Raw genomic sequence first — 72,089 nt, 5'->3', positions numbered from 1 at the left:
TCACAATATACCCTTACTCCAACAGATAAAAGACCTATTTGGAATGATTTTGTCATTTTGAAATTTTAGGATGCATCTAAGAATCCTAGTTGATTATTTTAAAAAAATGGATTATGAGTTCATCAACACCACAAAAAATTGACACTATATATTCAATCCTGAAAAATTATTATTTTTGAAACACAAAGAGTGTAATTTGAAAATCGTCTTTTAATTAGGCTATGCGATGAAAGTATTACATACCCCAAAATTTAGAGTTCTAAGAATTCTTAGGGTTCAAATCCCCTGGGATTAGGGTTCTACAATTTGGTAGGTAGCATGCACCATGGGAGCTCATGGATAGGGAGAAATCTTAGAGGGAAGGTAGCTAAAAACTATGAAAATGCAGAAAATTTCAGTAGAATATCTCCTCACTCCAATGCTGTGATTTCAGACTCCCACCACCTCAAGGCCGGGTCCATTGTGACCGCGGCTCAGAGAGCATCGTTATGAATACTTCATTCGCTCGAAATGTTGACCAGAAAGTTGCTCTAATAAGGCTCAAAGGAAGTACATTTTTCGATGGTCGGAATCCCATTTTCCGACCACCTCCCCAATTTCGAAAGTGATCATTTGCCATCCAAATCGATGGATTTTTTGCTACAAAATGATTGCAACAACTTCTCCTTTGATTCGTGATAAAGAAAATTATCGAAAATAAGAAGAAACGAACTAGATTGAAAATTCAAATTTACAAGTTAATGGTTTTGCTGGATTTTGAAAACAATGACAAAACCTCGACTGAAACTCAATATCAAAATGATCCCCTTGACACGACAAGCGTTTTTACATTTGAAAGATTGCTAGAAATGTCCAAAAGAGCCCCAAACCACAAGGAAAGCAAGATCTAGGCCATCAAGCCAAGTCAAGAACTTTAGTACTAGACCTTTGTGCTCGCAAGTAGAGGACTACAAGCGATCCATCAAACGAAAACCAATACAAAACTATTGGATGATGCTTAAATAACTGAGTAGAGGTCTTGAGATCCACTATCAGTTACATGGAAACCTGTCACATCACATGTAGGAATTCCTTGTCTATATTGTAGCAAAAAATTGTCACAATATGGTGTTGCTGTTTGGATGAAAAATTTGATTAGCAACAGCATGCATGTGTCAGCAATTTATTGCCAAATTCACTTACCAAGACAATCTTCCTGAACTTTGAATTAGTTAAATATGATATACGGTTACATGTGGTGTATAAGATAGTTGCATTTCAGATTCTTGTCTTCAGCTACTTTACTGCATTAGGCAGTTTCTTTTTATAGGTTATTTCTATCAAGAAATTCTTAAAGACTGTTTTATCTTTTCTTGGAACATTTTGGGTGTGAACGTTTGTCTTAAATCAAATAGATGGTTTGACTAGTGTTTGTAACCTTTGACTCAGACAAGTATCAACAAGACTGGGCCTAGTCTATTAGAAAATAACAGAGACGTTAGAAGCTGGTGGAATTCGGTTTGTTCCTGAGGTTTTTTAATGAGCTCATTCACCCTGTGAGGTGCAAATAGCTCAGGTGACTGGGTCTGACTTGCTGAGTTTTAAAACACTTGTTGCACCTCTCCCCAAACTGAAATTGCACCTCTCCCCAAACTGAAATCCAATCCATATATCCTAAATTTTAAACAGTTAAGCTCTACCTTGTTATAAAGGGCTTTTAATTTCCATTGACTCCGACAATTGAAGGATACATGATAGAAACATCTGAAAATTTGCAATGTTTTAAAAAACGGTCCGCCTCGTGCCTGGCTTGGCGGCCTAGACCAAAACTCCGAACACGTAGACTCAGGCGACCCCACACCGACGAATGTACCTGGGCGGGCGCCCAGGCGTGCCCAGGGTTGTAAGGCCTTTTTTTGTGTTTTTAAACTTCCCAAAAGGGAAAAATGAGTCATTTTGACCCAAGTTTATATAAAAACGTTATGGGGTTTATTTTTAACCCCCAATAAAAAAGAAAAAACCCTCAATATATAAAAACCCCCAAAGCGAAAAAACTACAGGGCGCCCGAGTTTCTGGGTGCAAGCCTAAGCGCCCGCCTTGGCTCTGGCGCCAAGCAGGCCGGCTCGAAGCCGCCTAGCTGTTTTTGAAACATTGAAAATTGGTTATCCCCGTCTACTATAAGCGACAAGGTAACATTGGAATCTTTGCATTCGCAAGTAGTGTTAGGTATCCAGTCTTATGAATAAACACTATACAACTCAATGGAAACAACAGATTTTTACTTTGGTCCATTCTTTTTTTGTCTATTATCATATTGTTCTTCTGTCTCCTATTAGCATCTCTGATTTGTTATCATGGTTGTCAGGTGTTTGTGAATGACCAATTCCTCAACTTGGACTCTGAGCATCAGATCAAAGTCAGGATTGTCTCAGCTAGAGCATACCATGCTTTATTCATGCACAACATGTATGGAGATTGACATTGAGTTTTCTTTGATCTTTTCTAGTCCTTTTCCTATCCAAAATGGTTATGATTTTATGAAAACAGGAAAGTTTACTGTGATTCAGAAGGCTATGGAAATCTGTAGTCCATGGGGGCCAACAGCATCCATTGTAGAAGTGGATGGTTATATGGAGAGAGAATGATACCTGCCTTTGTGGTCATATCCTGTTTTGATGGGTATCACTCTCTTTCCATTGCCTTCCATCATTGCATTGGAAAGCCATGACCATTTTCTACATTACACTAGATAATAGTTTTATGACATCTAGATTTGGAATTAGAGTGGGTTCAATTGTACCATCACTAATGCACAAAATTGGATCAAAAGCACTTGATGTCCTGGAGAGAAGTCTATAAGTTGACCTTTGACAGGAAAAAAGGATAGGAAATGTAGTCTAACACTATATGTGGGTCGCAGGTGCATTCGACCTAATGCTGAAGAGTTAGAGAACTTTGGGACATAAGACTTTACTATATACAATGCGGGGTAGTTCCCATGCAACCGAAACACCCATTACATGACTTCTTCAACTAGCATTGACCTCAACTTAGCAAGGAAAGAAATGGTGATCCTAGGTGCTCAATAAGTTGGCGAGACGAAGAAGGGTTTGTTCAGTGTTATGCACTACCTCATGCTTAAGAGAGGAATTCTCTCTCTTCATTCTGGCTGCAATATGGGGAAAGGAGGGGATGTTGCTCTCTTTTTTGGTTTGTCAGGTTAGTGTTTATGTTACTATTCTTGGATCAGACCTGCTATGTTTCAAAAAAATGTAGGCACTCGAATGTTTGATCTCCTTTTTTACACGATTATATTCTTTATTATGTATTGGGACTGGTAAGACCACTCTATTTACCGACCATAACAGCTTTTTGATTGGAGATGATGAACACTGTTGGAGTGACAATGGTGTCTCGAACATAGAAGGTGGTTGTTATGCGAAATGTATTGATCTTTTAAGGGAAAAGGAGCCCGATATTTGGAACGCCATCAAATTTTGAACCGGTATACTTCTCTCTACGCATCACATAGTTTCACAGATACACATGCTTGCACCATCTCTCTCTCTCTCTCTCTCTCATTCACACACACACACACATGCTTACACCCACAAATGATGGTTCGAATTTTATTCATGTTCATTCTTCTTCAGTAACGAAGTTGGCCTGTTCGAGGATAATCCTTATGTCCATTAAAAAAATTCTATTTTTTAAAAAGCTTTTTTTTTTTGAGGAAGTAAATATTTGGTTTTTTTTGCAGTGCTGGAGAACATTGTGTTCGATGAGCACACTCGAAAGGTTGATTATTCTGCCAAATCAGTTACAGGTAAATTCAAAAGCATCTTACAATTTCTAATTTTATTGATTTTTTACCAAAGGGAATCTCTAAAACTTCACCTTTGTATGACTCATTATTTTCACTTTTGAAAGAGAAAAGAGTAAGACATCTGGTTTGGTTTTCGTAGAGAATAGCCGAGCTTCTTACCCGATAGAGTACATCCCCAATGCAAAGATACCTTGTGTGGGACCCCACCCAAAGAATGTTATCCTTTTGGCTTGCGATGCCTTTGGATTTTTACCACCTGTTAGCAAACTCAGCCTTGCACAAACCATGTACCATTTCATCATTGGCTACACGGATCTGGTATAATTTGAACAATTTATTCCATCTTTATATTAGTTGGGAAATTGATACTTTTGCAGGGAAGTTGATGCTTCCACTGCATTAGTTTGTGCTATTTCTGGTTTATGATCATTATTTTCTGCCCACTCTCTTTTATTTTCCCATGAGTTGATGACCTGGTAGAATTTTCATACTAATTTGCTACTTGTCCAACTCAAATAGAAAAGAATGTTAACTGGTTTTGTATATTGGTACAATATGATCGAGCAAAATAGGTAGCTGGAATAGAGGATGGAATAAAGGAGCCAACGGCTACATTCTCTGCTTGCTTTGGGGCTGCCTTCATTATGATTCACCCCACTAAGTATGCCGCCATGCTTGCTGAGAAGATGCAGAAGCATGGAGCCACTGGCTGGCTTGTCAACACTAGCTGGTCAAGGGGAAGGTATTCATATTGGAGCAGCTTCCATTTTTGTTGAATGACTTGAGAAGTCTAATGGTTTATACTCCTTTGTAATTCTCAATATGAAGTTAACTGAGTTTCAAATTGGGATCTAAGGTCCAATTCGAATCAATGCTGATAAAGTTAAGTGTAGGGAATTAATTTTATCTTATTATGCCCTCTCAGTTATCTCTTTTTTCCGCGATAAGAGTTGCGTGCATCTCAAGGGGCATATCAAATAAGCATTTAACCCTGTTTGCCTATCTATGGAGAAAGCTTTTTTACCCTATATTTGGGTTTTAGAGTCTTAGACCTCAACATGACCCTGTCATCCAAAAATGGAACATGGAACCTCTCTGAGCAAACTGATGCAAAACATTTAGATTCAGTGTTTTTGTTCAGTATGTCAATTTTCATATAGGCTTCCAGAGCACTTCTATTTAATGGACCAAATTAGGAATTCACTTTTAGCCTGAGAATTGAGACCATGCACTCTACACTCTTCCCACTGCAATTTGGGCACTGATTATCTGACCCAAACAGCCAACTTTGTGATTATGTTTGCGATGCTTTTTTCTCAAAAGATTCCAACTTTTAAATTTTCCATATACACTAGTCTTATATAGACATTATATGCGATAACACGGTTTATATTTGGTAAGAAAGGGTCAAATTAATCCCTGGCCGTTAGATGTGAAATCCATCAGCTTCAAGTGCGTCACAAAGTTAAAAAAATTTATTTGGATTTTGGACCCTGTCAATGGCACAACCTAAGCTGTCTGATTTCATACCTAACGACTAAGGGTGATCTCGACCTCCTTGTACTAGAGGTAAATGTCTTATTGTGTGCTTTCCTTGTTATATTTAGAAGGAATGTGCCTAATAAGAGTTTCTAGAATATGAATTTTCTTCCTATTAGGCTATTTCCTCATAATTCTTGAAAGAAAATTTAGTGTCTTTGGGACATTGTAGTTATTTATATTATTGTGTTGCTTTTTTGCAGCTATGGCTCCGGAAAAAGAGTCAAGCTGAGATATACCAAGAAAATTATCGATGCCATACATTCAGGCAGTCTTCTCAATGCCAACTATATCAAAACTGATGTCTTTGGCTTTGAGATCCCCACTGAAATTGAAGGTGTTCCCTCCGAGATTCTTCAACCTATGAACACTGTAAGTACAACCCACATTTCCTTCTTCCCTTTTCAAATGTTCAACTTCTTTTGATTTCTTTCTCCCCTTTTAAAATGTTCAACTTCTTTTGATTTAATTGAATCATGGTTTCAAATTTGGGTGAATTTAGGCAGAGATTTGGTTTCAGCTCTGATTCATACTACTCTTGAGCATTGGTCTCTAAAACCCAAGTCTGTCCAACATTTATGCATATTTTTGTTTAATTTGCAGCCACATCTAGTGTGCCTCACATTCTTAACTTGGGCCCACCAATTAATGTCTTTGCAAGGCTACTATAGGAATATATCCAGTATACTTGAAACTTGGGCATTGTAATGAATATCTCTATTTCTTGTGAAATTATCACAATATTGCAAATATTTTCTCAATGTCATCTTTAGAAATTGTTGTATCTTTAAAAACAATTCCAAAAATCCCAAGTAAATATCTCCCCAACAAACTGCTTTAAATTTTTCTGTTTCATCTTCTAACTACTATCAAAATTTTCATGTGCTATTGTAGTGGTCTGACAAAAATGGTTACAATGAGACACTGTTGAAGCTGGCGGGTTTGTTCATAAAGAACTTTGAGGTCTTCACTAACTACAAGATTGGAGAGGATAACAGCCTCGCTAAGGAGATCTTGGCAGCAGGCCCCAACTTCTAAAATAATTAGGTTGAAAAAAGAAAATGAAAAAAGAGGGCAGGTGAATAAGCACAAGGAGTTGATGTGTATAATATAGAAGAACCATTTTCTATCTAATTTTTCATGTTAGTTTAGTGTAGAAATTTAGCTTGGTTCCAGTCAATGAAGGCCCCCTTCTATTCTTATCGTAATTTTATTTTTCTAAAGTTCTTATTTTTGTGTCTTGTGCGAAGAAGCGTGGCATTCTTTGCACGTGTAACTGGCAAAATGGGCCTTCTTGCAATTGTCGTAGCCTGCACTTGTATTACTACTACGCATATCATATTGTGGATGAGAGCGTTACTTATTTCTCGTGGCATCAGATAAGGCATTTGAACAATTCTTTTATACAATTGTTAGTCCAATTATATATATATATATATATATATATATATATATATATATGTGAGTCGCTGCCGTATGTCCATTCACGAATGGCTCAAATTGAATCTGGGTCATTATGTGGCCGATTTGACGCTCATGGATGCTTTATAGTGTTTGAATTTTAATTTTTTTTTGTACAAATCCAAATCACTTGAAATTTTAGGTGTGTGTCCTTCTCATTAAGGTGCAATTAATAAAAATATAATTCTTTTTGTGAAAAACAAATTGACCAAAATATTTTTCGAAACGTTTTAGGGGTATTTTGGTCAATTAATTTCTTGTAAAATTGTTTTTTGATATTTTTCGTAGATTCGTCTATTTTTGAAGAACGTACTTCTAAAGTTTCAAGAGATTTGAGTTTTTGTAGAAAAAAAATTAAAATTCAAACATTATTGAACATCGCTGATCGTCAGATTGGTCTAGTTTCAATCTGGGCTGTTGGTGTTTACTGTAGCAATACGCACGTGAGCGCACATCATCTTTTCTATATATATATATATATATATATATATATATATATATATATGGGTGTGGTTTCTACAAGGTTGCAACCATATACAAATCCAATTAAGGCGCACTTCCATATTTTATCAGTACTTTTATTGTAAAAAATTCTTAGGATTATCTTACGGTCTATTTTTACTTCTAATTAGAAACGTTTAAACTCAAAAAATGGTTAAAATTAAGTAGATTTATAAATATATGAAAATCTGGAAAATGGACGGTCTAGATAATATGTTGCAAGATGTACTATTTTTGGGACTCAAAAACTTTTTTATTTTTATTTTCCTTATTCTTACCTCTCAATGTAGACATAGAGAGTTTTTAAACATTAAAACAGCCTTTCCGATAGATTTTCGAGGTACATATGTAATGCTACATTTTAAGGTTGCAACCTTATATAAACTTTTTCCAATATATATATATATATATATGGGTATCGTTTCTATACGAATGCAACCTTAAACAATCCAATTAAGGCACACATTCAAATTTTCTCATAACATGCAATGTTGGCAAAAAAATTCCTTTTATCTTCCAAAGTTGATCTTGACGAGCACTCAAAATGAAACCGCAGTTATCCTGAAAAAATGTTTACCATAATTTGATGAGTTTGGCTAGTTAGTAAGTGATCATCATAATCCTAAAAATAATCATGATTGAAAGATATCAATATTTTCAAAAACGAGATCTATTAACATAAATGCATTAGCAGTTTCACTTTTAAAAAAAACGCATAATTAAGTATAATTCGAATAATTGAAATGCGTATAACACTTTAACAGCAATGCATAATTCAAAGGATTTCACAAAGTACCCTACTGGTATCCCAAGTAGGTTACCTATATACCCCATCAGCATCCTGATGGGTCCACTTAATCCCTATCGGCGTCCCAGATAGGTCCACTTAATTCCTGTAGGTCAACTTATACCTCACCGGCGTACCAGATGAATCCACTTAAGCCCTACCGACGTCTCAGAATTTATGAGATGTCAATTCGCAAATGACCATTTCACAGACAATGCTATAATCAAATGCAAAATATCAGTTTCCAAATAATAAGGCAGTCATTTGCACATGAAATTTACAATGTCTAAATACTCAAAAATAGTATAAAGAAATCTCACAATTTTATTAAAAGCAGAAATATCACATTTATCTTTAATAATTTTACAGCATCTAAAATTTTCTAACAATGGACAAGAAAAATAAATAAATTTATTTCTAAGAATTTACAGCATTTAAAATATTTTACAATAGATAAAATGTCACAATTTTTACAAAAAAGAATATTCTTCAAAATAATGAGGTCGCTTGCGCATAAAATTTATCTCTCCTAAAATTCATGATAATAAGCAGAAGTAATTATTTCATTTCATTTTAAAAAAAGAGTGGATTATTTTTTGAGACAATGAGGCCACTTACCTAAAATATTTGAGAGGAAGCTTCCGATAAAAATTCGGCTGGAAAGAGGAGCTCACTGCCTTTCGACTAGAGAGAGAAAGATCTCGAAAGTTTTTTTTTTTTCTAGGTTGGGCATACGCCTTAAGTAAGTTCAACACATTTATCATACTAAAGGATCTCTATAGGATCCCTAGTCAGTCGCACACACTTTAAGCACAGTTAGACAATAAAAGTTCAAATTCTATTATATGTGCCAAAATATAGTGTTACTATAACAGTGAGAGGAAACAAGGTCCAACAACATTTTAAATTTCACAATCAAAACACATTCTAGTTCTCCGAAGTTGAGGCCTTAACTCCTTCCCCGTCGAGTACAAAGGCCCAACCCTGAGTCTTGGGTTTGGGTTCTTTCTTCAATGTCGGGCAGTCTCTAACCAGGTGACCCGACTTGCCACAGTTGTAACATGCTTTTGTCTTTGGCCAGCATCCGGAAGCCACATGGCCTTGCTTCCCACAAGAGGTATAAAGCATGAGCTGGCTCTGCTTGACATCGCCTTGAGAGGTCTTTTGGGTCTTGTCATTGCTCCGACTTTCTTTTTCTCATGGACCCCCAGGGGGCAGAGGTCTTGTCCTTTACTTCTCTTTCTTCAGTCAATATTCATCACAGTCTTTTTCGACCTTCCTAGCCCAGTCCACCAATTGAGAAAAGGCCTTAAGATTGGCTAACAAAATTCTTCCGATGATAATGGGCTGCAAACCTCTCTCAAACTTGCTTGCCTTGCTCGCCTCCGTGTCGATGATATGCGGTGTGTATCAGGATAACTTAGAAAATTTGGCTACATATTGATCAACGGTTAGATTCCCTTGTTGTAACTCTATGAATTCAACCTCCTTCCTTTCATTTATTGATTCAGGAAATATTTTTCATTGAAGGTCGCTAAAAATCCTTCCCAAGTAGGTACTATCTCATCCTCTTCCCTGGCCTGTTGGACCGAACACCACCAATTTCGACATCCCCTTCTAACATGAAGGCACCTAGTCTCAACTTCTGCTCATCAGAGCACTATAGGACTCTAAAGATCTTTTCAACTTGCATTAGACATCTTTCTGCTTTCTCTACACTTTCCTGCCCTAAAAACGTTGGGGGTGCTAGTCTCTTAAACCTCTCTATCAGGTTACTATCATTATGTTCAGGGGTAGGGGTGGATGGGGCCAGCATTGACTCTTTCATCATTTTGGTCATGGCTCCCAGAGTTCTACAAAATTCGCCAAGGGCCTCGGTGTTCTCATTGCTAGAGCTTGCATGGTCGGCACGAGCCCTCGACATCTCCATCTTATCACCGGAGCACCCAGTCACTAATCTGTCCTAAAACTATTCTAAGGACACTTCTAAAACTTCCTAAGTCAATGATCCTATCCTGGCTGTGCTGATACCATAACTGTCACAACCCCGCCTCCGACCCCCATTCCGTAATTTACGGAGGATGATCGGGTGCGGTTCCGTGATCTCGATGTAGAAAACGACACTTAGGTCAGAGTGAACTCAATGCTTTAATAATGTGGTAAATGGAGCAAATGATATAAATGAACTAAAACAGTCATTCAACAGGCAGAAGAACATGGAGAATCCCATACACCAAAAATCCACCATATAAAATTTATTCCAAAATATTACACTTTAGTGGGGACTTCTGCGCCCAAAATTACACATATCCACGATGAACAAAAATTCAAGGCTAACAAGATCTAAGCACCTTCTCCAAGAATATGGCCTCATCTCCCAGCCGTAAAACACAAACTCCAGGCCCTTGAACCTGCCGCTATCAATATACAAGGAGGGAAAAAATACTGGAATGAGCTATAACGCCCAGTAAATAGATCTAGGTAGAAAGCATCATTAATAAGTCTATCACAATATAAATATCAGATAAATCAGGAATCTCATCAGTGTATCAATTACAGGCATCATTTAAGGTATCAAAATTCTCATTCGATCGATACAATAATTATCCTTCACATTCACAACGTAAACAACAGATATCATATGGAGTAACTGTCCAGAAAACCTTTCCTTAATGTACACCATCATGATATATAACAATCATGCACTTCCCATTATCATTCATTCATCTTTAACCGAACACGGTTCATATTTTACGTTCTTGTCATAACAGAGTATACTCTTTATTTATCATAGAGCACATTTTCATTTCACAGTAAACAGATGGTCAGGTCATGCAATATGCCCAAAGCGTACCCCTCACTAGCATCAATCACACAGGCAGGCCCTGCAAAACTCTCAAAGCAGGCACCCACTCACATCAATCTTGGTCATACAATACATACAAAGCATACACCTCACTTGCATTAAGCACACAGGCAGGCCCTCCTATACTCTCAAAGCAGGCACCCCTAACATCAATGTTTGGTCATGCGATATGCCCAAAGCACGCCAAAGAATACTCATAACATCATCATTTTAGTCGTACTACCAATGGGTGACCCATTACGTAGCGCTCAGTATTACAATATCATAACAGAACAATACCCACTACCAATGGGTGGCCCATGGTGTAGTGGTCATTATCATAGTATTTCAACAGAGCAGTTAAATATCAATTTTCTCTACCTTATGATAGGCAATTCCAGCCTCATTATGGAAGATTTGAGTCTTGTTCATAAACATACAATTGTCATGAAGCCCGATGACACTTAGAATGAACCATCCATCATAATAGGACTATCAAGTGGCACTTACACTATTCAATTAGCATTTATGACACTTGTCACATTAGCATTACAACATTTATCACGTAACACTTATCGTCGAGCTATCACATGGCATTTGTACTCATTGGTCATCACTTATTACATGGTCACATAATATTGTTCACATAACATCATGACCCTTAACATGTAGCATTCCTCATATGAAATTATCACATTACATTTATGATTATCACTTGTAACACTTGTCGCTCAGGTCGATCAGTGAACAATTCATTTAAAAGAGTGTACAATTTCACTACATTCACCACCAAGATATTTTCATGGCAAAAAGGCATCATTATCAAACCGTGGAGGGTTCCAGTGTGGCTTCAAAACCAATTTCGAAATAGACTTACTCATTATTCGTATAAATGTGATTTGAACACAGTTGGGTAGGGTTTTAGCATAAAACAATTTATTTATCAAGGTAGACACAAAGCTTAAAAGCTTGATTACGAGTGGCAGTGACGTACCCCTCTTCTTGGGGGCATAACTCCTAACTTAGGAAGAATTTCAAAATGATATAAACATGCAACCTAAAGTTTTAATATGAATCTTTAAAATGGTGGTGGTTTGAAGATATTTGGACAACATTTGATAGGTCAAAAGTTCGGCGCAAAGTGAGTAACAGTTGCTGGAATTTCTTGCAACTGTGAACTGTATATGCCCTAACATTTCAAGACATAACTCTCAGCTTACATGGAATTTCAAAAAGAATTTAACACATAACGTTTAGTACACACACAGATATTACAAACGACAGTAGTTTGGGAGCCTTCGGACTCCTTTTGGTCGGTCAAAACCTGTGTCAACAGAGATAATAGTTGTGAAATTCAGTGAAATCTGCTAACAGTGACATATAGACACAATTTGAAGCATAGCTCATCTTTTATGAGGAATTTGGACAAATTTGGAACATAAACATCATAGTAGATGAATGCATGAATCAAATGGCTAAGATTTGAGAGCATTCAGATGCCGTTCAATAGGTCAAAGGTTTTGTCCAAAGAGAGTGACAGTCCATACATTTTCTGCAACCTCTTAACAGTGACATACCCACACATTTTGAAGCATAATTTCTAATCCATGGGGTGTTTCAAGATGATTTAAACAGAAAAGTGGAAGTAGACAACCATACCCTTCATTCAAAACCCGTTTGGGCCCATTTGGACGCCGTTTGGCCCCTAAAATATTCGATGCAAGAGCAATCACAGTTATGGAAAATCTCATTCTCAAGCTTAACGTGCTTTAAAGAATACTTAATGTTTCACCAACTCATACAAATCTTGATACAAAGTCTTGTTCATATTAAACTAGTATTAGAAGTAATTTATTTCACAAATTCCACCACTAAATAGATCATTTACATTACTCAAACAATCATGGTATGCAGAAGTACAGATCTGGGATTTCAAGCTCATTTCACCCATTCTCACCCATATCTTTCATCCTACCATTTTTCCCACTTCCAATACATAATATTGATTCCTACAACATTTGTTGGTGCATAGATGCTAAACCTATTTACCTTATGCTCACAACATCTTAAAATCTCCCAGTCGTACGCCACTTCAAGCTCCAAGCAATGGCGTTTCAACAACAGCAGCAAGAACTCTAACCTTGGGTTCTAGAGAGAGAAAGTATGAGAGCAAAACTGACAGTGAGATGGAAGGGGAGAAGCCCTTAAGTACCCAAGGTAGGTGGGATCCACGTGGCTGGCATGCACGACACTAACAAGTGCGGCATTGACACGTACGGCTCTGACAGGCGCGGCATTGACAGTGGTTGCATCTTCCCTCTCCTCTTACGATGCTACTCAGCTCATGCACGGGGTTGCTTCTTTGCTACCTTCACAGGCAGCGATAGCCATCCACACGCGCGGCGATACTCTAAACGGGTCTACACTCGCGGCGATGCTCCAATTTTTTCTCGCGGCGTAACTCTTCCGTCTCTCTCTTTGCAGCCGGTGATGCATACCTCTATCTTCACGTGCGGCGCTGACTTTTCACGTGCGGCGTCGACCATCTCTCTCTCTCTCTCTTCTTTTTCACTTCATAGACAACTTTGGGTCTTCTTTCTCTCTCTCTCTCATTAATTCACAGACGGCGCTGGGTCATAGACGGCTTTAAGTTCTTACGTACCCACGACGATGCTCCAAACGTTGCTAGTCCTCTGATTCACCCTTCATCACCGTGCACATCTCTGGACTGGGAGAGATTGTATTTCTTACAATTATTGCAACCTTAATTCTACAAGTAAAGTTGCAACTTTAACAAACTTTCTCCTTTTAAAAATAGGGAGGAGGCACTAAGATTTTCCAAAGTTGTAAAAAAAGAAAAAGTACAAAACAAATTCAATAAAATACAAGGTAACTGCCTTTGTTAAAAAGGATTTTCTTCTATATGAAGTTTAATGTGCTTTAATAGAGTAGCATTTCACAAAAAAAAAAACTTACAAGCCACGTACCAATATCTTGAATATACTGCCTTATTTTCTATTTTTCACTTTCAATAATTCAAAAGTATAAATGAATAATAAGAGAAATTTATCAAGATATCCTAAAAGTAAAACTCTTAGCATTTTACTCTGGGTATAATTTGATATTTTCAAAACTCCCCATCCCCGCCCTATTTTTGGGGGTAATTCAGTTGAGAAGACATGCTCCTACCTGTTTTTTCAAATAGTTTAGGAGTCAGTTTTTTGAAAGTGTTAGTGGGAAGGTGTCAATGGGAATGAAAAGCAAAACGTGGTGACCAGAAAGAACGGGAACACTGGGCAGGAGGCAAAAAGGAGAGAGAGCATGGGTCCATATCTAACCATGCTTCTGCTCTCTATCTCATAATCATGTCTCTCTTTCTAGGTTGGGTAAGGAGCAACATGAATAGTGAAGTGGGGTTTCAGGGGTCTTGGGCAAGAATTTAGAAGCATAACGTGAACCTGTGCCGTAGGAGATAATGCTTGTTTTGAGAGTGGCTCTTTTGTTCATGATTGGTGTCCAAATGACGACCTTCAATGAGAAACGTTGTTTCCTGTTAGAAGTGCCTAAGCCCACGAGGAATCGCGGAGTGGTGCTGAGGATGGCAATGGCAATGGCACGCTCATGGTGGAAAATGGGAGTCGTTTTGCCTGTTTCTTTGAGAGAGATGAAAAAATGTGCACAGACTTCTGCTTCCTCTAAATCTTTTAGTTGCCAATTGGTGTGAAAAGATGTACTAGGAGCAATTGGTGTGAAGATACTCCTAGACCAAACCACGGAACTTTTAGCTGCGAATTTGTGTGAAAAGATGCATTGGACCAATTGGTGTGAAAATACTCCCAAACAAAACCACATAAAGAATTTTTTCATGTGAAAATAATTCTTAAGAAATATTTTTATGCAAACCAAACGCGCCCTGAGAGACAGCAATGAAAACGAAAGCATATTTCTAACTTTATAGCGAGGGATGTCAAAAAACAAAAAAAGGGATAGATTTCGACCCCAAACGTGCCATTCTTTTTCCTATTAATAGTACTCGGGTGACTAATGCCTTCGAAAATTTCAGGTGCCAAAGTTTACTATTTTTGTATAATTTGCTAATATTCACTTTTATAACGTAGATGTAATACCACTGCTCAATCTAATAATTTCGATAATTCTCATTTAGATCACAAGGCATATCTAACAGATTAGGAACCTTCTCCTGATCTAATGAGTCCGCAATGTCCAGACAAAGAAGCATATCGGTTTCTCATTGTCCCCAAGGTGCAAGTGCTCAATTGTGTATGAACTCAACCAAAGTGCCCAGCAAATAATCACTCAAATTCTTAATCATTTGAGCAAATAATATTCAATTGAATGATCGCGATCCGCCTTACATTTTCATTTCAGCCAAAAACTACATCTGAGTAATGCATGGTTTAACTGGTAAAGCTGATAAACTAATTGACAGTTTTCACACCCACAAAAATCAACTCCAAACCAAACTGGCTCCAAAACTGACTCACTACAACTGAATCAGCTCCAATCCTATAAAAGTCATCACAACAATTCAACTCTAGTCCCAAGAATTGGTGGATTTCTCTTTTGAAAGGCAAAAATCAGGTCACCGAAGCGTGTGAAGGATTGCAAAATAGTGAGTTCAAATTTGTGCAATGACCTCAACAACCAAGTGTATCTTTGTTTGCTAACTATCAAGTGTGACAAAATAGCTTCACTCCCCTTTGATAAGCTGCGGTTACAGAATCTAAATAGAAATACAGCCTAGCAAAATCTTCTCTAGACTGTCTTCCACAAGGTTTCCTCTTGGTTTCTAGGAAGATTTATATTTCTACATTTCGATGGATTCGAATCATTGTTCATCATCCTCTATATCGCTGGTCCTGTTTTCTTGACCAATCTCTCCTGAATTAGAGTTGACAATATGTTAACCCAAGTATCGGGCACACCAGGCAGGCACCAATGCATGCAGTCCTGGCCCCATACTGAAACTGCATCCCTTTTTCCCAGCCAGATAGCCTCTGAATTCACTTAAATGGGTCAAATCAAGCAAATGGACGCTTGAGCCAAGTAATACATGTTTAAATGATTCTTGAGTCCATCTAGAATTCCAAGTGGAGGATCTATTGGAATTCCATTTTCGTGGAAACAAGGGGCGTCTCCCTTCAAAATTTGTCAACACCCCACCCGCAATAAAAGAATGCACGAGGATAGTGGTTTATCCCTCAAATTTGACAGAATCAAATGGAAGATCATAGTAAAAGATTAACACAAGCAAAATGGACCTTCAAGAAAATGGCACAAAAGCTTGGGCATTAACACAGAAGATTCCATACTTTGTCACTAATGAGAATATTTCTGGATAAACTGAAAGACCTCCGACCAATCCTTGCATACCTTCATTCCCCTAACTTTCAATCCTTGAAATTGATGAAAGGAAAGAGGGGGGAGAGAAAATAAAACAAACTAGAAAAGCAAAAATAAGGGCTTTTTAAGAAGAAGAACATATGAGATTATTTTTGTAAGATTTTGGACCTTCTAAGTTAGGGGATTTCTCAGAGGGGCTAAGAGCCCATTCATCCTATTTTTCCTCTTTTCCCTTGCCTTCATGGCCTTAAAAGAGCTTGATCCTTTTACAAGATCCATAAATCAATTATTCTTCTTTCCCTTTTTCTTTATAATAAATCATATTTATAAACAAAAGAGAACCCTAAAACCTTAGATGTCACTGCAATTAAATAGAGAAAATGCACTTGAAATATCTATGATTCTAAATCAACTAAGTACCTCCAAAATCTCTACCAACTCTTAGCCCAACTATTTCCTAAGAAGTAAACCTCAACCATATTAAAATAAATAAATAAAGTGTATAAAAAATAATCCAAGATGCTGTTGAGTTCTCTACAAGTCACACACAAAGTATCAACCTTGAACTGTAGAAGTAAGGAGCACCTCAAAACCTACCAAAACAGATTGATCAGATACAATTAAACCATCCAATTAATCCTCCGGACTTCGAGTTGTACGAATATATATTTTAAAAAATCATTTCAAGTCTTGAAAATTGTGCATCTTATGGCACAATATTTACCCTGTCAATTTTCAAATACTTTTAAGCGTTTATAGATCTGTGCGATCTGCATCACTTTCAATGGAGTAGATTTCATGATTTGAGACAAAAACATTTTTTTGGATCATCACAACGTTCTCCGGCATAAAAAACCACATGTTTCAAATATGGCAAAAAGCTTCTATAAGGTTTCAACATTATACCGTACAAGTATAGTGCACTCCAAACTCACCGGAAAATATTGATTTTTCATTAGAAAACCCTCCAATTAATCATCTCCAATTCGATATGTATGAATGTGAAAGAAAATTTCAATTTAAAGTTTTAATAATAGTATATCTTGCAATACATTATTTAGACCGTCCATTAACAAGATATTTAAGTGTTGATAGATTTGCCAGTTCTACAATATGTTTGGCTCTTTCAATTTCATAATAAGGGTGAAAAATACATTTTAGGGCGATCATTGAAGTTTCGACACCTAAAATACATCTTATAACGAGATTTTTTAGTGCACCTTACTGTGATTGTTTAAGGTTGAACACCTTATACGAACCATGCCCTTTAGGTATAATTTACTTAACTTGGATCGTTTAAGCTTGACAACTTGTGCAAATGACACCCTAAAAAGAAATCTGTAAATTATATCAGTAAATCACATTGCGTTGGACCAGGATTCTACTGTAGTTAATTTTTGTCCCAAAGATTATCACTCATCCCGTACATGCACCTTATCCCAAAAATTTAATAATTATATTGAAAAAAAATTCTAAAACTTTAATGCTAACAATTTAGTTAATGTTTATTTTATTATAATTAAAATTTTAAGAAGGGTGTTGTTTGCATACGATTTCAACCTCAAACAATCTAATTAAGGTGCACCTCTAAATTTAATCATAAATATAATTTTGATATAACAATCCAATTAAGGTGCACCTCAAAACAATCCAATTAAGGTGCACCTCTAAATTTAATCAAGATGGATTTTTATATAAAAAAAATTATAGTTACCATAAATCCTAGTAAATAGGAAAATAAATGCCTCACCTCAAACACTCCTTCGAAAAGCATCCGGGCATTGGAAGTTTCCATGATGCTAAAAAATCAAGGGAAAATATCTCCATATCATTTATTTTTAAGTTTTATATCTCACTAGACATAAGGTTTCAAAACAAATCTTGGGTCATAGAAATTCTAAGTCTTGTATCTTCCAACCCCTAAGCTAACTTAATTCCCTTTTAACCTATTTTTTTTTCTCAAACAAATATAATAAAGACATATTCTTTCTAAACATCATTCTTTCTCTCTCTTCACGTGAATTTCTCCTAAATCTCTCTCTGCCTGACTTTTCCCAAACCCTCTCTCTCCCTATTTTCCCACTCTCTCTCTGTCTATGGTTTATTTTTCTTTATATATTTGCAAGATTTATGTGGATTTTTTCTATTGATTGCTTGGATATTATTCGCATGGATGATTAACTGTATGTAGATTGTGCCTTTTTGGAACAAAAATAAGAGAGAGGGGTTTCGAGTAACATGGGACAAAAGAGAGAGCTCGAGACCAAGAGTGAGAAATGCAAAGAGAGAAAGAGAGAAATTTTGGGAAATATCATGTAAAGAGATGAAAGATTTAGAATAAGCATCTCTTTTTAGATTTTTTAGGGCTAAAAAAATAATTAAAAGTGGGTAAAGTTAGTCAGGGAGTTAGGATATATAATTTAAATCCTTTGGTCTATTGAGATATGAAAACAAAAAATAGGATGTATGGGGATATTTCTCCTAAAATTAATGTCCAACGGCTAAAAAAAAGTGGCATATATCCGAGCATTATTTTTAGGGTGACATGGGCAGTTTGGAAAATATTTTAGAATATGTAGTATTTTTAGGGGTTGAATCTTTTTTTTTTTTTTGGGGGTTGGTTTTGGTCCGTAGCATGTGGATGCTTAAAGGTGCAAATGCGCCTTTTAATTGTTTGATTGAACCATGTTCATGTGAGAGTCAATGATGAATCTCGTTTTATATTTTTAGCTTTTTTATTTAAAAATCATATCAATCTGAAATTTTTGTTTAGGTTCACTTTCATAAGAAAAAATCATTAAAAATAATAAAAAAGAAATTGAATAAAAAGTATTCAACAAAATAAATTTAGAGATATTTTTGTCATTTTTTATTGAAATTTTGTTTAGTCACTTTTATTTAGTAATATTGATAAAAATGTAGCTACACTCCAAATGCAGATAAGTATCTGATTTCAATAAAAAAAAAAAAAAAACACAAGACTAATTTGGATATGGCCATACGAAACTAATTTTCGACCGTTGGATATGGCCATATGAGATCTCAACCAGTGGTCCGTATTTCATGGACGGGATAGCTTTCTTTTTGTTTTTAGCACCATAATGGTAAGTCAGAGATGATCGATTTGAAGGTTTTATGCTGCAAAAATTACAATTTTTTGGTGAGTTTTGACGTGAAGCTTTATTTATTTCATAGTGTTGCAGCTAGAAAAATTGTGTACGTCGTGTATTTTTTTTTTTTTGGATGAGGTTTTAATAAAAAAACAAAACAAAACCTCATTTCGAATCCTGGTTGTGCTTTTTTTTTTTTGGATGTACTTATTATTTTGATTTATTTGGATGAGGTTTCTAGAAGAAAACAAAACAATACATCACTTCAAAGCATTTTTTTAGGAATGAGGTTTCTATAAGACCTAGGGTTTATGAAAAAAAAATAAAACCTCATCTAAAATCCTTGTCCAGAAACTACTTTTGACAATGGAAATGTTCATGATGGCTCTATATTTAATTCTCAACACCAAGAATAAAATTTGAAACTAAAAAAATGGTACAAATCTTGTGGATTTGTAAACAATTATTTTAAGGGTGAAATGGATGGTCGAGATAATTTGTTACAATATAGGCTATTTTTTAGTGATTGAATCCTAATTATTTTAGATAACCATAATATTCAATGCGAGATGATCAATGCAAAGGTTTTTGTAAAGCTTGAATTGTAATTTTGGATGAGCTATGAGGTGAGGCTTTATTTACTTTAGTCATTTTTGATGAATTGTAATTGTAGTTTTTCTTTTTTTTTTCTTCTCAATCACCAATAGGCATCATCTAATTTGAGTTCCGAATGTATGGATTGAGGTGGGAAAGGATTTCCGATGATATCGGCGTGTTTTGTTTTTGGGTCTTAAATCTTGAACTATTTTAGACCTCTTAAACCTCTTGAAAATCAGGGCAGCAGCATTAAAAAAAAAAAACAACACATTTCAATAAGATTTTAAATTTATTTTAAAATTTTTAGAATAGGCCAATATTTCATGTAAGTTAACAGTTCACAAATCCACCCAAAAAAAAGAGATTACACAAAATTTGGCAACCATATTAGAAATTATTGCTTCTTCATTTTTCTCAAATAAGGCAACCTTGATATCGGAGGGTTCAAACCCAACTTCACGGCTAAAAAAAGAAAATAAATAAACAAAAAAGAAAACAAACACTCCAATAATTTGTAAGAAAAAATGACCTAAAAATATACCTAAAAAAGAAAAAAGAACAAGAAATCGTCCAAGACGAGAAGGAGAAAAAAAATAAGAAAAAACAACAACAAACTACGAGGTAGTGTCTGAGAGCTCGGACTCGGTGATGATTCCATGCAGCTAAGAAAAATATTGTTGTATGACTCGACGGAATCGACCTGCGGTGGCTCAAGTGGTCTTATTGTTGTTAGATCCATCATCTTCTGTGTGGAATGTGGTTGTTCGCTCTCGAAATGATCAGCGCCATTAACCTCGGGATGCATCTTTCTTAGATTCATCAGCTTTGACGTGGCTTCTTGCTCACCTTCCAAATGATGTTCGTTTCTTTGAACCTGCAAGACACCAAATACCGTATTAGGCGATGAAACCCAATAGTAGTCATTGCAAGAATCATGGTCAGAATCATCAACAGAAAAGTGGATGTTTTCGGAGCAGTAATCTTGGACAGATTGATCCATAGAAAAATGTGTTTGGCAAGAAAGATTGCCGGAGCAGGAATCTTGGCTTGATTCTTGAACCAGATGAGTTTGACTAGAATGATCGCTGGAGCCTAAATCTTTGGTAGATTCTTCACTGGAATAGTGGGTTTTGCCCGAATGATGGCTGGAGCGAGAATCTTGGCCAGATTCCTCAATAGAAAACGGAATTTGGCCGGAAAGATTGCTGGAGCCGGAATCTTTAGTGCAGTCCTCCACAGAAAAGTTAGTTTCGCCGGAAAGATCGTCGAGGAAGTTGTTGCCTGAACCAGAAAGGAAGCTGCGGTGGTTTTTGTTGCCTGAACCAGAAGAGAAGCAACGGTGTTTCTTGCGTGAACCAAAGGAAAGGAAGCGTGGAAGATGGAGTTTTCGGAATAGAGAGGGAAAGAAGGATTTGGATCTTCTTCCGGTGAAGGGAGAGAAAGAAGGATTCATGGGGTAGCGATGGCTGGGACACTGCTGAGCCATAGTCATGGCGCTCTCTCTCTCTAGGTCCTGAGTTTCAAGAATTTTCTCAGGCGCAGGATATGAACTTCTCTCTCTCTCTCAAGATTGTAGATTTATAATCTCTCTCCTTGAATCTCTCTCTCTCCTCTTTCTCGCTTGCAGAAGATAAACGTTACTTTATTACCTCTCCCTCTCGTTTTTCTCGCTTCCTAAATGATAAATCTCTCTCTCTCTCTCTCTCTCTCTCTCTCTCTCTCTCTCTCTCTCTCTCTCTCTCTCTCTCTCCTGTTTCTCACTGGCAAAGAGACAAATGCTACCATGTTCGAGTCAAACACATATGAGATGCTCCCACGGGATCACAATATACCCTTACTCCAACAGATAAAATATCTATTTGGAATGATTTTGTCATTTTGAAATTTTAGGATGCATCTAAGAATCCTAATTGATTATTTTAAAAAATGGATTATGAGTTCATCAACACTACAAAAAATTGACACTATATATTCAATCTTGAAAAATTATTATTTTTGAAACTCAAAGAGTGCAATTTGAAAACCGGTCTTTTAATTAGGCTATGGGATGAAAGTATTACATACCCCAAAATTTAGGGTTCTAAGAATTCTTAGGGTTCAAATCCCCTGGGATTTGGCTTCTACAATTTGGTAGGTAGCATGCACCATGGGAGTTCATGGATAGGGAGAAATCTTAGAGGGAAGGTAGCTAAAAACTATGAAAATACAGAAAATTTCAGTAGAATATCTCCTCACTCCAATGCTGTGATTTCAGACTCCCACCACCTCAAGGCCGGGTCCATTGTGACCGCGGCTCAGAGAGCATCGCTATGAATACTTCATTCGCTCAAAATGTTGACTAGAAAGTTGCTCTAATAAGGCTCAAAGGAAGTACATTTTTTGATGGTCGGAATCCCATTTTCCAACCACCTCCCCAATTTCGAAAGTGATCATTTGCCATCTAAATCGATGGATTTTTTGCTACAAAATGATTGCAACTACTTCTCCTTTGATTCGTGATAAAGAAAATTATCGAAAATAAGAAGAAACGAACTAGATTGAAAATTCAAATTTACAAGTTAATGGTTTTGCTGGATTTTGAAAACAATGACAAAACCTCGACTGAAACCCAATATCAAAACGATCCCCTTGACACGACAAGCGTTTTTACAATGATTGATCATCCGAAAGATTGCTGGCAATTGTCCAAAAGAGCCCCAAATCACGAGGAAAGCAAGATCTAGGCCATCAAGCCATGTCAAGAACTTTAGTAGCAGACCTTATTGCTCCTCTAGCGATCCATCAAATGAAAACCAATACAAAACTATAAGATGATGCTTAAATAATTGAGTAGAGGTCTTGAGATCCACTATCAGTTACATGGAAACCAGTCACATCACATGTAGGTATTCCTTGTCTATATTGTAGCAAAAAATTGTCACAATATAGTGTTGCAGTTTGGATGAAAAATTTGATTAGCAACAGCATGCATGTGTCAGCAATTTAATGCCAAATTCACTTAACAAGACAATCTTCCTGAACTTTGAAATAGTTAAATATGATATACGGTTACATGTGGTGTATAAGATAGTTGCATTTCATATTCTTGTCTTTAACTACTTTACTGCATTAGGCAGTTTCTTTTTATAGGCTATTTCTATCAAGAAAATCTTAAAGACTGTTTTATCTTTTCTTGGAACATTTTGGATGGGAACGTTTGTCTTAAATCAAATAGATGGTTTGTAGTATTTGTTACCCCTGACTTGGGCATGGAACTGGACAGGGCCTGAGCCCAAGTTAGAAGGTTTGACTCAGACAAGTATCAACAAGGCTGGGCCTAGTCTATTAGAAAATAACAGAGACGTCAGAAGCTGGTGGAATTCGGCTTGTTCCTGAGGTTTTTTAATGGGCTCATGCACCCTGTGAGGTGCAAATAGCTCAGGTGACTGGGTCTGACTTGCTGAGTTTTAAAACATTTGTTGCACCTTTCCCCAAACTAAAATCCAATCCATATATCCTAAATTTTAAACAGTTAAGCTCTACCTTGTTATAAAGGGCTCTTAGTTTCCATTGAGTCCGACAATTGAAGGATACATGATAGAAACATCTAAAAATTGACAATGTTTTAAAAAACGGTCCGCCTCGTGCCTGCCTAGGCGGCCTAGACCAAAACTCTGCACACCTAGACCCAGGCAGCCCCACACGGGCGAATGTACCTGGGCGGGCGCCCAGGCGTGCCCAGGGTTGTAAGGCCTTTTTCGTGTTTTTAAACTTCCCAAAAGGGAAGAAGGAGTCATTTTGACCCAAGTTTATATAAAAACGTTATGGGATATATTTTTTACCCCCAATAAAAAAGAAAAAACCCTCAATCTATAAAAACCCCCAAAGCGAAAAAACTACAGGGCGCCCGAGTTTCTGGGTGCCAGCCTAAGCGCCCGCCAGGCAGGCCGCCTCGGGGCCGCCTAGCTATTTTTGAAACCTTGAAAATTGGTTATTCCCGTCTACTATAAGCGACAAGGTAACATTGGAATCTTTGCATGCGCAAGTAGTGCTAGGTATCCAGTCTTATGAATAAACACTATACAACTCAATGGCAACAACAGATTTTTACTTTGGTCCATTCTTTTTTTTTCTATTATCATATTGTGCTTCTGTCTCCTATTAGCATCTATGATTTGTTATCATGGTTGTCAGGTGTTTGTGAATGACCAATTCCTCAACTGGGACCCTGAGCATCAGATCAAAGTCAGGATTGTCTCAGTTAGAGCATACCATGCTTTATTCATGCACAACATGGTTATGATTTTGTGAACACAGGAAAGTTCACTGTGATCCAGAAGGCTATGGAAATCTGTAGTCCATGGGGGCCAACAGCATCCATTGTAGAAGTGGATGGGTATATGGAGAGAGAATGATACCTGCCTTTGTGGTCATATCCTGTTCTGATGGGTATCACTCTCTTTCCATTGCCTTCCATCATTGCATTGGAAAGCCATGACCATTTTCTATATTACACTAGATAATAGTTTTATGACATCCAGATTTGGAATTATAGTGGGTTCAATTGTACCATCACTAATACACAAAATTGGATCAAAAGCACTTCATGTCTTGGAGAGAAGTCTATAAGTTGACCTTTGACTTATCATTTCAAATGTTCTAAACAGGAAAAAAGGATAGAAAATGTAGTCTAACACTATATGTGGGTGGCAGGTGCATTCGACCTAATGCTGAAGAGTTAGAAAACATTGGGACATCAGACTTTACTATATACAATGCGGGGCAGTTCCCATGCAACCGATACACCCATTACATGACTTCTTCAACTAGCATTGACCTCAACTTAGCAAGGAAAGAAATGGTGATCCTAGGTACTCAATATGCTAGCGAGATGAAGAAGGGTTTGTTCAGTGTTATGCACTACCTCATGCCTAAGAGAGGAATTCTCTCTCTTCATTCTGGCTGCAATATGGGGAGAGGAGGCGATGTTGCTCTCTTTTTTGGTTTGTCAGGTTAGTGTTTATGTTACTATTCTTGGATCCGACCTGCTATGTTCCAAAAAAATGTAGGCACTCAAAAGTTTGATCTCCTTTTTTACACGATTATATTCTTTATTATGTATCGGAACTGGTAAGACTACTCTGTCTATCGACCATAACCGCTTTTTGATTGGAGATGATGAACACTGTTGGAGTGACAATGGTGTCTCGAACATATAACGTGGTTGTTATTCGAAATTTATTGATCTTTTAAGGGAAAAGGAGCCCGATATTTGGAACGCCATCAAATTTGGAACAAGTATACCTCTCTCTACGCATCACATAGTTCACAGATACACATGCTTGCACCATCTCTCTCTCTCTCTCTCTCTCTCTCTCTCACTCACACACACACACATGCTTACACCCACAAATGATGGTTTGAATTTTATTCATGTTCATTCTTCTTCAGTAACAAAGTTGGCTTGTTCGAGGATAATCTTTATGTCCATTAAAAAAATTCTATTTTTTAAACAGTTTTTTTTTTTTGAGAAAGCAAATATCTTTGGTTTTTTTTGCAGTGCTGGAGAACATTGTATTCGATGAGCACACTCGAGAGGTTGATTATTCTGACAAATCAGTTATAGGTAAATTCAAAAGCATCTTACAATTTCTAATTTTATTGATTTTTTACCAAAGGGAATTTCTAAAACTTCACCTTTGTATGACTCATAATGTTCACTTTTGAAAGAGAAAAGAGTAAGACTTATTGTTTGGTTTTCGTAGAGAATACCCGAGCTTCTTACCCGATAGAGTACATCCCCATTGCAAAGATACCTTGTGTGGACCCCACCCAAAGAATGTTATCCTTTTGGCTTGCGATGCCTTTGGATTTTTACCACCTGTTAGCAAACTCAGCCTTGCACAAACCATGTACCATTTCATCATTGGCTACACGGCTCTGGTACAATTTGAACACTTTATTCCATTTTTATATTTGTTGGGAAATTGATACTTCTGCAGGGAAGTTGATGCTTCCACTGCATTAGTTTGTGCTATTTCTTGTTTATGATCATTATTTTCTGCCCACGCTCTTTTATTTTCCCGTGAGTTGATGACCTGGTAGAATTTTCATGCTAATTTGCTACCGGTCCAACTAAAATAGAAAAGAAAGTTAACTGGTTTTGTATATTGGTACAATATGATCGAGCAAAATAGGTAGCTGGAACAGAGGATGGAATAAAGGAGCCAATGGCTACATTCTCTGCTTGCTTTAGAGCTGTTTTCATTATGATTCACCCCACAAAGTATGCCACCATGCGTGCTGAGAAAATGCAGAAGCATGGAGCCACTGGCTGGCTTGTCAACCATGGCTGGTCAGGAGGAAGGTATTCATATTTGAGCAGCTTCTATTTTTGTTGAAATGGCTTGAGAAGTCTAATGGTTTATACTCCTTTGTAATTCACAATATGAAGTTAACTGAGTTTCAAATTGGGATCTAAGGTCCAATTAGAATCAATGCTGATAAAGTTTAGTGTAGGGAATTAATTTTATCTTATTATGCCCGCTCAGTTATCTCTTTTTTCCGCTATAAGAGTTGCGTGCATCTCAAGGGGCATATAAAATAAGCATTTAACCCTGTTTGCCTATCTATGGAGAAAGCTTTTTTACCCAATATTTGGGTTTTGGGTTTAGAGTCTTAGACCTCAACATGACCCTGTCATCCAAAAATGGAACGTGGAACCTCTCTGAGCAAACTGATGCAAAACAATTAGATTCCGTGTTTCTGTTCAGTATGTCAATTTTCATATAGGCTTCCAGAGCACTTCTATTTAATGGACCAAACTAGGAATTCACTTTTAGCCTGAGAATTGAGACCAAGCACTCTACACTCTGCCCACTGCAATTTGGGCACTGATTATCTTACCCAAACAGCCAACTTTGTGATTATGTTTGCGATGCTTTTTTCTCAAAAGATTCCAACTTTTAAATTTTCCATATACACTAGTCTTATATAGACATTATATGCGATAACACGGTTTATATTTGTTAGGAAAGGGTCAAAATAATCCCTAGCCATTAGATGTGAAATCCAACAGCTTCAAGTGCGTCACAAAGTTAAAAACATTTATTTGGATTTTGTGCCTTGCCAATGGCACAACCTAAGCTGTTTGATTTCATACCTAACAACTAAGGATGATCTCGACCTCCTTGTACTAGAGGTAAAGGTCTTATTGTGTGCTTTCCTTGTTATCTTTAGAAGGAATATGCCTAATAAGATAGAATATGAATTTTCTTCCTATTAGGCTATTTCCTCATAATTCTTGAAAGAAAATTTAGTGTCTTTGGGACATTGTAGTTATTTATATTATTGTGTTGCTTTTTTGCAGCTATGGCTCCGGAAACAGAATCAAGCTGAGCTATACACAGGAAATTATCGATGCCATACATTCAGGCAGTCTTCTCAATGCAAACTATATCAAAACTGATGTCTTTGGCCTTGAGATCCCCACTGAAGTTGAAGGGGTTCCCTCCGAGATTCTTCAACCTATGAACACTGTAAGTACAACCCACATTTCCTTCTCCCCTTTTCAAATGTTCAACTTCTTTTGATTTCCTTCTCCCCTTTTGAATCGTTCGACTTCTTTTGATTTAATTGAATCATGGTTTCAAATTTGGGTGAATTTAGGCTGATATTTGGTTTCAGCTCTGATTCATACTACTCATGAGCATTGGTCTCTATAACCCAAGTCTTTCCAACATTTATGCATATTTTTTTTTAATTTGCAGCCACATCCAGTGTGCCTCACATTCTTAACTTGGGCCCACCAATGAATGTCTTTGCAAGGTTACTATAGGAATATATCTAGTATACTTGAAACTTGGGCATTGTAATGAATATCTCTATTTCTTGTGAAATTATCAAAATATTGCCAATATTTTCTCAATGTCATCTTGAGAAATTGTTGCATCTTTAAAAACAATTCCAAAAATCCCAACTAAATAACTCCCCAACAAACTGCTTAAAATTTTTCTGTTTCATCTTCTAACTATTATCAAAATTTTCATGTGCTATTACAGTGGTCTGACAAAAATGGTTACAATGAGACACTGTTGAAGCTGGCGGGTTTGTTCAGAAAGAACTTTGAGGTCTTCACTAACTACAAGATTGGAGAGGATAACAGCCTCGCTAAGGAGATCTTGGCAGCAGGCCCCAACTTCTAAAATAATTAGGTGGAAAAAAGAAAATGAAAAAAGAGGGCAGGTGAATAAGCACAAGGAGTTGATGTGTATAATATAGAAGAACAATTTTCTATCTAATTTTTCATGTTAGTTTAGTGTAGAAATTTAGCTTGGTTCCAGTCAATGAAGGCCCCCTTCTATTCTTATCGTAATTTTATTTTTTCTAAAGTTCTTATTTTTGTGTCTTGTGCGAAGAAGCATGGCATTCTTTGCCCGTGTAACTGGCCCGCAAAATGGGCCTTCTTGCAATTGTTGTAGCCTGCACTTGTATTACAACTACGCATATCATATTGTGGAAGAGAGCGTTACTTATTTCTCGTGGCATCAGATAAGGCATTTGAACAATTCTTTTATACAATTGTTAGTCCAACTGTACATATATATATATATATATATATATATATATATATATATATATATATATATATATATATATATATATGTGTGAGTCGCTGCCGTATGTCCATTCACGAATGGCTCAGATTGAACATGGGTCATTATGTGGCCGATCTGACGCTCATGGATGCCTTATAGTCTTTGAATTTTAATTTTTTTTTTCTACAAATCCACATCACTTGAAATTTTAAGTGCTAACAATTTACTTAATGTTTATTTTATTATAATTAAAATTTTAAGAAGGGTGTGGTTTGCATACGGTTTCAACCTCAAACAATCTAATTAAGGTGCACCTCTAAATTTAATCATAAATATAATTTTGATATAACAATCCAATTTAGGTGCACCTCAAAACAATCCAATTAAGGTGCACCTCTAAATTTAATCAAGATGGATTTTTATATAAAAAAAATTATAGTTACCATAAATCCTAGTAAATAGGAAAATAAATGCCTCACCTCAAAGACTCCTTCGAAAAGCATCCGGGCATTGGAAGTTTCCATGATGCTCAAAAATCAAGGGAAAATATCTCCATATCCTTTATTTTTAAGTTTTATATCTCACTAGACATAAGGTTTCAAAACAAATCTTGGGTCATAGAACTTCTAAGTCTTGTATCTTCCAACCCCTAAGCTAACTTAATTCCCTTTTAACCTATTTTTTTTATCAAACAAATATAATAAAGACATATTCTTTCTAAACATCATCTTTCTCTCTCTTCAGGTGATTTTTTCCTAAATCTCTCTTTGCCTGACTTTTTTCAAACCCTCTCTCTCCCTATTTTCCCACTCTCTCTCTCTCTATGGTTTATTTTTCTTTATATATTTGCATGATTTATGTGGATTTTTTCTATTGATTGGTTGGATATTATTCGCATGGATGATTAACTGTATGTAGATTGTGCCTTTTTGGAACAAAATTAAGAGAGAGGGGTTTCGAGTAACTTGGGACAAAAGAGATAGCTCGAGACCAAGAGTGAGGAATGCAAAGAGAGAAAAATGGTTTGAGGAATCTCAAGGAAGAGAGAGAAAGAGGGAAATTTTGGGAAATATCATGTAAAGAGAAGAAAGATTTAGAATAAGCATCTCTTTTTAGATTTTTTAGGGCTAAAAAAATAATTAAAAGTGGGTAAAGTTAGTCAGAGAGTTAGAATTTATAATTTAAATCCTTTGGTCTATCGAGATATGAAAACAAAAAATAGGATGTATGGGGATATTTCTCCTAAAATTAATGTCCAACGGCTATAAAATTTAAAGCTAAAAAAAAGTGGCATATATCCGAGCACTTATTTTTAGGGTGACATGGGCAGTTTGGAAAATATTTTACAATATGTAGTATTTTTAGGGGTTGAAATCTTTTTTTTTTTTTGGGGGTTGGTTTTGGTCCGTAGCATGTGGATGCTTAAAGGTGCAAATGCGCCTTTTAATTGTTTGATTGAACCATGTCCATGTGAGAGTCAATGATGAATCTCGGTTTATATTTTTAGCTTTCTTATTTAAAAATGATATCAATCTGAAATTTTTGTTTAGGTTCACTTTCATAAGAAAAAATCATTAAAATTAATAAAATAGAAATTGAATAAAAAATATTCAACAAAATAAATTTAGAGATATTTTTGTCATTTTTTATTGAAATTTTGTTTAGCCACTTTTATTTAGTAATATTGATAAAAATGTAGCTACACTCCAAATGCAGATAAGTATCTTATTTCAATAAAACAAAAAATAAAACACAAGACTAATTTTTGACCATTGGATATGGCCATACGAAACTAATTTTCGACCGTTGGATATGGCCATATGAGATCTCAACCAGTGGTCCCTATTTCATGGACTGGATAGTTTGCCTTTTGTTTTTAGCACCATAATGGTAAGTCAGAGATGATCGATTTGAAGGTTTTATGCTGCAAAAATTACAATTTTTTGGTGAGTTTTGGCGTGAAGCTTTACTTATTTCATAATGTTGCAGCTAGAAAAATTGTGTACGTCGTGTATTTTTTTTTTTTTGGATGAGGTTTTAATAAGAAAACAAAACAAAACCTCATTTCGAATCCTCGTTGTGCTTTTTTTTTTTTGGATGTACTTATTATTTTTATTTATTTGGATGAGGTTTCTAGAAGAAAACAAACAATACCTCACTTCAAAGCTGTTTTTTAGGGATGAGGTTTCTATAAGACCTAGGTTTTATGGAAAATAAATAAAACCTCATCTCAAATCCATGTCAAGAAACTACTTTTGACAATGGAAATGTCCATGATGGCTCTATATTTAATTCTCAAGGCCAAGAATAAAATTTGAAACTAAAAAAATGGTACAAATCTTGTGGATTTGTAAACAATTATTTTAAGGGTGAAATGGATGGTCGAGATAATTTGTAACAATATATGCTATTTTTTAGAGATTGAATCCTAATTATTTTACATAACCATAATATTCAATGCGAGATGATCAATGCAAAGGTTTTTGTAAAGCTTGAATTGTAATTTTGGATGAGCTATGAGGTGAGGCTTTATTTACTTTAGTCATTTTGGATGAATTGTAATTGTAGTTTTTCTTTTCTTTTTTTGCTCAATCACCAATAGGCATCATCTTATTTGAGTTCCGAATGTATGGATTGAAGTGGGAATGGATTTCCGATGATATCAGACGTGTTTTGTTTTTGGGTCTTAAATCTTGAACTATTTTAGACCTCTTAAATCTCTTGAAAATCAGGGCAGCAGCATTAAAAAAACAAAACAACACATTTCAATAAGATTTTAAATTTATTTTAAAGTTTTTAAAATAGGCCATTATTTCAAGTAAGTTAATAGTTCACAAATCCACCTAAAAAAAAGAGATTACACAAAATTAGGCAACCATATTAGAAATTATTGCTTCTTCATTTTTCTCAAATAATGCAACCTTGAGATCGGAGGGTTGAAACCCAACTTCACGGCTAAAAAAAGAAAACAAATAAACAAACAGGAAAAAAAACACTCCAATAATTTGTAAGAAAAAATGACCTAAAAATATACCTAAAAAATAAAAAAGAACAAGAAGTCGTCCAAGACGAAAATGAGAAAAAAGATAAAAATAAACAACAACAAACTACGAGGTAGTGTCTGAGAGCTCGGACTCGGTGATGATTCCATGCAGCTAAGAAAAATATTGGTGTATGACTCGACGGAATTGACCTGCGGTGGCTCAAGTGGTCTTATTGTTGTTAGATCCATCATCTTCCGTGTGGAATGTGGTTGTTCGCTCTCGAAATGATCAGCGCCATTAACCTCGGGATGCATCGCCCTTAGATTCATCAGCTTCGACGTGGCTTCTTGCTCACCCTCCAAATGATGTTCGTTTCTTTGAACCTGCAAGACACCAAATACCGTATTAGGCGATGAAACCCAATAGTAGTCATTGCAAGAATCATGGTCAAAATCATCAACAGAAAAGTGGATGTTGCCGAAAATATTGCCAGAGCAGTAATCTTGGACAGATTGATCCATAGAAAAATGTGTTTGGCTAGAAAGATTGGCGGAGCAAGAATCTTGGCTTGATTCTTGAACCAGATGAGTTTGACCAGAATGATCGCTGGAGCAGAAATCTTTGGCAGATTCTTCACTGGAATAGTGGGTTTTGCCCGAATGATGGCTGGAGCAAGAATCTTGGGCAGATTCCTCAATAGAAAACGGAATTTGGCCGAAAAGATTGCTGGAGCCGGAATCTTTAATGCAGTCCTCCACAGAAAAGTTAGTTTCGCCGGAAAGATCGCTGGGGAAGTTGTTGCCTGAATCAGAAAGGAAGCTGCGGTTGTTTTTGTTGCCTGAACCAGAAGAGAAGCAACGGTGTTTCTTGCGTGAACCATAGGAAAGGAAGCGTGAAAGATGGAGTTTTCTAAATAGAGAGGGAAAGAAGGATTTGAATCTTCTTCCGGTGAAGGGAGAGAAAGAAGGATTCATGGGGTAGCGATGGCTGGGACTGCTCAGCCATAGTCATGGCGCTCTCTCTCTTTTGGTCCTGAGTTTCAAGAATTCTCTCAGGCGCAGGATATGAACTCTCTCTCTCTCTCAAGATAGTAGATTTATAATCTCTCCTTGAATCTCTCTCTCTCCTCTTTCTCGCTTGCAAAAGATAAACGTTACTTTATTACCTCTCCCTCTCCTTTTTCTCGCTTCCTAAATGATAAATCTCTCTCTCTCTCTCTCTCTCTCTGTCTCCTGTTTCTCACTGGCAAAGAGATAAATGCTACCATGTTCGAGTCAAACACGTATGAGATGCTCCCACTGGATCACAATATACCCTTACTCCAACAGATAAAAGACCTATTTGGAATGATTTTGTCATTTTGAAATTTTAGGATGCATCTAAGAATCCTAGTTGATTATTTTAAAAAAATGGATTATGAGTCCATCAACACTACAAAAAATGGACACTATATATTCAATCTTGAAAAATTATTATTTTTGAAACACAAAGAGTGCAATTTGAAAATCGTCTTTTAATTAGGCTATGGGATGAAAGTATTACATACCCCAAAATTTAGGGTTCTAAGAATTCTTAGGGTTCAAATCCTCTGGGATTAGGGTTCTACAATTTGGTAGGTAGCATGCACCATGGGAGCTCATGGATAGGGAGAAATCTTAGAGGGAAGGTAGCTTAAAACTATGAAAATGCAGAAAATTTCAGTAGAATATCTCCTCGCTCCAATGCTGTGATTTCAGACTCCCACCACCTCAAGGCCGGGTCCATTGTGACCGCGGCTCAGAGAGCATCGTTATGAATACTTCATTCGCTCGAAATGTTGACCAGAAAGTTGCTGTAATAAGGCTCAAAGGAAGTCCATTTTTAGATGGTCGGAATCCCATTTTTCGACCACCTCCCCAATTTCGAAAGTGATCATTTGCCATCTAAATCGATGGATTTTTTGCTACAAAATGATTGCAACAACTTCTCCTTTGATTCGTGATAAAGAAAATTATCGAAAATAAGAAGAAATGAACTAGATTGAAAATTCAAATTTACAAGTTAATGGTTTTGCTGGATTTTGAAAACAATGACAAAACCTCGACTGAAACTCAATATCAAAATGATCCCATTGACACGACAAGCGTTTTTACAATGCTTGATCATCCGAAAGATTACTGGAAAATGTCCAAAAGAGCCCCAAACCACAAGGAAAGCAAGATCTAGGCCATCAAGCCAAGTCAAGAACTTTAGTACCAGACCTTTGTGCTCGCAAGTAGAGGACTACAAGCAATCCATCAAACGAAAACCAATACAAAACTATCGGATGATGCTTAAATAACTGAGTAGAGGTCTTGAGATCCACTATCAGTTACATGGAAACCACTCACATTACATGTAGGTATTCCTTGTCTAAATTGGGGCAAAACATTGTCACAATATGGTGTTGCAGTTTGGATGAAAAATTTGATTAGCAACAGCATGCATGTGCAGCAATTTATTGCCAAATTCACTTACCATGACAATCTTCCTGAACTTTGAATTAGTTAAATATGATATACGGTTACATGTGGTGTATAAGATAGTTGCATTTCAGATTCTTGTCTTCAGCTACTTTACTGCATTAGGCAGTTTCTTTTTATAGGCTATTTCTATCAAGAAAATCTTAAAGACTGTTTTATCTTTTCTTGGAACATTTTGGGTGTGAACGTTTGTCTTAAATCAAATAGATGGTTTGACTAGTGTTTTTAACCCCTGACTTGGGCATGGAACTCGACAGGGCCTGAGCCCAAGTTAGAAGGTTTGACTCAGACAAGTATCAACAAGATTGGGCCTAGTCTATTAGAAAATAACAGAGACATCAGAAGCTGGTGGAATTCGGCTTGTTTTTGAGGTTTTTTAATGGGCTCATGCACCCTGTGAGGTGTAAATAGCTCAGGTGACTGGGTTTGACTTGCTGAGTTTTATAACATTTGTTGCACCTCTCCCCAAACTGAAATCCAATCCATATATCCTAAATTTTAAACAGTTAGGATATATGGATTGAGTCCGACAATTGAAGGGCCTCTAATTTCTATTGAGTCCGACAATTGAAGGACACATGATAGAAACATCTAAAAATTTGCAATGTTTTAAAAAACGGTCCACCTCGTGCTTGCCTAGGCGGCCTAGACCAAAACTCCTCACACCTAGACCCAGGCGGCCCCACACGGGCGAATGTACCTGGGCGAGCGCCCAGGGTTGTAAGGCCTTCTTTGGTGTTTTTAAACTTCCCAAAAAAAGCAAAATGAGTCATTTTGACCCAAGTTTAAAAACGTTATGGGGTTTATTTTTAACCCCCAATAAAAAAGAAAAAACCCTCAATATATAAAAACCCCCAAAGCGAAAAAACTACAGGGCGCCAGAGTTTCTGGGTGCCAGCCTAAGCGCCTGCCTAGGCGCTGGCGCCAGGCAGGCCGCCTCGAAGCCGCCTAGCTGTTTTTGAAACCTTGAAAATTGGTTATCCCCGTCTACTATAAGCGACAAGGTAACATTGGAATCTTTCCATTCTCAAGTAGTGCTAGGTATCCAGTCTTATGAATAAACACTGTACAACTCAATGGCAACAACAGATTTTTACTTTGGCCCATTCTTTTTTTGTCTATTATCAAATTGTTCTTCTGTCTCCTATTAGCATCTCTGATTTGTTATCATGGTTGTTAGGTGTTTGTGAATGACCAATTCCTCAACTGGGACCCCGAGCATCAGATCAAAGTCAGGATTGTCTCAGCTAGAGCATACCATGCTTTATTCATGCACAACATGTATGGAGATAGACATTGAGTTTTCTTTGATCTTTTCTAGTCCTTTTCCTATCCAAAATGGTTATGCTTTTGTGAAAATAGGAAAGTTTACCGTGATCCAGAAGGCTATGGAAATCTGTAGTCCATGGGGCCCACCAGCATCCATTATAGAAGTGGATGGTTATATGGAGAGAGAATGATACCTGCCTTTGTGGTCATATCCTGTTTTGATGGGTATCACTCTCTTTCCATTGCCTTCCATCATTGCATTGGAAAGCCATGACCATTTTCTACATTACACTAGATAATAGTTTTATGACATCTAGATTTGGAATTAGAGTGGGTTCAATTGTATCATCACTAATGCACAAAATTGGATCAAAAGCACTTCATGTCTTGGAGAGAAGTCTAAAAGTTGACCTTTGACTTATCATTTCAAATGTTCTAAACAGGAAAAAAGAAAAGGAAATGAAGTCTAACACTATATGTGGGTGGCAGGTGCATTCGACCTAATGCTGAAGAGTTAGAGAACTTTGGGACATCAGAGTTTACTATATACAATGCGAGGCAGTTCCCATGCAACCGATACACCCATTACATGACTTCTTCAACTAGCATTGACCTCAACTTAGCAAGGAAAGAAATGGTGATCCTAGGTACTCAATAAGCTGGTGAGATGAAGAAGGGTTTGTTCAGTGTTATGCACTATCGCATGCTTAAGAGAGGAATTCTCTCTCTTCATTCTGGCAGCAATATGGGGAAAGGAGGGGATGTTGCTCTCTTTTTGGGTTTGTCAGGTTAGTGTTTATGTTACTAATCTTGGATCCGACCTGCTATGATCCAAAAAAATGTAGGCACTCAAACGTTTGATCTCCTTTTTTACAAGATTATATTCTTTATTATGTATCGGGACTGGTAAGACCACTCTGTCTACCGACCATAACCGCTTTTTTATTGGAGATGATGAACACTGTTGGAGTGACAATGGTGTCTCGAACATAGAAGGTGGTTGTTATGCGAAATGTATTGATCTTTTAAGGGAAATGGAGCCCGATATTTGGAACGCCATCAAATTTGGAACCGGTATACCTCTCTCTACGCATCACCTAGTTTCACAGATACGCATGCTTGCACCATCTCTCTCTCTCTCACACTCTCACACACACACACATGCTTACACCCACAAATGATGGTTTGAATTTTATTCATGTTCATTCTTCTTCAGTAACGAAGTTGGCCTGTTCGAGGATAATCCTTATGTCCATTAAAAATATTCTATTTTTTAAAAAGTTTTTTTTTTTTGAGGAAACAAATATCTTTGGTTTTTTTTGCAGTGCTGGAGAACATCGTGTTCGATGAGCACACTCGAGAGGTTGATTATTCTGACAAATCAGTTACAGGTAAATTCAAAAGCATCTTACAATTTCTAATTTTATTGATTTTTTACCAAAGGGAATTTCTAAAACTTCACCTTTGTATGACTCATTATGTTCACTTTTGAAAGAGAAAAGAGTAAGACTTATGGTTTGGTTTTCGTAGAGAATACCTGAGCTTCTTACCCTATAGAGTACATCCCCAATGCAAAGATACTTTGTGTGGGACCCCACCCAAAGAATGTTATCTTTTTGGCTTTCGATGCCTTTGGATTTTTACCACCAGTTAGCGAACTCAGCCCTGCACAAACCATGTACCATTTCATCATTGGCTACACGGCTCTGGTATAATTTTAACACTTTATTCCATCTTTATATTAGTTGGGAAATTGATACTTCTGCAAGGAAGTTGATGCTTCTACTGCATTAGTTTGTGCTATTTCTGGTTTATGATCATTATTTTCTGCCCACTCTCTTTTATTTTCCCATGAGTTGATGACCTGGTAAAATTGTCATACTAATTTGCTACCTGTCCAACTCAAATAGATAAGAAAGTTAACTGGTTTTGTATATTGGTACAATATGATCGAGCAAAATAGGTAGCTGGAATAGAGGATGGAATAAAGGAGCCAACGGCTACATTCTCTGCTTGCTTTAGGGCGGCCTTCATTACGATTCACCCCACTAAGTATGCCGCCATGCTTGCTAAGAAGATGCAGAAGCATGGAGCCACTGGCTGGCTTGTCAACACTGGCTGGTCAGGAGGAAGGTATTCATATTTGAGCAGCTTCCATTTTTGTTGAATGACTTGAGAAGTCTAATGGTTTATACTCCTTTGTAATTCTCAATATGAAGTTAACTGAGTTTCAAATTGGGATCTAAGGTCCAATTCGAATCAATGCTGATAAAGTTCAGTGTAGGGAATTAATTTTATCTTATTATGCCCTCTCAGTTATCTTTTTTTTCCGCGATAAGAGTTGCGTGCATCTCAAGGAGCATATCAAATAAGCATTTAACCCTGTTTGCCTATCTATGGAGAAAGCTTTTTTACCCAATATTTGGGTTTTGGGTTTAGAGTCTTAGACCTCAACATGACCCTGTCATCCAAAAATGGAACATGGAACCTCTTTGAGCAAACTGATGCAAAACTGTTAGATTCAGTGTTTCTGTTCAGTATGTCAATTTTCATATAGGCTTCTAGAGCACTTCTATTTAATGGACCAAACTAGGAATTCACTTTTAGCCTGAGAACTGAGACCAAGCACTCTACACTCTGCCCACTGCCATTTGGGCACTTATTATCTGACCCGAACAGCCAACTTTGTGATTATGTTTGCGATGATTTTTTCTCAAAAGATTCCAACTTTTAAATTTTCCATATACACTAGTCTTATATAGACATTATATGCGATAACACGGTTTATATTTGGTAGGAAAGGGTCAAAATAATCCCTAGCCGTTAGATGTGAAATCCAACAGCTTCAAGTGCATCACAAAGTTAAAAAATTTTATTTGGATTTTGAGCCCTGTCAATGGCACAACCTAAGTTGTCTGATTTCATACCTAACAACTAAGGGTGATCTCGACCTCCTTGTACTAGAGGTAAAGGTCTTATTGTGTGCTTTCCTTGTTATATTTAGAAAGAATGTGCCTAATAAGAGTTTCTAGAATATGAATTTTCTTCCTATTAGGCTATTTCCTCATAATTCTTGAAAGAAAATTTAGTGTCTTTGGGACATTGTAGTTATTTATATTATTGTGTTGCTTTTTTGCAGCTATGGCTCCGGAAATAGAATCAAGCTGAGCTATACCAAGAAAATTATCGATGCCATACATTCAGGCAGTCTTCTCAATGCAAACTATATCAAAACTGATGTCTTTGGCCTTGAGATCCCCACTGAAATTGAAGGTGTTCCCTCCAAGATTCTTCAACCTATGAACACTCGAAGTACAACCCACATTTCCTTCTCCCCTTTTCAAATGTTCAACTTCTTTTGATTTCCTTCTACCCTTTTAAAATGTTCAACTTCTTTTGATTTAATTGAATCATGGTTTCAAATTTGGGTGAATTTAGGCTGAGATTTGGTTTCAGCTCTGATTCATACTACTCTTGAGCATTGGTCTCTATAACCCAAGTCTTTCCAACATTTATGCATATTTTTGTCTAATTTGCAGCCACATCTAGTGTGCGTCACATTCTTAACTTGGGCCCACCAAGGAATGTCTTTGCAAGGTTACTATAGGAATATATCCAGTATACTTGATACTTGGGCATTGTAATGAATATCTCTATTTCTTGTTAAATTATCACAATATTGCCAATAGTTTCTCAACGTCATCTTGAGAAATTGTTGTATCGTTAAAAACAATTCCAAAAATCTTAAGTAAATATCTCCCCAACAAACTGGTTAAAATTTTTCTGTTTCATCTTCTAACTATTATCAAAATTTTCATGTGCTATTACAGTGGTCTGACAAAAATGGTTACAATGAGACACTGTTGAAGCTGGCTGGTTTGTTCATAAAGAACTTTGACGTCTTCACTAACTACAAGATTGGAGAGGAACAGCAGGCCCCAACTTCTAAAATAATTAGGTGGAAAAAAGAAAATAAAAAAAGAGCGTAGGTGAATAAGCACAAGGAGTTGATGTGTATAATATAGAAGAACAATTTTCTATCTAATTTTTCATGTTAGTTTAGTGTCGAAATTTAGCTTGGTTCAATCAATGAAGGCCCCCTTCTATTCTTAACGTAAATTTAATTTTTCTAAAGTTCTTATTTTTTTTTCTTGTGTGAAGAAGCATGGCATTCTTTGCACGTGTTACTGGCAAAATGGGCCTTCTTGCAATTGTCGTAGCCTGCACTGGTATTACTACTACGCATACCATATTGTGGAAGAGAGCGTTACTTATTTCTCGTGGCATCAGATAAGGCATTTGAAAATTTCTTTTATACAATTGTTAGTCCAACTATATATATATATATATATATATATATATATATATATATATATGTATATATATATATATATATATATATATATATATATATATGTGAGTCGCTGCCGTATGTCCATTCACGAATTGCTCAGATTGAATCTGGGTCATTATGTGGCCGATCTGACGCTCATGGATGCCTTATAGTGTTTGAATTTTAGTTTCTTTTTTGACAAATCCAAATCACTAGAAATTTTAGTTATGTGTCCTTCTCATTAAGGTGCAATTAATAAAAATATAAATTTTTTTTTGAAAAACAAATTGACCAAAATATTTTTCGAAACTTTTTAGGGGTATTTTGGTCAATTAATTTCCTGTAAAATTGTTTTTTGATATTTTTCTTAGATTTGCCTATTTTTGAAGAACATACTTCTAAAGTTTCAAGTGATTTGAATTTGTAAAAAAAAAATTAAAATTCAAACACTATCGAACATCGCTGATCGTTAGATCGGTCCAGTTTCAATCTGGGCCGTTGGTGTTTACTGTAGCAATATGTACCTGAGTGCACATCCTTTTATATATATATATATATATATATATATATATATATATATATATATATATATATATATATATATATATATATATATATATATATATATATATATATATATGGGTGTGGTTTCTACAAGGTTGCAACCTTATACAAATCCAATTAAGGCGCACTTCCAAATTTTGTCAGTAATTTTATCGTAAACAATTCTTAGGATTACCTTACAATCTATTTTTACTTCTAATTAGAAAATTTTAAACTCAAAAAATGGTTAAAATCAAGTAGATTTATAAATATATGAAAATATGGAAAATGGATGGTCTACATAATATGTTGCAAGATGTACTATTTTTGGGACTCAAAAACTTTTTTATTTTTATTTTCCATATTCTTACATCTCAATATTGAGATAGAGAGTTTTTAAACATTAAAACAGCCTTTCTGATAGATTTTCGAGGTACATATGTAATGCTACATTTTAAGGTTGCAACCTTATATAAACTTTTCCCAATATATATATATATATATCTATGGGTGTCGTTTCTATACGGTTGCAACCTTAAACAATCCAATTAAGGCACACATTCAAATTTTTTCATAAAATGTAATGTTGGCAAAAACATTCTTTTTATTATCTTCCAAAGTTGATCTTGGCGAGCACTCAAAATGAAACCGCAGTTATCCTGAAAAAATGTTTACCATAATTTGATGAGTTTGGCTACTCAGTAAGTGATCATCATAATCCTAAACATAATCAGGATTGAAAGATATCAATATTTTCAAAAATGAGATCTATTAACATAAATGCATTAACAGTTTCACGTTTAAAAAAAAAGCATAATTAAGTATAATTCGAATAATTGAAATGCGTATAACATTTTAACAGCAATGCATAATTCATAGGATTTCACAAATTACTCTTTTGGCGTTCCAAGTAGGTCACCTATATACCCCATCAGCGTCCTGATGGGTCCACTTAATCCCTATCGGCGTCCCAGATAGGTCCACTTAATTCCTGCAGGTCCACTTATACCTCAACGGTGTACCAGATGAATCCACTTAAGCCCTACCGACGTCTCAGATAGGTCCACTTATACCTCACCGACGAACCGGAAGAGTCCACTTGCATACTTAAATATTTCTTAATGTCTTTAAACATTCGAATGCAGCAATATCATGTACTCAACATATCACTGAAATTGTTAATATGAATGTTACTGAAACCATTAATAACAATTGCTTTCAATAACATTTCTAAAATAACCAGTCAAATATTTTGGGCTAAAGTGTAGAAAGGTAGCAGTTCGTAAAGACATTCTAGCATAATTGCCAATCTATTATGGATAGAAAAACTCTTATAGAAATTCACGAATACAGAATTATCACAATTTATGAGATGTCAATTCGTAAATGACCATTTCACAGACAATGCTATAATCAACTGCAAAATATCAGTTTCCAAATAATAAGGCAGTCATTTGCACATGAAATTTACAATGTCTAAATATTCAAAAACAGTAGAAAGAAATCTCACAATTTTACTAAAAACAGAAATATAACATTTATTTTTAATAATTTTACAGCTACTAAAATTTTCTAACGATGGACAAGAAAAATAAATAAATTTATTTCTAAGAATTTACAACATTTAAATATTTTACAATAGATAAAATGTCACAATTTTTACAAAAAAGATTATTCTTCAAAATAATGAGGTCGCTTGCGCATAAAATTTATCGCGCCTAAAATTCAGGATAATAAGAAAAAGTATATATTTCAATTTATTTTAAAAAAGAATGGATTATTTTTTGAGACAATGAGGCCACTTACTTAAAATATTTGAGAGGAAGCTTCCAATAAAAATTCGGCAGGAAAGAGGAGCTCACTGCCTTTCGACTAGAGAGAGAAAGATCTTGAAAGTTCTTTTTTTTTCTAGGGTGGGCATACGCCTTAAGTAAAGTTCAAACCATTTATCATACTAAAGGATCTCTATAGGATCCCTAGTCAGTCGCACACAATTTAAGCACAGTTAGGCAATAAAAGTTCAAATTCTATTATATGTGCCAAAATATAGTGTTACTATAACAGTGAGAGAAAACAAGGTCCAACAACATTTATGCTGCAAAAATTACAATTTTTTGGTGAGTTTTGACGTGAAGCTTTACTTATTTCATAGTGTTGCAGCTAGAAACAATGTGTATGTCGTGTATTTTATTTTTTTTGGATGAGGTTTTAATAAGAAAACAAAACAAAACCTCATTTCGAATCCTCGTTGTGCTTTTTTTTTTTTGGATGTACTTATTATTACGATTTATTTGGATGAGGTTTCAAGAAGAAAACAAAACAATAACTCACTTCAAAGCTTTTTTTTTTAAGGATGAGGTTTCTATAAGACCTAGGTTTTATGGAAAAAAAATAAAACCTCATCTCAAATCCATGTCCAGAAACTACTTTTGACAATGGAAATGTCTATGATGGCTCTATATTTAATTCTCAACACCAAGAATAAAATTTGAAACTAAAAAAATGGTACAAATCTTGTGGATTTGTAAACAATTATTTTAAGGGTGAAATGGATGGTCGAGATAATTTGTAACAATATATGCTATTTTTTAGAGATTGAATCCTAATTATTTTACATAACCATAATATTCAATGCGAGATGATCAATGCAAAGGTTTTTGTAAAGCTTGAATTGTAATTTTGGATGAGCTATGAGGTGAGGTTTTATTTACTTTAGTCATTTTGGATGAATTGTAATTGTAGTTTTTCTTTTTTTTTTTTTCTCAATCACCAATAGGCATCATCTAATTTGAGTTCCGAATGTATGGATTGAAGTGGGAATGGATTTCCGATGATATCGTGCGTGTTTTGTTTTTGGGTCTTAAATCTTGAACTATTTTAGACCTCTTAAACCTCTTGAAAATCGGGGCAGCAGCATTAAAAAAAAAAAACAACACATTTCAAAATGATTTTAAATTTATTTTAAAATTTTTAGAATAGGCCATTATTTCATGTAAGTTAACAGTTTCACAAATCCACCCAAAAAAGAGAGATTACACAAAATTAGGTAACCATATTAGAAATTATTGCTTCTTCATTTTTCTCAAATAAGGCAACCTTGAGATCGGAGGGTTCAAACCCAACTTCACGGCTAAAAAAAGAAAATAAATAAAAAAAAAGGAAAACAAACACTCCAATAATTTGTAAAAAAAAATGACCTAAAAGTATACCTAAAAAAGAAAAAAGATCAAGAAATCGTCCAAGACGAGAACAAGAAAAAAGATAAAAAAAAACAACAACAAACTAAGAGGTAGTGTCTGAGAGCTCGGACTCGGTGATGATTCCATGCAGCTAAGAAAAATATTGTTGTATGACTCGACGGAATCGACCTGCGGTGGCTCAAGTGGTCTTATTGTTGTTAGATCCATCATCTTCCGTGTGGAATGTCGTTGTTCGCTCTCGAAATGATCAGGGCCATTAAACTTGGGATGCATCGCCCTTAGATTCATCAGCTTTGACGTGGCTTCTTGCTCACCCTCTAAATGATGTTCGTTTCTTTGAACCTGCAAGACACCAAATACCGTATTAGGCGATGAAACCCAATAGTAGTCATTGCAAGATTCATGGCCAGAATCATCAACAAAAAAATGGATGGTTCCGGAAATATTGCCGGAGCAGTAATCTTGGACAGATTGATCCATAGAAAAATGTGTTTGGCCAGAAAGATTGCCGGAGCAGAAATCTTGGCTTGATTCTTGAACCAGATGAGTTTGACCAGAATGATCGCTGGAGCAGAAATCTTTGGCAGATTCTTCACTGGAAAAGTGGGTTTTGCCCGAATGATGGCTGGAGCAAGAATCTTGGGCAGATTCCTCAATAGAAAACAGAATTTGGCCGGAAAGATTGCTGGAGCCGGAATCTTTAATGCTATCCCCCACAGAAAAGTTAGTTGTTGCCTGAACTAGAAAGGAAGCTGCGGTGGTTTTTGTTGCCTGAACCAGAAGAGAAGCAACGCTGTTTCTTGCGTGAACCATAGGAAAGGAAGCGTGGAAGATGGAGTTTTCTGAATATGGAGGGAAAGAAGGATTTGGATCTTCTTCCGGTGAAGGGAGAGAAAGAAGGATTCATGGGGTAGCGATGGCTGGGACACTGCTGAGCCATAGTCATGGCGCTCTGTCTCTCTAGGTCTTGAGTTTCAAGAATTCTCTCAGGCGCAGGATATGAACTCTCTCTCTCTCAAGATTGTAGATTTATAATCTCTCTCCTTGAATCTCCCTCTCTCCTCTTTCTCGCTTGCAGAAGATAAACGCTACTTTATTACCTCTCCCGCTCGTTTTTCTTGCTTCCTAAATGATAAATCTCTCTCTCTCTCTCTCTCTCTCTCTCTCTCGTGTTTCTCACTGGCAAAGAGATAAATGCTACCATGTTCGAGTCAAACACATATGAGATGCTCCCACTGGATCACAATATACCCTTACTCCAACAGATAAAAGACCTATTTGGAATGATTTTGTCATTTTGAAATTTTAGGATGCATCTAAGAATCCTAGTTGATTATTTTAAAAAAATGGATTATGAGTTCATCAACACCACAAAAAATTGACACTATATATTCAATCCTGAAAAATTATTATTTTTGAAACACAAAGAGTGCAATTTGAAAATCGTCTTTTAATTAGGCTATGGGATGAAAGTATTACATACCCCAAAATTTAGGGTTCTAAGAATTCTTAGGGTTCAAATCCCCTGGGATTAGGGTTCTACAATTTGGTAGGTAGCATGCACCATGGGAGCTCATTGATAGGGAGAAATCTTAGAGGGAAGGTAGCTAAAAACTATGAAAATGCAGAAAATTTCAGTAGAATATCTCCTCACTCCAATGCTGTGATTTCAGACTCCCACCACCTCAAGGCCGGGTCCATTGTGACCGCGGCTCAGAGAGCATCGTTATGAATACTTCATTCGCTCGAAATGTTGACCAGAAAGTTGCTCTAATAAGGCTCAAAGGAAGTACATTTTTCGATGGTCGGAATCCCATTTTCCGACGACCTCCCCAATTTCGAAAGTGATCATTTGCCATCTAAATCGATGGATTTTTTGCTACAAAATGATTGCAACAACTTCTCCTTTGATTCGTGATAAAGAAAATTATCGAAAATAAGAAGAAACGAACTAGATTGAAAATTCAAATTTACAAGTTAATGGTTTTGCTGGATTTTGAAAACAATGACAAAACCTCGACTGAAACTCAATATCAAAATGATCCCCTTGACACGACAAGAGTTTTTACATCCGAAAGATTGCTGGAAAATGTCCAAAAGAGCCCCAAACCACAAGGAAAGCAAGATCTAGGCCATCAAGCCAAGTCAAGAACTTTAGTAGCAGACCTTTGTGCTCGCAAGTAGAGGACTACAAGCGATCCATCAAACGAAAACCAATACAAAACTATTGGATGATGCTTAAATAACTGAGTAGAGGTCATGAGATCCACTATCAGTTACATGGAAACCTGTCACATCACATGTAGGAATTCCTTGTCTATATTGTAGCAAAAAATTCTCACAATATGGTGTTGCTGTTTGGATGAAAAATTTGATTAGCAACAGCATGCATGTGTCAGCAATTTATTGCCAAATTCACTTACCAAGAAAATCTTCCTGAACTTTGAATTAGTTAAATATGATATACGGTTACATGTGGTGTATAAGATAGTTGCATTTCAGATTCTTGTCTTCAGCTACTTTACTGCATTAGGCAGTTTCTTTTTATAGGTTATTCCTATCAAGAAATTCTTAAAGACTGTTTTATCTTTTCTTGGAACATTTTGGGTGTGAACGTTTGTCTTAAATCAAATAGATGATTTGACTAGTGTTTGTAACCTTTGACTCAGACAAGTATCAACAAGACTGGGCCTAGTCTATTAGAAAATAACAGAGACGTTAGAAGCTGGTGGAATTCGGTTTGTTCCTGAGGTTTTTTAATGAGCTCATTCACCCTGTGAGGTGCAAATAGCTCAGGTGACTGGGTTTGACTTGCTGAGTTTTAAAACACTTGTTGCACCTCTCCCCAAACTGAAATCCAATCCATATATCCTAAATTTTAAACAGTTAAGCTCTACCTTGTTATAAAGGGCTTTTAATTTCCATTGACTCCGACAATTGAAGGATACATGATAGAAACATCTGAAAATTTGCAATGTTTTAAAAAACGGTCCGCCTCGTGCCTGGCTTGGCGGCCTAGACCAAAACTCCGAACATCTAGACTCAGGCGACCCCACACGGGCGAATGTACCTGGGCGGGCGCCCAGGCGTGCCCAGGGTTGTAAGGCCTTTTTTCGTGTTCTTAAACTTCCCAAAAGGGAAAAATGAGTCATTTTGACCCAAGTTTATATAAAAACGTTATGGGGTTTATTTTTAACCCCCAATAAAAAAGAAAAAACCCTCAATATATAAAAACCCCCAAAGCGAAAAAACTACAGGGCGCCCAAGTTTCTGGATGCCAGCCTAAGTGCCCGCCTTGGCTCTGGCGCCAAGCAGGCCGCCTCGAAGCCGCCTAGCTGTTTTTGAAACATTGAAAATTGGTTATCCCCGTCTACTATAAGCGACAAGGTAACATTGGAATCTTTGCATTCGCAAGTAGTGTTAGGTATCCAGTCTTATGAATAAACACTATACAACTCAATGGAAACAACAGATTTTTACTTTGGTCCATTCTTTTTTTGTCTATTATCATATTGTTCTTCTGTCTCCTATTAGCATCTCTGAATTGTTTTCATGGTTGTCAGGTGTTTGTGAATGACCAATTCCTCAACTTGGACTCTGAGCATCAGATCAAAGTCAGGATTGTCTCAGCTAGAGCATACCATGCTTTATTCATGCACAACATGTATGGAGATAGACATTGAGTTTTCTTTGATCTTTTCTAGTCCTTTTCCTATCCAAAATGGTTATGATTTTGTGAAACAAGGAAAGTTTACTGTGATCCAGAAGGCTATGGAAATCTGTAGTCCATGGGGGCCAACAGCATCCATTGTAGAAGTGGATGGTTATATGGAGAGAGAATGATACCTGCCTTTGTGGTCATATCCTGTTCTGATGGGTATCACTCTCTTTCCATTGCCTTCCATCATTGCATTGGAAAGCCATGACCATTTTCTACATTACACTAGATAATAGTTTTATGACATCTAGATTTGGAATTAGAGTGGGTTCAATTGTACCATCACTAATGCACAAAATTGGATCAAAAGCACTTGATGTCCTGGAGAGAAGTCTATAAGTTGACCTTTGACAGGAAAAAAGGATAGGAAATGTAGTCTAACACTATATGTGGGTGGCAGGTGCATTCGACCTAATGCTGAAGAGTTAGAGAGCTTTGGGACATAAGACTTTACTATATACAATGCGGGGTAGTTCCCATGCAACCGATACACCCATTACATGACTTCTTCAACTAGCATTGACCTCAACTTAGCAAGGAAAGAAATGGTGATCCTAGGTGCTCAATAAGTTGGCGAGACGAAGAAGGGTTTGTTCAGTGTTATGCACTACCTCATGCTTAAGAGAGGAATTCTCTCTCTTCATTCTGGCTGCAATATGGGGAAAGGAGGGGATGTTGCTCTCTTTTTTGGTTTGTCAGGTTAGTGTTTATGTTACTATTCTTGGATCAGACCTGCCATGTTCCAAAAAAATGTAGGCACTCGAATGTTTGATCTCCTTTTTTACACGATTATATTCTTTATTATGTATTGGGACTGGTAAGACCACTCTATTTACCGACCATAACAGCTTTTTGATTGGAGATGATGAACACTGTTGGAGTGACAATAGTGTCTCGAACATAGAAGGTGGTTGTTATGCGAAATGTATTGATCTTTTAAGGGAAAAGGAGCCCGATATTTGGAACGCCATCAAATTTTGAACCGGTATACTTCTCTCTACGCATCACATAGTTTCACAGATACACATGCTTGCACCATCTCTCTCTCTCTCTCTCTCTCATTCACACACACACACACATGCTTACACCCACAAATGATGGTTCGAATTTTATTCATGTTCATTCTTCTTCAGTAACAAAGTTGGCCTGTTCGAGGATAATCCTTATGTCCATTAAAAAAATTCTATTTTTTAAAAAGCTTTTTTTTTTTGAGGAAGTAAATATTTTGTTTTTTTTGCAGTGCTGGAGAACATTGTGTTCGATGAGCACACTCGAAAGGTTGATTATTCTGACAAATCAGTTACAGGTAAATTCAAAAGCATCTTACAATTTCTAATTTTATTGATTTTTTACCAAAGGGAATTTCTAAAACTTCACCTTTGTATGACTCATTATGTTCACTTTTGAAAGAGAAAAGAGTAAGACATCTGGTTTGGTTTTCGTAGAGAATAGCCGAGCTTCTTACCCGATAGAGTACATCCCCAATGCAAAGATACCTTGTGTGGGACCCCACCCAAAGAATGTTATCCTTTTGGCTTGCGATGCCTTTGGATTTTTACCACCTGTTAGCAAACTCAGCCTTGCACAAACCATGTACCATTTCATCATTGGCTACACGGCTCTGGTATAATTTGAACAATTTATTCCATCTTTATATTACTTGGGAAATTGATACTTCTGCAGGGAAGTTGATGCTTCCACTGCATTAGTTTGTGCTATTTCTGGTTTATGATCATTATTTTCTGCCCACTCTCTTTTATTTTCCCATGAGTTGATGACCTGGTAGAATTTTCATACTAATTTGCTACTTGTCCAACTCAAATAGAAAAGAATGTTAACTGGTTTTGTATATTGGTACAATATGATCGAGCAAAATAGGTAGCTGGAATAGAGGATGGAATAAAGGAGCCAACGGCTACATTCTCTGCTTGCTTTGGGGCTGCCTTCATTATGATTCACCCCACTAAGTATGCCGCCATGCTTGCTGAGAAGATGCAGAAGTATGGAGCCACTGGCTGGCTTGTCAACACTGGCTGGTCCGGAGGAAGGTATTCATATTGGAGCAGCTTCCATTTTTGTTGAATGACTTGAGAAGTCTAATGGCTTATACTCCTTTGTAATTCTCAATATGAAGTTAACTGAGTTTCAAATTGGGATCTAAGGTCCAATTCGAATCAATGCTGATAAAGTTCAGTGTAGGGAATTAATTTTATCTTATTATGCCCTCTCAGTTATCTCTTTTTTCCGCGATAAGAGTTGCGTGCATCTCAAGGGGCATATCAAATAAGCATTTAACCCTGTTTGCCTATCTATGGAGAAAGCTTTTTTACCCAATATTTGGGTTTTAGAGTCTTAGACCTCAACATGACCCTGTCATCCAAAAATGGAACATGGAACCTCTCTGAGCAAACTGATGCAAAACAGTTAGATTCAGTGTTTTTGTTCAATATGTCAATTTTCATATAGGCTTCCACAGCACTTCTATTTAATGGACCAAATTAGGAATTCACGTTTAGCCTGAGAATTGAGACCAAGCACTCTACACTCTGCCCACTGCAATTTGGGCACTGATTATCTGACCCAAACAACCAACTTTGTGATTATGTTTGCGATGCTTTTTTCTCAAAAGATTCCAACTTTTAAATTTTCCATATACACTAGTCTTATATAGACATTATATGCGATAACACGGTTTATATTTGGTAAGAAAGGGTCAAAATAATCCCTGGCCGTTAGATGTGAAATCCATCAGCTTCAAGTGCGTCACAAAGTTAAAAAAATTTATTTGGATTTTGGACCCTGTCAATGGCACAACCTAAGCTGTCTGATTTCATACCTAACAACTAAGGGTGATCTCGACCTCCTTGTACTAGAGGTAAATGTCTTATTGTGTGCACTCCTTGTTATATTTAGAAAGAATGTGCCTAATAAGAGTTTCTAGAATATGAATTTTCTTCCTATTAGGCTATTTCCTCATAATTCTTGAAAGAAAATTTAGTGTCTTTGGGACATTGTAGTTATTTATATCATTGTGTTGCTTTTTTGCAGCTATGGCTCCGGAAAAAGAGTCAAGCTGAGATATACCAAGAAAATTATCGATGCCATACATTCAGGCAGTCTTCTCAATGCCAACTATATCAAAACTGATGTCTTTGGCTTTGAGATCCCCACTGAAATTGAAGGTGTTCCCTCCGAGATTCTTCAACCTATGAACACTGTAAGTACAACCCACATTTCCTTCTTCCCTTTTCAAATGTTCAACTTCTTTTGATTTCTTTCTTCCCTTTTAAAATGTTCAACTTCTTTTGATTTAATTGAATCATGGTTACAAATTTGGGTGAATTTAGGCAGAGATTTGGTTTCAGCTCTGATTCATACTACTCTTGAGCATTGGTCTCTAAAACCCAAGTCTGTCCAACATTTATGCATATTTTTGTTTAATTTGCAGCCACATCTAGTGTGCCTCACATTCTTAACTTGGGCCCACCAATTATTGTCTTTGCAAGGCTACTATAGGAATATATCCAGTATACTTGAAACTTGGGCATTGTAATGAATATCTCTATTTCTTGTGAAATTATCACAATATTGCAAATATTTTCTCAATGTCATCTTTAGAAATTGTTGTATCTTTAAAAACAATTCCAAAAATCCCAAGTAAATATCTCCCCAACAAACTGCTTTAAATTTTTCTGTTTCATCTTCTAACTACTATCAAAATTTTCATGTGCTATTGTAGTGGTCTGACAAAAATGGTTACAATGAGACACTGTTGAAGCTGGCGGGTTTGTTCATAAAGAACTTTGAGGTCTTCACTAACTACAAGATTGGAGAGGATAACAGCCTCGCTAAGGAGATCTTGGCAGCAGGCCCCAACTTCTAAAATAATTAGGTTGAAAAAAGAAAATGAAAAAAGAGGGCAGGTGAATAAGCACAAGGAGTTGATGTGTATAATATAGAAGAACAATTTTCTATCTAAATTTTCATGTTAGTTTAGGGTAGAAATTTAGCTTGGTTCCAGTCAATGAAGGCCCCCTTCTATTCTTATCGTAATTTTATTTTTTCTAAAGTTCTTATTTTTGTGTCTTGTGCGAAGAAGCGTGGCATTCTTTGCACGTGTAACTGGCAAAATGGGCCTTCTTGCAATTGTCGTAGCCTGCACTTGTATTACTACTACGCATATCATATTGTGGAAGAGAGCGTTACTTATTTCTCGTGGCATCAGATAAGGCATTTGAACAATTCTTTTATGCAATTGTTAGTCCAACTATATATATATATATATATATATGTGAGTCGCTGCCGTATGTCCATTCACGAATGGCTCAAATTGAATCTGGGTCATTATGTGGCCGATTTGACGCTCATGGATGCCTTATAGTGTTTGAATTTTAATTTTTTTTTGTACAAATCCAAATCACTTGAAATTTTAGGTGTGTGTCCTTCTCATTAAGGTGCAATTAATAAAAATATAATTCTTTTTGTGAAAAATAAATTGACCAAAATATTTTTCGAAACGTTTTAGGGGTATTTTGGTCAATTAATTTCCTGTAAAATTGTTTTTTGATATTTTTCGTAGATTCGTCTATTTTTGAAGAACGTACTTCTAAAGTTTCAAGAGATTTGAGTTTTTGTAGAAAAAAAATTAAAATTCAAACATTATCGAACATCGCTGATCGTCAGATCTGTCTTGTTTCAATCTGGGCTGTTGGTGTTTACTGTAGCAATACGCACGTGAGCGCACATCATCTTTTCTATATATATATATATATATATATATATATATATATAAATATATCGAATATACTATAAAGTCATGAATACGTTAAGCCCCAATACCTTAAAACTTGATAAAAAAGATCAAACAATCTTGTTCCAAACAAATATAGAAAAATCTAATATGATTGTTCCAAAAACCATAAAATGGTCAGATATTATATTACCCCAATCATGGGCATTACAAAATGCCAATCAACCACAAGAAATTCCTCAACATCATATTCCTAACCAAATATTAGAACATACAGATGGTAATGTTGAAATTCAATTTCAAAAAGTACAGGACGATATTAATATTAATAGGAAGAGAAATAGTAAACATAACATACAAAGTAGAAAATCCTACTCACATAATCCCAATGTTATTATACTACCTCCTCCTAGTCAAACTCCTAATTACTCTTCTTCATCCAATTCAGATATGCAATTTCAAGGAACACATAGGACCAGAGATAATATTGTAATTCCAACATATACATCAAAGACTCATCCCACAACTTCTAATACTGAACCCAGTATAGAAGAATTACAAGACTTCCAAATCTGTACACTACAAATAGAGGATGATAATAATGATAATACTCAATATTCAGAAGAATATATAGCAGCCTATCTAGCAGCCAAGCTAGAAAGGAAACAAAGAAAAATAAATAAGAATTTTATTAAACAGGATTATTTATCAGAAGAAAATAAAAATATACGAGAATGGTATTTAAAAAGATTTCAACCACCCAGATTGTTGGAATTATTACATAAAAAATATAATAAATTTCTACAAGAAGAAAGATTAAATATAGGATTCTTTCAATGGTTAAAAAATATGTGTTTAGAAGAAAAAACATACATAAGTACTGATGGTACGACAATAGCTAGTATACATCCACCTGAAAAGAGTATTATACTCAAGGCAACAATTCCAAAAAAGAATGAGCCTATCCAATCTCACTCAGTATATGATAACGTATTCATGACTTTATAGTATATTCGATATACTATAGCTAGATTTTGTGAACCATGGACCATATTGAATCCATGTGTTTTGAGATTTATTGTTAAAATATCTAGGATATTCGGGTCGGTTAAAGAAACAGAAAAATTAGGAAAACAATTAAAATATATTGGACCGCTACAAAAGCTGGATTCAACCATGCCTAGTAGAGAGTCTGTGAATATATTGTGTCTTGTATCTCTTGGAAACCCATAACAGCCTTACCCTACCATAAAAGACCCACTCCTGTTGATATTCAAATGGAAGAAGATTCAATACAACAGGCAGTATCTTATTTAGGGAGATCAATAGTCAACTGGCAAATTGATGGACTATCAGAATTAAAAATACTAGATGTTATGAGACATATGACCATGTATGCCTCTGCAAATAAAATGGCAGGCAACCATGATAAGGACGTTGCTAAAGCAATAGTTAATGGATTTACAGGATGGTTAAGGGGATGGTGGGATTTTTATGTAGATGATGATACCAATCAAAGAATTTTGAATAATACAAGACAATGGACAGGAAGAAATGAACAAAATCAAGAAGTCATATATACAGAAAGTGATGCTGTTAATACTTTAATTTATACAATCACTTTGCATTTCGTAGGCAGTACCTCATTGCTAGCAGCAAGATCAGAAGATCTGCTATCTAACTTACGCTGTCCTACTCTATCTCATTATAAATGGTATAAAGATGTATTTTTCTCAAGGCTATTAATACGAGAAGACTGTCAGCTAGATCACCGGAAGGAAAAATTTATAGCTGGTCTTCCATATCTATTCGCAGAAAAAGTCAAGGAAAGACTGCGAAAGAAACATAATGGAGTAATACTATATTCATCGGAGAACTCTCCGCAGAAATATGTGCTGAAGGCTTAGCCTTATGCACCGATATGAAATTAAAGAGACAAATAGATAAACAAAAGCTCACTAAGAAAAAAGAATTAGGAGACTTTTGTGAGCAATTTGGCTATTACATAGATAGAAAAAATATGCCTGATTATATACATAAGAAAAAGAAAAAATACAAAAAAGAAAAATACAAAACCAAAGGAAAAAAGAAAGATAAGGAATACTATAAAAAATCCAAGCGAAAATTAATTAATAAATTTTCCCCAAATACAAAGAAAAGGAAAAAACTACCAGTATGTTATAAGTGTGGTAAAATAGGACATTATAAACACCAATGTAAATTAAAAAGGAAAATATAATCATTAAATTTGGACGATACAATAAAATCCAAATTAAAAAATATACTTTCTTATGATTCTACTTCCTCCACTTCTAGTGAGTCTTATAGATAAGAAATAGATAGTAATGACCTTGATCTTATAGGAACAGATAGTTCTTACATTGAAACTAATACAGAATCATCAGAGGATTGTAGTTGTCCACTACCTCAACATAATGTTCCTACACTTACACAAGAAGATAATTTTATTTTGGACATTATAGATAAAATAATTGATCCTGATGTAAAAAGAGCTATCATTACCCAATTTATCAATATTACTAAAAATAAATCAAAATCATTACCTATCATAAAAAATCCAGATGAATATAATTTCTCTGCTATTATCAAACGAGTAAGTGATCAACACACTTCTCAAAAAGAACCTACAATCTCTGATCTCAAAAAAGAGATTAAAGAAATAAAAACTGAATTAGTCCAATTAAAAGGAAGAATTCAATCATTAGAATTACAACAAATGTCTCAACAAGATTCTGAGACAGACGAAATAGAGTTCAATGACTTAATAAATGAGAATCCAATAGAAACTATTGAATCCTCAGAAGTACCAACAATACCAATCCCTTCAGTTAATTTGATAAACAAAATAATGATACAAAAATGGTTTGTTCAAGTCAAAATTATAGTTGCAAAGAATTATAGTTTTGAAACATCAGCCCTTATAGACTCAGGAGCTGACTTAAATTGTATAAATGAAGGACTGGTACCTTCAAAATATTTTGATAAAACAACTCAAATATTGAATACGGCAGATGGCAGTAGATTATTCATTAAATATAAGCTATCTAATGCTTCTGTATGTAACAATCACCAATGTATTGATACACCATTTATCATGGTTAAAGGATTAAGCCAATCAGTAATCTTAGGAGTTCCATTCCTAACATTACTCTATCCTCTAACTATAGATGAAACAGGAATTTCATCAACAATTCAAAGTATTCCAATACATTTCAATTTTATACATAAACCTAAATTAAAAGAATTAAATATTGTCAAAAGTCAATTAAAGGACAAAGAAAATTTTCTTTGTACACTCAAGAAGGAAATAAAATATAAAGTAGTTGAAGAACAAATACAAACTTCTTCAACTCAACAAACAATTCAATCACTACAAAAACACATAGAAACAACAATATGCAGTGAGCACCCTAATGCTTTCTGGGATAGGAAAAAGCATAGTATAAGCTTACCATATGAACCACACTTTAATGAAAACCAAATCCCTACAAAAGCTAGGCCAATAGAAATGAATACTATTCTATTAGACATGTGTCGAAAAGAAATAGCAGAACTCCTCCAAAGAAAGCTCATAAGACCAAGTTCTTCACCTTGGAGTTGTGCAGCTTTTTATGTTAACAAAAATGCTGAAAAAGAAAGAGGAGTCCCTCGACTGGTTATCAATTATAAACCATTAAATAAAGTTTGAAAATGGATCAGATATCCAATTCCCAACAAGAAAGATTTATTGGATAGAGTTGCTCAAGCATGTATATTTTCAAAATTTGATATGAAATACGGATACTGGCAAATCCAGATCCAAGAACAAGATAAATATAAAACTGCATTCAATGTTCCATTTGGTCAATATGAATGGAATGTAATGCCTTTTGGTTTGAAAAATGCTCCATCAGAATTTCAGAAAATAATGAATGATGTATTCAACTCTTATTACCATTTTATGATAGTTTATATTGATGATGTCTTAATATTCTCGGAATCCATCGACCAACATGTTAAACACATTAATACTTTTATTCATGCTGTAAACCAAGCTGGTTTGGTTGTTTCTGCCAAAAAGATTACACTTTTTAAAACCAACATTTTCTTATACGAACTGATTGCAAAGCAGCCAAAGATATTCTGCAAAAAGATGTCCAAAATTTTTTTTCTAAACAAATATTTGCCCGCTGGCAAGCAATTCTCTCTGCCTTCGATTTCTCTATTGAACATCTTCCCGGGTCTTCTAACTCTTTACCCGACTTCCTAACCCGTGAATTTTTGCAGGGGGGGCAACACTGACGCCAACGACGAATCACCACTTTCACTTGCACTTCAATTATTCCAAGAAAATCAATCTAATAAGGATCTTTCATCCCTCAATATGGGCTCCCGGGGCAATACTCGCTGGGGAAAACAACCCATGCATTCTTTAGTTCCTTATGAAGGGGAACCTTCACCCTTAAATATTCGCTCACCATCTCAATCCTCAGTCCATCAAATCACTTACCCAGAAGCACGAGCTTCAACTCCTACATTTTCACCAGCCCAGTCAAAATCCATTCCTCCTACCAATATTCCAAGATCAGAATACATTGAAAGAGCCTTTCTAATGGATATTACCATTGATGAACATCAAGTTCACGTGGATCCAAGCAAGCTTGCACCATTATACCTACTTAATCATCTTAATCCTATCAATGGGGTTAAGACTCGAGAGTATTATGAAGCCATCCTAATGGAAACAGGGTCCATCTCTGTTGTCCACTACTTTCAACAGAATACTCGAATAATAGCCTATTCAAAAGTTCAGATAAAGAAACTGCTTTCATATACTGAGTGGGGTTCTAATCCCGCACAAGGAAAGAAATTGTAAAATCCTGAATTTTCTTATAAGTATTTTAAATATGCTGAGTACATAGAGGCTTGGCACAAATTTTTCTATTATCAAAACCCTAATAATACACATAGCTGGTATTTACAGTTCCGGCTACCTATTTTTGAAAGGTTCCCCACTTGGTTTCAAAACTGGTATTTCGTGTGGGGATCAACTGCTATGATTTTACCTCCTGCTTTTAAGGAGTTGCAGGAACAATTTATATAATACAATAATATTGATAATTCAGTTGACACTCACCTTTACTTTATGGCCTTGTATCAAATCCCTTGGATTATGAAATGGGATTATACCATATCACCCAATACCACAAATGATTATACATACATCCCTCGTCTGGGAAAAACCATCTCTGTTAAATGGTGGGATATCTTCCAAATGGATCTCACCAAAGCCACTCCAAAAAGAATACCACCCAAAGCACCTAAATACCAGGAAAACCCAAATACTCCAAACACCTCTTTTGATTTTCCAACTTACCTTCGAAATATGCTTCAAACCAACCCACATGCCTCCAAAGAAGAACTAGAGAAACAAATGAAAGAAATCTTTGCTGAAGCCGGAAGAAAACCCACATCTTCTGAAGAAACAGTCCAATCTTCTCCACTGCACACAAATAGGTACCTCCAACTCAGTCAGAAGGATCCAGAAGAGACAGATCAAGAAGAAACAGATCCGGAAGAGGATGATCCAGAAGAATTCAGTCAGAAACCATAACTTCATCATCCATGACATCACCATCCAAAGAATCAATAAAAGACATCATATGGGACAAACAAGGGTCCCACTGCCGAAAGCAAACACTGTACTCCAATTGTAATAAGGCCAAAAGGGCCACTGTGCATAGATGCTTTTACTTTTTTGTTTTTGTCTTTTTGTTCGAAGAGCATCTTCTTATGCTCTCCACTAGCTCTCCATTATTTATGTTTTGTCTTCTTATCAGTTCACTACTCTCTCTCTTTTGTCACCTTCTGCCGACAAAGGCATCTCTCTCTTTTGTCACCTTCTGCCGACGATATCTTGCCACCTGTCCATCTTATCCTGCCAACCTGTCCATCTTATCGCTTCAGAGATTCCCTTCTAGCCTTCATTATAAAAGGGAAGCCCCTCTGCTTCTTCAAGCAGGGCCTCACTCCTCTAATACCTCACTCGAAGGTTCTCATCTCATCCCTTCCTCTCCAAAAAACCTCTGAGTCTCTTAAAACCTCTGAGTCTCTCAGACCTCTGCTACCTCTCAGACCTCTGCTACCTCTCAGACCTCTACTACCTCTCAGACCTCTGCTACCTGCAACCTCTGCACCTGTAACCTCTGCACCTGTAACCTCTGCACCTGTAACCTCTGCACCTGCAACCTCTGCACCTGTAACCTCTGCACCTGTGTAAACTCTGTACCTTATCCGAACTCTTATCCGAACTCTTACAGCAATAGTTCTGCAGCTATCTTCGCCCTCATAGCTCAATCAGGTTCTCTCTTACCTTGCTATATTACTTATGTGTGATTGTAATATCCAAGATTTACCTTCATACTGCCCTCATCACTGGAAGTTATTTTCCAGTTACTGTTTATGTACTCAGTAAGTTTCCTATCTCCCTGTTTCATAAACTACTCTGTTCATCACTCTGTTTATCTCTCTGTTTATCTCTCTGTTTATCTCTCTTTTTATCTCTCTGTTTATCTCTCTGTTTATCCCTCCGCTTAGCTCTCTGTTTATTTCTTTTATAATATCTTTTATTGTAAGATTTCTTGTACAATAATAAAGTGTGTATACAGTGTGTGCCTGATTATGTAATCCATGTGACTATTATGCAATTTAAGATTCTATTCAATATTAAAATAGCTGATAAGAGTTATGCTCAATGGATAGTAATTGATATCTCAATAGTTCCGTTAATAGGAATACTATTGTTCTGTCTTAATTACTATATAATTTTACAATCAATAATTCAGTACAACAGTTTCTTGTTTACATACCTGTTATAACCCTGCAATAATCCTGCAACCCAACCTGAAACATAAAACTCAATAAATAGAAATTAACGTGATAAACGTAAAACAAATGACAGTGCCGTAGATCCTGGCGCAAAGTAATCCCGCCATCCCCTTAACCATCCTGTAAATCCATTAACTATTGCTTTAGCAACTTCCTGATCATGGTTGCCTGCCATTTTATTTGCAGAGGCATACATGGTCATATGTCTCATAACATCTAGTATTTTTAATTCTGATAGTCCATCAATTTGCCAGTTGACTATTGATCTCCCTGAATAAGATACTGCCTGTTGTATTGAATCTTCTTCCATTTGAATATCAACAGGAGTGGGTCTTTTATGGTAGGGTAAGGCTGTTATGGGTTTCCAATATTTTCCATAAGCTATTTTATTGATGGTGTCCATTAGAGGTGTGGTATCCATAAATGCTTTTTCTTGATTTTGGATTGTATCCTCTATAATGGGTTCTTCCTCTGTGAGCATCATTGTTTCATGCTCCGGTATTACAGCTTTTCCTTTGTCAGAAGATTCAGGTATTTGGGAAATAATGGTTGATGGAGGAATATTAATTTGGGATGAAGGTACTCCTTTTAGGTCTAATTGGGATAGTTTGGAAATTAATTGATCCATGAGAGATTTATTATTTTCTCCAATGTGAAATTTATTTTTATTTAACTCAGGAGGTGGTTTAAATAATACTGCTTTGGGAATAAGAGATATAGTAGGCTTTTCTTTGGATACTATTCTTTCTATTCTTTCTGTTTGTTTTCCTATAGATTGTAAATATAGGTTTGTGTAATTGTTTTGTTCCACAATATGTGGTATATACCCTTGCTTTTTATTTATTTCCTTAGGTATAGCTTTATATGGTGTAGCCACAATATCATATACTGAGTGAGATTGGATAGGCTCATTCTTTTTTGGAATTGTTGCCTTGAGTATAATACTCTTTTCAGGTGGATGTATACTAGCTATTGTCGTACCATCAGTACTTATGTATGTTTTTTCTTCTATTGTTTGAATCTTGTCAAATGAAGGAATATTAATATTCTTTTCTAAACACATATCTTTTAACCATTGAAAGAATCCTATATTTAATCTTTCTTTGTGTAGAAATTTATTATATTTTTTATGTAATAATTCCAACAATCTGGTTGGTTGAAATCTTTTTAAATACCATTCTCGTATATTTTTATTTTCTTTTGATATATAATCCTGTTTGATAAAATTCTTATTTATTTTTCTTTGTTTCCTTTCTAGCTTGGCTGCTAGATAGGCTGCTATATATTCTTCTGAATATTGAGTATTATCATTATTATCATCCTCTATTTGTAGTGTACAGATTTGGAAGTCTTGTAATTCTTCTATACTGGGTTCAGTATTAGAAGTTGTGGGATGAGTCTTTGATGTATATGTTGGAATTACAATATTATCTCTGGTCCTATGTGTTCCTTGAAATTGCATATCTGAATTGGATGAAGAAGAGTAATTAGGAGTTTGACTAGGAGGAGGTAGTATAATAACATTGGGATTATGTGAATGGGATTTTCTACTTGGTATGTTATGTTTACTATTTCTCTTCCTATTAATATTAATATCGTCCTGTACTATTTGAAATTGAATTTCAACATTACCATCTGTATGTTCTAATATTTGGTTAGGAATATGATGTTCCCAAGCAAAGAATTTTGAATAATACAAGACAATGGACAGGAAGAAATGAACAAAATCAAGAAGTCATATATACAGAAAGTGATGCTGTTAATACTTTAATTTATACAATCACTTTGCATTTCGTAGGCAGTACCTCATTGCTAGCAGCAAGATCAGAAGATCTGCTATCTAACTTACGCTGTCCTACTCTATCTCATTATAAATGGTATAAAGATGTATTTTTCTCAAGGCTATTAATACGAGAAGACTGTTTAGATCACTGGAAGGAAAAATTTATAGCTGGTCTTCCATATCTATTCGCAGAAAAAGTCAAGGAAAGACTGCGAAAGAAACATAATGGAGTAATAGTATATTCATCATATACACTCGGAGAACTCTCCGCAGAAATATGTGCTGAAGGCTTAGCCTTATGCACCGATATGAAATTAAAGAGACAAATAGATAAACAAAAGCTCACTAAGAAAAAAGAATTAGGAGACTTTTGTGAGCAATTTGGCTATTACATAGATAGAAAAAATATGCCTGATTATAAACATAAGAAAAAGAAAAAATACAAAAAAGAAAAATACAAAACCAAAGGAAAAAAGAAAGATAAGGAATACTATAAAAAATCCAAGCGAAAATTAATTAAGAAATTTTCCCCAAATACAAAGAAAAGGAAAAAACTACCAGTATGTTATAAGTGTGGTAAAATAGGACATTATAAACACCAATGTAAATTAAAAAGGAAAATAGAATCATTAAATTTGGACGATACAATAAAATCCAAATTAAAAAATATACTTTCTTATGATTCTACTTCCTCCACTTCTAGTGAGTCTTATAGAGAAGAAATAGATAGTAATGACCTTGATCTTATAGGAACAGATAGTTCTTACATTGAAACTAATACAGAATCATCAGAGGATTGTAGTTGTCCACTACCTCAACATAATGTTCATACACTTACACAAGAAGATAATTTTATTTTGGACATTATAGATAAAATAATTGATCCTGAGGTAAAAAGAGCTATCATTACCCAATTTATCAATATTACTAAAAATAAATCAAAATCATTACCTATCATAAAAAATCCAGATGAATATAATTTCTCTGCTATTATCAAACGAGTAAGTGATCAACACACTTCTCAAAAAGAACCTACAATCTCTGATCTCAAAAAAGAGATTAAAGAAATAAAAACTGAAATAGTCCAATTAAAAGGAAGAATTCAATCATTAGAATTACAACAAATGTCTCAACAAGATTCTGAGACAGACGAAATAGAGTTCAATGACTTAATAAATGAGAATCCAATAGAAACTATTGAATCCTCAGAAGTACCAACAATACCAATCCCTTCAGTTAATTTGATAAACAAAATAATGATACAAAAATGGTTTGTTCAAGTCAAAATTATAGTTGCAAAGAATTATAGTTTTGAAACATCAGCCCTTATAGACTCAGGAGCTGACTTAAATTGTATAAATGAAGGACTGGTACCTTCAAAATATTTTGATAAAACAACTCAAATATTGAATACGGCAGATGGCAGTAGATTATTCATTAAATATAAGCTATCTAATGCCTCTGTATGTAACAATCACCAATGTATTGATACACCATTTATCATGGTTAAAGGATTAAGCCAATCAGTAATCTTAGGAGTTCCATTCCTAACATTACTCTATCCTCTAACTATAGATGAAACAGGAATTTCATCAACAATTCAAAGTATTCCAATACATTTCAATTTTATACATAAACCTAAATTAAAAGAATTAAATAATGTCAAAAGTCAATTAAAGGACAAAGAAAAATTTCTTTGTACACTCAAGAAGGAAATAAAATATAAAGTAGTTGAAGAACAAATACAAACTTCTTCAACTCAACAAACAATTCAATCACTACAAAAACACATAGAAACAACAATATGCAGTGAGCACCCTAATGCTTTCTGGGATAGGAAAAAGCATAGTATAAGCTTACCATATGAACCACACTTTAATGAAAACCAAATCCCTACAAAAGCTAGGCCAATAGAAATGAATACTATTCTATTAGACATGTGTCGAAAAGAAATAGCAGAACTCCTCCAAAGAAAGCTCATAAGACCAAGTTCTTCACCTTGGAGTTGTGCAGCTTTTTATGTTAACAAAAATGCTGAAAAAGAAAGAGGAGTCCCTCGACTGGTTATCAATTATAAACCATTAAATAAAGTTTGAAAATGGATCAGATATCCAATTCCCAACAAGAAAGATTTATTGGATAGAGTTGCTCAAGCATGTATATTTTCAAAATTTGATATGAAATCCGGATACTGGCAAATCCAGATCCAAGAACAAGATAAATATAAAACTGCATTCAATGTTCCATTTGGTCAATATGAATGGAATGTAATGCCTTTTGGTTTGAAAAATGCTCCATCAGAATTTCAGAAAATAATGAATGATGTATTCAACTCTTATTACCATTTTATGATAGTTTATATTGATGATGTCTTAATATTCTCGGAATCCATCGACCAACATGTTAAACACATTAATACTTTTATTCATGCTGTAAACCAAGCTGGTTTGGTTGTTTCTGCCAAAAAGATTACACTTTTTAAAACCAACATTTTCTTATACGAACTGATTGCAAAGCAGCCAAAGATATTCTGCAAAAAGATGTCCAAAATTTTTTTTCTAAACAAATATTTGCCCGCTGGCAAGCAATTCTCTCTGCCTTCGATTTCTCTATTGAACATCTTCCCGGGTCTTCTAACTCTTTACCCGACTTCCTAACCCGTGAACTTCCTAACCCGTGAACTTCCTAACTCTTCACCCTTAAAAATTCACGGGTTAGGAAGTCGGGTAAAGAGTTAGAAGACCCGGGAAGATGTTCAATAGAGAAATCGAAGGCAGAGAGAATTGCTTGCCAGCGGGCAAATATTTGTTTAGAAACCAAATTTTGGACATCTTTTTGCCGAATATCTTTGGCTGCTTTGCAATCAGTTCGTATAAGAAAACGTTGGTTTTAAAAAGTGTAATCTTTTTGGCAGAAACAACCAAACCAGCTTGGTTTACAGCATGAATAAAAGTATTAATGTGTTTAACATGTTGGTCGATGGATTCCGAGAATATTAAGACATCATCAATATAAACTATCATAAAATGGTAATAAGAGTTGAATACATCATTCATTATTTTCTGGAATTCTGATGGAGCATTTTTCAAACCAAAAGGCATTACATTCCATTCATATTGACCAAATGGAACATTGAATGCAGTTTTATAATTATCTTGTTCTTGGATCTGGATTTGCCAGTATCCGGATTTCATATCAAATTTTGAAAATATACATGCTTGAGCAACTCTATCCAATAAATCTTTCTTATTGGGAATTGGATATCTGATCCATTTTAAAACTTTATTTAATGGTTTATAATTGATAACCAGTCGAGGGACTCCTCTTTCTTTTTCAGCATTTTTGTTAACATAAAAAGCTGCACAACTCCAAGGTGAAGAACTTGGTCTTATGAGCTTTCTTTGGAGGAGTTCTGCTATTTCTTTTCGACACATGTCTAATAGAATAGTATTCATTTCTATTGGCCTAGCTTTTGTAGGGATTTGGTTTTCATTAAAGTGTGGTTCATATGGTAAGCTTATACTATGCTTTTTCCTATCCCAGAAAGCATTAGGGTGCTCACTGCATATTGTTGTTTCTATGTGTTTTTGTAGTGATTGAATTGTTTGTTGAGTTGAAGAAGTTTGTATTTGTTCTTCAACTACTTTATATTTTATTTCTTGCTTGAGTGTACAAAGAAATTTTTCTTTGTCCTTTAATTGACTTTTGACATTATTTCATTCTTTTAATTTAGGTTTATGTATAAAATTGAAATGTAATGGAATACTTTGAATTGTTGATGAAATTCCTGTTTCATCTATAGTTAGAGGATAGAGTAATGTTAGGAATGGAACTCCTAAGATTACTGATTGGCTTAATCCTTTAACCATGATAAATGGTGTATCAATACATTGGTGATTGTTACATACAGAGGCATTAGATAGCTTATATTTAATGAATAATCTACTGCCATCTGCCGTATTCAATATTTGAGTTGTTTTATCAAAATATTTTGAAGGTACCAGTCCTTCATTTATACAATTTAAGTCAGCTCCTGAGTCTATAAGGGTTGATGTTTCAAAACTATAATTCTTTGCAACTATAATTTTGACTTGAACAAACCATTTTTGTATCATTATTTTGTTTATCAAATTAACTGAAGGGATTGGTATTGTTGGTACTTCTGAGGATTCAATAGTTTCTATTGGATTCTCATTTATTAAGTCATTGTACTCTATTTCGTCTGTCTCAGAATCTTGTTGAGACATTTGTTGTAATTCTAATGATTGAATTCTTCCTTTTAATTGGACTATTTCAGTTTTTATTTCTTTAATCTCTTTTTTGAGATCAGAGATTGTAGGTTCTTTTTGAGAAGTGTAATGATCACTTACTCGTTTGATAATAGCAGAGAAATTATATTCATCTGGATTTTTTATGATAGGTAATGATTTTGATTTATTTTTAGTAATATTGATAAATTGGGTAATGATAGCTCTTTTTTCATCAGGATCAATTATTTTATCTATAATGTCCAAAATAAAATTATCTTCTTGTGTAAGTGTATGAACATTATGTTGAGGTAGTGGACAACTACAATCCTCTGATGATTCTGTATTAGTTTCAATGTAAGAACTATCTGTTCCTATAAGATCAAGGTCATTACTATCTATTTCTTCTGTATAAGACTCACTAGAAGTGGAGGAAGTAGAATCATAAGAAAGTATATTTTTTAATGTGGATTTTATTGTATCGTCCAAATTTAATGATTCTATTTTCTTTTTTAATTTACATTGGTGTTTATAATGTCCTATTTTACCACACTTATAACATACTGGTAGTTTTTTCCTTTTCTTTGTATTTGGGGAAAATTTATTAATTAAATTTCGCTTGGATTTTTTATAGTATTCCTTATCTTTCTTTTTTCCTTTGGTTTTGTATTTTTCTTTTTTGTATTTTTTCTTTTTCTTATGTTTATAATCAGGCATATTTTTTCTATCTATGTAATAGCCAAATTGCTCACAAAAGTCTCATAATTCTTTTTTCTTAGTGAGCTTTTGTTTATCTATTTGTCTCTTTAATTTCATATCGGTGCATAAGGCTAAGCTTTCAGGACATATTTCTGCGGAGAGTTCTCCGAGTGTATATGATGAATATACTATTACTCCATTATGTTTCTTTCGCAGTCTTTCCTTGACTTTTTTTGCGAATAGATATGGAAGACCAGCTATAAATTTTTCCTTCCAGTGATCTAGCTGACAGTCTTCTCGTATTAATAGCCTTGAGAAAAATACATCTTTATACCATTTATAATGAGATAGAGTAGGACAGCGTAAGTTAGATAGCAGATCTTCTGATTTTGCTGCTAGCAATGAGGTACTGCATACAAAATGCAAAGTGATTGTATAAATTAAAGTATTAATAGCATCACTTTCTGTATATATGACTTCTTGATTTTGTTCATTTCTTCCTGTCCATTGTCTTGTATTATTCAAAATTCTTTGCTTGGTATCATCATCTACATAAAAATCCCACCATCCCCTTAACCATCCTGTAAATCCATTAACTATTGCTTTAGCAACTTCCTGATCATGGTTGCCTGCCATTTTATTTGCAGAGGTATACATGGTCATATGTCTCATAACATCTAGTATTTTTAATTCTGATAGTCCATCTATTTGCCAGTTGACTATTGATCTCCTTGAATAAGATACTGCCTGTTGTATTGAATCTTCTTCCATTTGAATATCAACAGGAGTGGGTCTTTTATGGTAGGGTAAGGCTGTTATGGGTTTCCAATATTTTCCATAAGCTATTTTATTGATGGTGTCCATTAGAGGTGTGGTATCCATAAATGCTTTTTCTTGATTTTGGACTGTATCCTCTATAATGGGTTCTTCCTCTGTGAGCATCATTGTTTCATGCTCAGGTATTACAACTTTTCCTTTGTCGGAAGACTCAGGTATTTGGGAAATAATGGTTGATGGAGGAATATTAATTTGGGATGAAGGTACTCCTTTTAGGTCTAATTGGGATAGTTTGGAAATTAATTGATCCATGAGAGATTTATTATTTTCTCCAATGTGAAATTTATTTTTATTTAACTCAGGAGGTGGTTTAAATAATACTGCTTTGGGAATAGGAGATATAGTAGGCTTTTCTTTGGATACTATTCTTTCTATTCTTTCTGTTTGTTTTCCTATAGATTGTAAATATAGGTTTGTGTAATTGTTTTGTTCCACAATATGTGGTATATACTCTTGCGTTTTATTTATTTCCTTAGGTAGAGCTTTATATGGTGTAGCCACAATATCATATACTGAGTGAGATTGGATAGGCTCATTCTTTTTTGAAATTGTTGCCTTGAGTATAATACTCTTTTCAGGTGGATGTATACTAGCTATTGTCGTACCATCAGTACTTATGTATGTTTTTTCTTCTATTGTTTGAATCTTGTCAAATGAAGGAATATTAATATTCTTTTCTAAACACATATCTTTTAACCATTGAAAGAATCCTATATTTAATCTTTCTTTGTGTAGAAATTTATTATATTTTTTATGTAATAATTCCAACAATCTGGGTGGTTGAAATTTTTTTAAATACCATTCTCGTATATTTTTATTTTCTTCTGATAAATAATCCTGTTTGATAAAATTCTTATATTTTTTTCTTTATTTCCTTTCTAGCTTGGCTGCTAGATAGGCTGCTATATATTCTTCTGAATATTGAGTATTATCACTATTATCATCCTCTATTTGTAGTGTACAGATTTGGAAGTCTTGTAATTCTTCTATACTGGGTTCAGTATTAGAAGTTGTGGGATGAGTCTTTGATGTATATGTTGGAATTACAATATTATCTCTGGTCCTATGTGTTCCTTGAAATTGCATATTTGAATTGGATGAAGAAGAGTGAATTTCAACATTACCATCTGTATGTTCTAATATTTGGTTAGGAATATGATGTTGAGGAATTTCTTGTGGTTGATTGGCATTTTGTAATGCCCATGATTGGGGTAATATAATATCTGACCATTTTATGGTTTTTGGAACAATCATATTAGATTTTTCTATATTTGTTTGGAACAAGATTGTTTGATCTTTTTGATCAAGTTTTAAGGTATTGGGGCTTAACGTATTCATGACTTTATAGTATATTCGATATACTATAGCTAGATTTTGTGAACCATGGACCATATTGAATCCATGTGTTTTGAGATTTATTGTTAAAATATCTAGGATATTCAGGTCGGTTAAAGAAACAGAAAAATTAGAAAAACAATTAAAATATATTGGACCGCTACAAAGGCTGGATTCAACCATGCCTAGTAGAGAGTCTGTGAATATATTGTGTCTTGTATCTCTTAGGCATACAAGCACAGAAGTGTTCAACCCTAAACGGGTCAAAGGTTTTACTGCTATTTGGATAAGGCCAATGTGTAAATATTTATAATTATTTTCTTTATGTTTTTCTATTACTTTCTTTGAGAGTAGGTGAAAGTCTTCTTGATGTTGAGTTACTGAGAGACTTTCTTCTACAGTTTTGATGGCATATCCCATCTTAAGTTTGAATGATCTTTTATTATAAACATCATGAATTGGTACCTTAGGAATATTCCAATTTTGAATATTTTCCTCAATATCATTTATAATAATTTGTTCTTTATTCTTAACTCTAAGTTTTGAAGATGAAGATACAGTTTTACTAGTAAGATTTTTTATAAGATTAGCCATCCGTAGGTTGCGGATAATGACAATCTGGACATTCAGTGGCCTTAGCTTTTTTCCCTAAGTGGCTCTCCTGGCCTTGGCGGTACTTTTCGCATCGACGTTCACTTGTCTCTTGTCTTAACTCTCGGACCAACTTTCTTGGTGGTTAATTTCACTTAATATCTTATAGTAAAATGTTTCTTTATCTTGACTTATGAAGTGGTAAAACAGTTTTACAAATTCTTTATATATATTTATGTATGTATATATATGGGTGTGGTTTCTACAAGGTTGCAACCATATACAAATCCAATTAAGGCGCACTTCCATATTTTATCAGTACTTTTATTGTAAACAATTCTTAGGATTATCTTACAGTCTATTTGTACTTCTAATTAGAAACATTTAAACTCAAAAAATGGTTAAAATTAAGTAGATTTATAAATATATGAAAATCTGGAAAATGGACGGTCTAGATAATATGTTGCAAGATGTACTATTTTTGGGACTCAAAAACTTTTTTATTTTTATTTTCCTTATTCTTACCTCTCAATGTAGAGATAGAGAGTTTTTAAACATTAAAACAGCCTTTCCGATAGATTTTCGAGGTACATATATAATGCTACATTTTAAGGTTGCAACCTTATATAAACTTTTTCCAATATATATATATATATATATATATATATATATATATATATATATGGATGGGTATCGTTTCTATACGAATGCAACCTTAAACAATCCAATTAAGGCACACATTCAAATTTTCTCATAACATGCAATGTTGGCAAAAAAATTCCTTTTATCTTCCAAAGTTGATCTTGACGAGCACTCAAAATGAAACCGCAGTTATCCTGAAAATTTGTTTACCATAATTTGATGAGTTTGGCTAGTCAGTAAGTGATCATCATAATCCTAAAAATAATCATGATTGAAAGATATCAATATTTTCAAAAACGAGATCTATTAACATAAATGCATTAACAGTTTCACTTTTAAAAAAAACGCATAATTAAGTATAATTCGAATAATTGAAATGCGTATAACACTTTAACAGCAATGCATAATTCAAAGGATTTCACAAAGTACCCTACTGGTGTCCCAAGTAGGTTACCTATATACCCCATCAGCATCCTGATGGGTCCACTTAATCCCTATCGGCGTCCCAGATAGGTCCACTTAATTCCTGTAGGTCAACTTATACCTCACAGGCTTACCAGATGAATCCACTTAAGCCCTACCGACGTCTCGGAATTTATGAGATGTCAATTCGCAAATGACCATTTCACAGACAATGCTATAATCAAATGCAAAATATCAGTTTCCAAATAATAAGGCAGTCATTTGCACATGAAATTTACAATGTCTAAATACTCAAAAATAGTATAAAGAAATCTCACAATTTTACTAAAAGCAGAAATATCACATTTATTTTTAATAATTTTACAGCATCTAAAATTTTCTAACAATGGACAAGAAAAATAAATAAATTATTTCTAAGAATTTACAGCATTTAAAATATTTTACAATAGATAAAATGTCACAATTTTTACAAAAAAGAATATTCTTCAAAATAATGAGGTCGCTTGCGCATAAAATTTATCGTGCCTAAAATTCATGATAATAAGCAGAAGTAATTATTTCATTTTATTTTAAAAAAAGAGTGGATTATTTTTCGAGACAATGAGGCCACTTACCTAAAATATTTGAGAGGAAGCTTTCGATAAAAATTCGGCTGGAAAGAGGAGCTCACTGCCTTTCGACTAGAGAGAGAAAGGTCTCGAAAGTTTTTTTTTTTTCTAGGTTGGGCATACGCCTTAAGTAAAGTTCAACACATTTATCATACTAAAGGATCTCTATAGGATCCCTAGTCAGTGGCACACACTTTAAGCACAGTTAGACAATAAAAGTTCAAATTCTATTATATGCGCCAAAATATAGTGTTACTATAACAGTGAGAGGAAACAAGGTCCAACAACATTTTAAATTTCACAATCAAAACACATTCTAGTTCTCCGAAGTTGAGGCCTTAACTCCTTGCCCGTCGAGTACAAAGGCCCAACCCTGAGTCTTGGGTTTGGGTTCTTTCTTCAATGTCGGGCAGTCTCTAACCAGATGACCCGACTTGCCACAGTTGTAACATGCTTTTGTCTTTGGCCAGCATCCGGAAGCCACATGGCCTTGCTTCCCACAAGAGGTATAAAGCATGAGCTGGCTCTGCTTGACATCGCCTTGAGAGGTCTTTTGGGTCTTGTCATTGCTCCGACTTTCTTTTTCTCTTGTCCTTTACTTCTCTTTCTTCAGTCAATATTCATCACAGTCTTTTTCGACCTTCCTAGCCCAGTCCACCAATTGAGAAAAGGCCTTAGGATTGGCTAACAAAATTCTTCCGATGATAATGGGCTGCAAACCTCTCTCAAACTTGCTTGCCTTGCTCGCCTCCGTGTCGATGATATGCGGCGTTTATCAGGATAACTTAGAAAATTTGGCTACATATTGATCAACGGTTAGATTTCCTTGTTGTAACTCTATGAATTCAACCTCCTTCCTTTCATTTATTGATTCAGGAAATATTTTTCATTGAAGGTCGCTAAAAATCCTTCCCAAGTAGGTACTATCTCATCCTCTTCCCTGGCCTGTTGGACCGAACACCACCAATTTCGGCATCCCCTTCTAACATGAAGGCACCTAGTCTCAACTTCTGCTCATCAAAGCACTATAGGACTCTAAAGATCTTTTCAACTTGCATTAGACATCTTTCTGCTTTCTCTACACTTTCCTGCCCTAAAAATGTTGGGGGTGCTAGTCTCTTAAACCTCTCTATCAGGTTACTATCATTATGTTCAGGGGTAGAGGTGGATGGGGCCAGCATTGACTCTTTCATCATTTTGGTCATGGCTCCCAGAGTTCTACAAAATTCGCCAAGGGCCTCGGTGTTCTCATTGCTAGAGCTTGCATGGTCGGCACGAGCCCTCGACATCTCCATCTTATCATCGGAGCACCCAGTCACTAATCTGTCCTAAAACTATTCTAAGGACACTTCTAAAACTCCCTAAGTCAATGATCCTATCCTGGCTGCGCTGATACCATAACTGTCACAACCCCGCCTCCGACCCCCATTCCGTAATTTACGGAGGATGATCGGGTGCGGTTCCGTGATCTCGATGTAGAAAACGACACTTAGGTCAGAGTGAACTCAATGCTTTAATAATGTGGTAAATGGAGCAAATGATATAAATGAACTAAAACAGTCATTCAACAGGCAGAAGAACATGGAGAATCCCATACACCAAAAATCCACTATATCAAATTTATTCCAAACTATTACACTTTAGTGGGGACATCTGCGCCCAAAATTACACATATCCACGATGAACAAAAATTCAAGGCTAACAAGATCTAAGCACCTTCTCCAAGAATATGGCTTCAACTCCCAGCCGTAAAACACAAACTCCAGGCCCTTGAACCTGCCGCTATCAATATACAAGGAGGGAAAAAATACTGGAATGAGCTATAAAGCCCAGTAAATAGATCTAGGTAGAAAGCATCATTAATAAGTCTATCACAATATAAATATCAGATAAATCAGGAATCTCATCAGTGTATCAATTACAGGCATCATTTAAGGTATCAAAATTCTCATTCGATCGATACAATAATTATCCTTCACATTCACAACGCAAATAACAGATATCATATGGAGTAACTGTCCAGAAAACCTTTCCTTAATGTACACCATCATGATATATAACAATCATGCACTTCCCATTATCATTCATTCATCTATAACCGAACACGGTTCATATTTTACGTTCTTGTCATAACAGAGTATACTCTTTATTT

General features: G+C 35.3%; 1 protein-coding gene and 3 pseudogenes across 2 annotated transcripts in view; all 4 read left to right on the top strand.

The window, feature by feature from the left end:
• The window catches only part of LOC18446272 (phosphoenolpyruvate carboxykinase (ATP) 1-like), an 18,898-nt pseudogene extending 12,442 nt beyond the window's left edge, over positions 1 to 6,456 (top strand). The window contains exon 9 of the transcript XR_016048184.1: positions 6,240 to 6,456. The product of XR_016048184.1 is annotated as a phosphoenolpyruvate carboxykinase (ATP) 1-like (transcript). The remainder of the gene's footprint in view (positions 1 to 6,239) is intronic.
• A 14,695-nt stretch (positions 6,457 to 21,151) lies between these two features.
• On the top strand, positions 21,152 to 28,301 carry LOC18437478 (phosphoenolpyruvate carboxykinase (ATP) 2). The gene is given in 10 exon segments (XM_088856619.1): positions 21,152 to 21,253; positions 24,184 to 24,296; positions 24,703 to 24,999; positions 25,112 to 25,287; positions 25,550 to 25,615; positions 25,755 to 25,808; positions 25,811 to 25,932; positions 26,187 to 26,356; positions 27,359 to 27,527; positions 28,050 to 28,301. Coding segments are annotated over 10 exon segments (1,413 nt in total). The 3' UTR covers positions 28,194 to 28,301.
• Positions 28,302 to 32,169: 3,868 nt separating this feature from the next.
• On the top strand, positions 32,170 to 39,634 carry LOC18439121 (phosphoenolpyruvate carboxykinase (ATP)-like; annotated as a pseudogene).
• Positions 39,635 to 43,974: 4,340 nt separating this feature from the next.
• On the top strand, positions 43,975 to 51,066 carry LOC110006356 (phosphoenolpyruvate carboxykinase (ATP) 1-like; annotated as a pseudogene).
• Positions 51,067 to 72,089: the final 21,023 nt, after the last annotated feature.

This window comes from Amborella trichopoda, chromosome 13 (genome assembly GCF_054954075.1).
Source record: "Amborella trichopoda isolate Santa Cruz 75 chromosome 13, AtrichopodaSantaCruz75HAP2 v2.0, whole genome shotgun sequence".
Lineage (NCBI taxonomy): Eukaryota > Viridiplantae > Streptophyta > Magnoliopsida > Amborellales > Amborellaceae > Amborella > Amborella trichopoda.
The sequence above is the reverse complement of the archived record's forward strand: the minus strand, read 5'-3'. Positions and strand labels throughout refer to the sequence as shown.